Here is a 72,089-nt window from a genome sequence, read left to right as displayed (position 1 = left end):
GGCAGTAGGTCCAAACCCCTTTGCCTATGATGAGTGGCTGATACTGCAGTCTGCCCCAGGGTGTGGGGGCTAGATGGAGACAGGGCAGTAGCCAAACTGAGGCAAAGTGGGAATAGTGGGTTGGGGGTTCCCCAGGGAGGGGAGACCCAGATTGGTGGGGTACTGCCAGGGGGCAGCACCCCAGTTAAAAGGGCACCGGGGTTCAGGAAGGGACACGGGGGCCAAGAGGACAGGCGGATCACTGGCCTGCAGAAGGTGCTCCTGGCTGGAAATGAGCTAATTCCCAAGGAAAACCAGCAGGAGGTGCCGCAGGGGTCTACATCTCTACACTCCCCATCAATTATATTCAGTTCACATTCCCAGCAGAGAAGGGAAGGAAACAAAAATGACTAATATACTCATAAGAATGGTCATACTGGGTTAGATCAATGGTCTATATAGCCCAGTATCCTGTCTTCTCACAGTGGCCAGTGCCAGATGCTTCCAAAGGAATGAACAGAACAGGACAATTTATCCATCCCCTGTCATCTCGTCCTGGCTTCTGGCAGTCAGAGGTTTAGGGACACTCAGAGCATGGTGTTGCATCCCTGACCATCTTGGCTAATAGCTATTGATGGACCTATCCTCCATGAACTTATCTAATTCTCTTTGAACCCTTTTTGAACTTTTGGCCTTCAACATCCATTAGCAATGAGTTACACAGGTTGAGTGTGAAGAAATGTTTCCGAACATTGGGTGGCCCAGGGTTCTTGTGTTATGTGAAGGGGTAAATCACATTTCCTATGCACTTACTCCACACCATTCATGATTTTATAGACCTCAAAACACCTTTTGTTATGTCCCACATTAAAACTAGCATGTGTGGAAAAGAAAGAAGATGTGGTAGAATTTTATCAATGAGGGCAGTGAGCAGAGGAACTGAAGAAACTGTATGAGAATTTGACATTATGAAGAGAAGCAAAGTTCCATCATGAGACGTCTCATAATGTCTTTACACAACTGATGCAGGAAAGGCCTGTGGCTCATGCTGAAATCAAGGGCTGCACTCGTCTTAAAGCAGACTTAGAATTCAGATTTGAGTAGCATCTTTCATACAAATGGTGTATTTCATACTTATCCTTCTCTAAACCTATGTAGCTACAAAAGAACTCTGATACTTCTCAGAGGGGTGATTCTTTGCAGTCTAGTATCTTGTTTAGTCATTTACATCTGTGCAGAGTGAGTTCAAAGAAGATGACAATGCTACCAAATCAGATTAGTAGAGCTAAGCACACTCTGCAATGAATTTGTGCAAGCTGCAGAGCAGTGGAGAATCAAGCCAACACAGTTTCCCTCACACTACATCACTAGAGAGGATTTCCCAATAGAACCCCAAGAGATTTGATTCCCTAAACCAGCAGATATTTGAAGATACTTATGGTTTTTGAATCACCTCAAGGGGCAGGAGTGTCCGTGCTATGTCCAGGGGTCACCCACATTTTTCTAGGTTCACCCTCCCTTTTGATGGCCTATTTCCCTTCGCTGCCCCCATGGCTGCACAGAACTCAACTCCACTTGAGATAAGGCTTGCAGACTTGGAAGGGGGATGTAATGATGGTTTAACTAGCTGCAATTTTCAGGTGGACTTCTGAAAATTCTCTGCCCAGTTGTATGCGGTGCATACTTCCGAGAGTAGAACTCCCCAGCTGGACTTTCAGAGATGTAAAGTCAATACCAATACTTTTGTCATTCTTGGTGCCATGGAAAGCATACACAAATAAAGGCTCCTTTTCCCCCTTCCCATTCTCTTGGTTTGATCCTTAGTGAGTCACAACTTCTCTACATACCCCAAGGTACTTTACAATGTTATGTAGCACAATTAGAGTGGTAATCAATAAATAGCAAAATAATGGAGTGAGAGAGAATTGATAAAGCAGCACTTTCAAGCCTGTATTATTATAGCAAAATAAAATTTATTATAAATAAAGAAATCTGATATTTTCACACATTCATATCTCCAGTGCTCTGGTGGCTAGTTATGTTGTCAAGGGAAGAAAAGAAATGTTACTCAGAATCCTTTATTGCAATTGAAGTTAATTTAAGAAGTCCTGGCATCTCACAGGATAGGGCCCTCACTGTATCATTTCCAGGATCTTAGTCATCTGGGACACAACATTAAGCATAGCTGAGGCTGTGGCAGAGATTGTATCACCATAAACAATTAACTAAGTTACTCTGCTTTTATGAACCAGGAGATACATGCATCTTTTATTCTGTACAACATTCCAAGTCTTATGTTCAATTTTGCTACTAACCTTTCAAGATGAACGTTAAATTTGAATAATGGAGCTAAATCACATTCAAAAGTAGTTAAATTCAGACACTTGTTGGAGTGCCTACCTTTTTTAGGATTCCTACCTTTTGATAGGTTTGCAGTTTTGGTCAGTAACCAAAAAACATCTTCACTGTTGTATTTCCATTATGTATAGTACTCATTTAACATACTGAGAATATGAAAGATGCTCTCTCCATGCAAATTTCCTTTTACCTCTTTCAAAGCACAAAGATTGTGCAGTTGTGAATACAGCATGCACAGTCAAGTCCTACTCACATTACTTACGTGGTTAGGATCAATGAGATCAGTGCAGCAAGTCCCATGCATAAGGCCAGTAGGATTTGGCCACTAGATTTTTAAAAATAACCATCTACCTCATGATAAGGGTTTTAATACAGTTCTCCTGGCAGTAAAACTGGCAAAAGGAGATGTACAGAAATACAACAGCTAGCACATTACAAGAAAGGCAGTGATTCTAAAATCCCATAGTCAGCCAATTCTGAAAGGCCTTTATATTAATTTTCCAGACATCTTATAGGATAAATAATATATGACACAGTAGAAAGAGAATAAATAGTTGCACATATTTCTTGATGTTATTTGTCAGCATTTGTTGATCCACATTTGTGCAGGAAAGGGAGAAAGTAGTGCACTTAAAAATTATTTTTACCACATCTAATAGACAGTATTATTTACACACACACACACACACACACACACACACACACACACACACACACACAACAAGGTTCTGCAGCCTTTAAGCACAGTGACTAGTACCTTGACTCTGCTGTAGTTCAACTGGTTTCATTGGGTTTACCTGTAGTGTGGTACTACTATTCATGCATAAGGGTAGCACATAATATGGAACATAGTAGAGAATGAACAATGTAAGCCAATATAAGTCTCTCCAGCCAAATGTACACTTGCTGGTTTATGGAGTTTTAATTGCATTTTATGTTGTTATTTATTTGTATTACATTAGTGCCTGAGCTGGAAATAGAACTAAGGTCTCTGCAGGTCCAACCCAGTGCCCTATTCACTAGACAACACTGTTTTTCAGCCTGACTTCATGTGTTGTAAATGGGATTCATTCAAAGGAAGGACAATGACGATCTCACCACTGCCCTCTTTTAGAGTTTCCACCAAAGGAAAATAGCTCTAATTATTACTGGGGATCTCTGCTTAGGAGCCCTTCTGGTGGAGGCTGAGAATGAGATACACTAAGGCCCTGATTTAGCGAGATATTTGAGCAACTGCCTCTCGAGAAATACTTTGCTTAGAAGCCTAATCAGTGCATCCATTTCCTGTTTTCCCAACCAGCCAGTCTCCCACTTTGTGGGTTGTGTTAGCTCCCTTCAGACCCCCCAGGAGAGAGGAGGTTGTGGATGCTTTATGTATCTGCAACGTCCTCTGAGTGGACATCCACGGTTAGGGTTTTCTACCAAGGTCTATGTTAGTTTCTGTGGCATAAACCCTAATCAATGGGATTCAACCAAAATTTATCAAATGAGAAAAAGCAGTTGACCCAAACACAGTGAAGAAAGTGAATGTAAAACTGCTTTATAATTGACTATTTTATCACAGGAGGCTTATCAGTGCTTTAATTCATTATAAGATATATACAGAGTAGCAAATAAACACCTTTTATAGTTCTTGTTTCATTTTATCTTCCACAAAAGTTATTGGGCTTTATATTGTTAATTTTTCAGTTCCTTGCTTTTCTCCTTTTCTCTTCTCTAGTGTTTTCTTTCATGTATGTGCATCTATAAAAAGAATATTATTCACTACTTCAGGATATCACAATATGCCTTGGATATAGATCCTGAACTTTCTAGGGTTGAAGTTGCTGTTTGTCTATTTCTTCTACCTTGCTTGCCAGTGCAGTAGCTTTTAAATAGCAGCCTGCTCATGATGGCTTTCATGGGCTGTGTGTTAATCAACAGAAATCAGGAGAAGTGAGCTGACGTTCTCTTGTTAAAAAAGTAAATTACATTAATATTTTTCTCACACCAGATCAAGCATTTGGACCCAATTCTTACCTAGTGTAAATCAGTGTAGCACTATATTAGTCAATGAAGCTTCACAGATTTATATCAGCTGGGGATCTAGCCTTTTTTATTTCTTGCAATATTACTTAACATAATAAAAGTAACATTAATAGTCTTGTTCCTAGATCCACTAGTTTTGAACCAATTACTTTCCATTAAAAATTTATTAATTATAGAAAAATAAACATACTCACATGTTCTAAAGCAAACTCAGTGTGAATGAGAGGCTCATTTTCTACTCTGCTCTGAAGATCTCCGACAAATGTTCTGTTATTGTTAGCTTAATTTGCCACATATTTAGCTCAGGATCTTAACTAAAAATAGTATAAATGTGCCATGTATTGAGAATTTGTTATCCAGATTCATTGTTTCTATTATTTTAGCTAAAGCAAAATGGTTAACTGTCAAGTCACATTTTGCCTTCATAGTTTCCATTTATGACATGCAGTAACTGCATCCATTACAGATCTATATTCCTATCACATTTGAGGTAAGGCATGAGATGAAAAGAACAATCTACACCCAGGAACCTCCATATACTGATGAGGCATTAGGCTCATTAATTGCTCTTCTATTACAAAATATACCTGTTTATATTCATTTAATATTATTTTGCTCTTGAAAATTTGTCAAATTTGGATTGCGTAGGTTGGGTGTGCTGCTGTTATTAGTTCAGTCTGTCTATGAAAAGAACAAGGTTGCCTGTTTAGTCTTGCACTCCAGCACTACTAACCTTATTGAGACATGTGGAATAAAGATTTCATTTCACTACACCAATATTTGCTAATCTGCCACTGTCATTCTTCCAAATATTATTTTAAGGTTCAGATAAGTTTACTTTCCCTGAGCAATCAACAATCCCCTTCTCTCTCCCTTTTCTCTATTTGCAACCAGTCAACAGGCCTAACTCTATTACACTGAGAGTTCCCCCAGTTATAGGCCTGAAAAAAACATCTTTTTTATAATCCTTCTGCAACTGATTATGTTCAGTCTCCAGTGGGGTCAGTTAGCCCCTGGTGGATTCTACCAGAATGCCAAGTGCATATGTGTAATAGGCAAGTTACGTGAATTGGGTTCCCTGGATTGCCAATTTTTGGGGCTTGGCCTAGTTTTTTGACCTTTTGGGTTCATGCACTTAGAGGCTTTCCAGGAGTGATGTAAGTAAGGTGTTACGGTACACCATACCAGTAAGCTTTTTATAGCCTATATGGCATACCGGAAAGACACAGGAGGAGCAGAACGTGGGGCTGCCTGGAGGCCCCATGCCAGCAGCTCCTCCAGCATGGCTGTACTGTGCCCAGCCCTTACACACAGCTGTATACATGTGTCTCCTGTCTGGGGTCTGTAGAGCAGCCCCATTGGAGGACAGGGCTGGGGGAGGAATGGCCACGCCAGAGGAGCTGCCAGCGTGGGGCTCGGTTGCTAGAGTGTCTGAAAAAAATATTCTCTGCTGTCACAGGAAGCTAGTTTGAAGCTCTTATGCTGGCAATTCCCAAAGCAGGTCTGACTGTGAACTGGCTATTGTTCCAGAGAGCAAGCCCTCCTCTTCTCTTAGCAGCCCACACAGAAGCTGTGCTGTGTCCACCCACTGGGAGCGCTCCCCTCCCCAGGTAACATGGGATGGATCATGGGGAAGGGAGGGGAGAGCACGGGGCCATGGGCTGGGGGTGGGGCGGGGTCACATGAGGAGTCATGTGGGGGGTCACATGGGGAGGTTGCGTGCCCTCCCTTTAGCTGGTGCAGCATACCGGTAAGAAATGAATTCTACTTGTACCACCGCTTTCCAGTCATAGACAGATGTGTTCTTGGGTAGTTCTGATGTGAAGGACATAGGGCACAAACCATTTGACTCACAACCCAACTATGGATCCAACACAGAACTTAAGGAGTGGTCCAGCCCCATAAGGAAATAATTGAATGTGATGGGGAGAGAGGTGGTCATGGACCTGTGGGAAGGGAGGAGAAGACCTCAAATAAACTGAATGATTCAGACAAACCAGGGAATAAACATCTAAAGCTTTAGAGGATAAGTCGTCACTGGACTACGATCACTTAAAAACAGCATGTACTGAATGTTGGCCTGATCAAACCAGCCATATCCTACAACACAGTGCCTTTCTTTTCAAAGCAATTTGAAAAGATTTAAATGTCTTGAGGAAAAAGCAACTGAGTAACTTGCCTCTGGTATTATCATGAAAGCACTGATTACTTTGGAACTGTTTCTGTTGCTAAATTAACTAAGGGGGAAGACCCGTCATGTTGATTGTGAAGAATGTGTGGGGACATCTAATTGGAGATTTGGATATGGGTGAGTGGGGATGAGGCTCATGGCTCATACTCGAGCATGGAAATAAGATTCTTTCCAACTATCAGTGGTACATAGCAGGAGGTGTCAAATAGCACACAGAAATACTGTTGAAGATTTTAGGACAGGAATTCAAGAATATTGCAGTAACTGAAAGTCTAAGGGGAATTTTTGTAGGCAGAATGTACTTATCCAAATTGCAATTTGGCCTCAGTCTAGTGCATTTGGTTTTCTTTGACATGTGGAACACTTCCTTACTGTATTAGTCTCATCTTCATCTCACCCAGCACCTCAGAACCTGTTTTAAAATCCATCCAAGTCAAAGGCCTGTGTTAGTGAAGAGCAACCTGATTCTTCAGATCTGCTGATTTTTTTAATTATTTCTGACCTGAAGTGTATGAAATATTTTCAATTCAGCCACCCAGCACCTCAGAACCTGTTTTAAAATCCATCCAAGTCAAAGGCCTGTGTTAGTGAAGAGCAACCTGATTCTTCAGATCTGCTGATTTTTTGAATTATTTCTGACCTGAAGTGTATGAAATATTTTCAATTCAGCCACTATTACAGACCTTTGAGATTAAGTTAAATGGTGCCCTCTGACATGATGTGGAAGACAATAACTCAGGGTAATTCCAGTATTTATTATTATAGTTATTATCTCTTTAAATCTAAAAACACATTGTCTGGAATGGTAGTGTTTTCAGGAATCCAAATAACTGGTGATTCTGCAGTCTTTCCAAAGGAAAAAAAAGCTTCATATTAAGTGACAGACCTGACAGGAAACATCATTGATTTTCTAGATCAATACCCAAGTTACAATAAATACCTTTACAGTTTAGGAGTGCAGTACAACAAATTTTCCATTTTCGCATGAGGAGACTTCTTGTGTCAGTTGAATTTATTGCTTTAGAAACACTGGAGACCTGCAGTGCATTTTATATTGTATTATCCAAACAAATGTGAAGTACAGTTGTGGCACTTTTTGCAACCAGCAACAGTCCAGAGAGATTACAAAATATTCTTGGATAACATTCTTTAATTTTTGTAGTACTTTCTGCTGAACGAATTAGGTGCTGATGAATACTTATCAGTCACGAGGATCTACTTAGAGCCATTTACAAAGCTTACTACTTGTTTCAGTTGCTGTTGATCAACAACGGAAAGTGAATTATTCAGTTACTTTAAATCAAATATATGCCAAATAACCATTATCAGCAAGAAATAGGACACTTTGTAGATAAAAGTTAGGAACTTTTATTCTCTTTTTGACTATTTATATTAACATTACTGCAATATTTAGCATAGTCCTTTATAAGTCTCTGAAGGTTTTTTCTTTTCAGTGTGTAGAAAAACGATTATATCTGATATACTTAAAAAGTTAATTGCTGTTTTAGAGGCATTGAGCCAGATCCTCTGGAAGCTGGCATAGCTCCATTGACTTCAGTGCAGCTATGTCAATTTACAGCAGCTGAGGATCTGGTCTGCTCTAGATCCAAGCCAAATATTTTGTACTTAAAATGAGGAATAGCAGTAATATCTCTAGAACCAGAATGAAATGTTTAAATGCTCCCACCGTAGTTATCTTTGTTGTTGAACTTGTTTTTTGAGGAGCCTGAAGATTTATCAACTCATAAAGAGCACTTGATCCTTCTCAAAATAAGTGTAATACAATATTCACTCGTTCATAGAGCTTTCATTGTGTCTTGGCTTCTTTCTTTCCAGGGCAAAATTCTGCTCTGAGCTCTAAATGGTTGAGTTTGATCCATGTTGACTGTTATGTATCACCTTATTATCTTCTAGGTGCTTACAAACTGATTGTTTTATTTGCTCCATTAAATTTCCAGGTACCAAAGTTAAGCTGACTGGTCTATAAATCTCTTTGTTTTCCTTATTCTCCTTTTTACAGATATGGTTTTTATTTGCCTCTTTCCAGTCCTCTGGGATCTCTCCCATCCTCCATGAGTTCTCAAAGATAAGGGCACAGAAATCTCTTCAGCCAGTTCCTTAAGTATACTAGGATGTATTTTGTCACACCCTGCCTTCTCGAAGACATCTAATTTGTCTAAGTAATTCTTAAATTGTCCTTTCCCTATTTAGCCTCAGATGCTACCCCATTTACACTACTGTTTGCTATGTTACTAGTCTGATCGCTGCTAACCTTTTTGATAAAAACAGAAATAAAAAAAAAGAAATAAAAAACTGAAACAAAAAAAGGCATTTAACGCTTTAGCCACTTGCTGCATTTTCTTTTATTGTCTCTCCCTCCTCATTGAGTAATGGGCCTAGCCAGTCCTTGGTCTTCCTCTTGCTTCTAAGGCAGTGTTTCCCAAACTTGGGATGCTGCTTGTGTAGGGAAAGCCCCCGGCAAGCCAAGCCGGTTTGTTTACCTGCCGTGTCCACAGGTCCGAGCCGATCGGGCTCCCACTGGCTGCGGTTCGCTGCTCCAGGCCAATGAGAGCTGCTGGAAGCGGTGTGGGCTGAGGGATGTGCTGGCCGCTGCTTCCAGCAGCTCCCATTGGCCTGGAGCAGCAAACCGCGGCCACTGGGAGCTGCGATCGGCCGAACTGCGGACGCAGCAGGTACACAAACCGGCCCAGCTCGCCAGGGGCTTTCCCTAACAAGCGGCGTCCCAAGTTTGGGAAACACTCTAATGTATTTGTAAAATGTTTTATTACCTTTTATGTCCCTAGCTAGTTTAATTATATATTGTGCCTTGTCCTTTCTAATTTTGTCCCTACATACTTGTTTGTGGGTGGGCAGTATTCATCCATCATAATTTGACTATTTCCACATTTTTGTATGATTCTTTTTTTAGTTTCGGGTCACTAAAGAGCTCCTGATTAAGCCAGGGTGGTCTCTTGCCATACTTCCTATCTTTCCTATGCACTGAGATACTTTCCTCTGATTCCCTTAATAATATCCCTTTAAAAAACTGCCAATGCTCCTGAACTCTTTTTTTCCCTTAGACTTGCTTCCCATGGGATCTTACCTACCAATTCTCTGAGTTTGATAAAGTTTGTCTTCTTGTAGTCCATTGTCTTTATTCTCCTTTTTTCTTCCTACCATTGCTTAGATCACGACTGCTATCATTTCATGATCACTTTCACCCAAGCTTCCTTCAACTTCAAATTCTCAGTTCCTCCTTATTTGTCATAATCAAATCTAGAACAGCCTCTCCCCTGGTTGCTTTCTCCACTTTCTGCAATAAAAAAGTTGTCTCCAATGCATTCCAAGAAGTTGCGGGATAATTTGTATCATTTTCCCAGCAGATGCTTGAGTACTTGAAATCCCGCATCACTACCAAGTCCTGTGCTTTGGCTGATTTTGTTTGTTGTTTAAGAAACCCACATTGACTGCACCACAACTAAGGTGGGGCAGAGTTTGTCTGGGGCTTACCCAGGAAGGACAGCTCTGCTTTATGTCCAGTGCAGGTACTCTATAGGGAAGGCAGTCAGTGACCAGATAAATGACCTGGTAAAGACTTAAAAGGAGGTACTGGATAAAGGAACAGAATGGGGGAGGGGTTGGGGACTCCTCTGATTAGTATGGCAGGGAGTCAACTCTCCCTTCCCCCCCATTCTCATAGCCCACCCTAACCTTCATCCGAGGGTGGTGGATGGTAAGGTCCAAGCCATGGGTCGGCTGGGGGACCTGGATGGAAACAGGGGGGCTGGTGGAAGCCCTGGAGAATTGATCTGAATAAGCATGGATTTGCCTGCACCATACACGTTATCTACCAGGTAGTCCCAGACATCTATATAATAAAGTTGCAGCCTGATTAAAATCCATAACAAGTGTCTCCTGTCCTCCTTGCAGTGCATTGGATGGTTCTCTATATTGAAAGTCACGAGATGAGTGTTCTATTCCTTCCTCTGCTATGTGACCTTGGGCAAATCACCTCACTTCTCTGTACTCTGCTTCCTTCTCTTCATCTGTCAGGTTTATTTAGATTGTAAGATCTTTGGGGAAGTGCCTGTCTCTTACTGTGTGTTTGCACAATAGGGCCTCAAACTTTGCTGGAGCGTCTAGACATTACTGTAATGCAAATAATAAATATTAATTATCCTGAGTGTTACATTGCACTTATATAGTGTTTGAGGATCTAAAAGCAAATAATCACATCCTTTTGTCTGCCTTTCTCAAATCTTAAATACATTTTGTTTTCTTTTCAAATGAAAGTTCTAAATTATTAATTTAAAATCCATTAGTATAACAAACACTATTAATTTTGGGGTAAAAAATGACTAGGACCTCCATGTATTCCAGCTGTCTGGCTCTTAGGGCCAGTTCACAGATCTTTCTTCTTTAAATTTGTAAAAAACTCAGGGGAATGACGGACATGATCCTAAGAGACACTGAGTGATGACAGCTGTTCCTGCAGCCAGTGGGAACTGTTGATGGAACAGTGCTCTTCAGGATCAAACCCATGACAATTGGTTAAGAGGACAGAATCTTCAGTTTAGACAAGAAGGGTCTGATTCTCTGAGTGGCTAAGCACCCTCAACTCTTTTGTTAATAACTTGACATTTGTAGGTTTTGAGGGATTTCTGCACTTTATATTTGTGAATTAGAATGTTTAAAATTAATGTTTCTATATTTTGTATGTTCTGTTAATTTCATTTATAAATTGTATACACAGAGATTTTAAGAACATAATCATGATTCCTGTGATGTCAAGGACAAAACTCTCATTGATTAAACAGGAGCAGATCAGACCTCATAATGTATGGATTACTTTCTGTTATAAAGGTGGTTTAAAACACCCCCCAAAGATTCCAGAGTTTACATTCAGTTAGGTCTATCTAAAGCAGGTATAAATGACTAGAATATTTAACTTCTACCACTAGTTCCTGCATCCACCTCTAACTCAAAACCCTTCCAACAACTACTCCCCAATTTAAAGCACCTATCATCTCCTCTGGTGTCATTTTCTGGAAAAAAAGTCTGAGACAAGCTCATTCCCATGTCTGGTGATGTGGGACCTGCTAGGTCCTGCTGATCTGACTATTTTAAGAGGCTCAGGATCCTTTTGTCCCTGGATTTTTAAAGGTCCAGACGCTTTAAGAGTTATACATCTTTGAGCTAGAGCTGGTCAAAAACCATCATTTCTGTTCCACAGGAAATGTGAGAAATTTCTTTAAAAAAAAAAAAAAAGTTTGGAATCAGAATGAAAAGCTGAAATTTCCCACAGAATGAAAATTGTAATTCCCACTTCCCTAGAATCATTAAAACATTTTGTTTCAATAATATCATTTGGACCCATCATATTAAAATATTAAATATAATATATAAAATAATATATTGATATGATATAATATTTTAACATGTCAAAAAAAGAATCAAAACAATAGTCGAATAGAAATGTTTTGATGTTATTGAAGTGAAACATTGACTTTTTTCCATCAAAAATGCTTTCTAAATTGATACGAGAAACATTTTGATTCTGACAAAACTTAATTTTTCAATGGAAATTTGTTCCATCTAATTTTTTCATTAGCTCTACTTTGAGCCATTTTATGACAACCATTTATATAGCAACTTGTGTCATTCACAATGCCCAAGTCAGGTTTGCTTTTTTTCTTCTTCTTTTTAGGGGGAGGGATAGCTCAGTGGTTTGAGCATTGGCCTGCTAAACCCAGGTTTGTGCATTCAATCCTTGAGGAGGCCACTTAGGGATCTGGGGCAAAAATTGGTCCTGCTAGTGAAGGCAGGGGGCTGTACTCAATGACCTTTCAAGGTCCCTTCCAGTTCTAGGAGATTGGTATATCTCCTATTATTATAACCAGAGCCCAGGCACTGATCCAAAGCCCACTGAAGTACATGGAAAGACGCCTTTTGATATCAGTTGGCTTTGGTATCAGCTGACTTCTATTGACTGATTTAAGCTTAGTCATTGCTATTAATTTCTGTCAGCCCTCAAGTGATTCTTGAAGTTTTTTTTCAAAAATGTGAAGTGCGTCATGTTGTTTCATGCTATGCTTGTTTCATGTGAGTCTCTTCAGAAATAACAAAAATAGTCTTAAAAAAGACCATCAGAAGACAATGATATCTAACTCTTTTCCTAATAGTCAAAGGGGAAATAAAAACATAGGTGAGCTCCTCTCATACAGGAGAGTAGAGCAGAAAGAAATAATAAAAAATGGAACCAAATATTGCAGATCAATGTATGTAGGTACCTAAGTATTCATATAAATCTTGGCACTGCAGTATCTGACCACCGCCTAAGAATTGAAACATAGAATTAAAAATAACCATCTGTTTGGCCATGTCTGCAAGAGCAAAAATGTGTGTTTCAATTGAAACATTGATCTTAAATGTGTAAAACTGTCTGTATGGACATTAATGGGGGTTTTCAACCCAGTTGAGCAAATGTAACTGGAATACTTCACACCTTTTTGTCCTTGTAGACACAGTCTTTCTCTCTTTCTACTTTCCAGTCTGTAGCAGAAATAGATTGATTAGTTTAAATGTTTTTTTTAAAAACACTTGCTCAAGTTATTGTGCATGTGTGTGCGTGTCTAGGCATGTGTGAAGAACTACCTGAGGAAAAGCTAAGTTGAAGAAATGTCATTAATTTTTAAAAATGGAGAGGTCTGCCTTCAATCTCATTTCTTGCAGGACTGAATTCCATAGTCTAGTCCAGCTCCTGTGAAAGTTCTGTCTCCAAGTTCTTTGAGTCTCCCCCTAGGAGCTGACAATGTAATTGTTCCAATGGAACATAGCTGGCATGTGAGGTCATAGTAAAAGAGGGAGAGGTGATCAATCAGATAGCTAGAGCCAATCCTATGGAGGACTTTGAATATCAAGACACAGACCTTGAACTAGACTCTGTTCTCAATAGAGAGGCATTACACAGAGCGGTGGAACCAAACTGATGTTCTCACAGTGGCCTTTGTTGCTAAGCAGATGGGCTGCAATGTTTTGTACCAGTTGGAAGTTTTCAGGGCATATGGCTTCATTCCTATGTATAATAAATTGTAATAATCAAGACTTGAGGTCACAAATAGCCTAGGTTACCAGGGCTATGGTTAGGTTTAATCAGTTGTGGTGCCAACCACAGATGAGTGTTGTTTGCTTTATGATTATTTAAGGGCATCCAATACTATTCAGGAAGCCAAAAGCATCCCAAGGCGTTTGACTGACAACTATCTGAGAATAAGTGCCTTCGATACTGAGGAATGTAATCCAAGAGGTACATTTTTCAAAGTGTTTGTCTTCTTAGTAGTATCCATCTCAGTCTCACTTGTGTCTCACTTAGCTGGCTGTTCTCCATTCAGGTGCTGATTTCAATTACGCACTGAGAAAGGCAGAGGGTTGGGTGGTTTGTGTATGAGGTGAATGAGAGATAGCCTGGGGTATCACCTGGGGACTGCAGACACTTCAGCATGTGTCATTTTACCCTCTCTCTCTCTCTCAATGGCTGAATAGATTCTGGAATTAACTCTTCTTCCTCTTTCATTATTGTCTTTTTTTAAAAAATGTGAATCTCTTCTCTCTCCCCTCTAGTCTATTCCTATAGTCTCAGGATCATGCTTGTCACGACTGATTTACACTATGAAACTTTTGATTATTTCTCAATTGCTGGTTCATGGTCCCACTGTGGGGAAGTGCTGGAGCTAAATTTCTCTTGAGTTCCCTTCCACTTTGTGCTCTTTTGACCTTTGCAGTGCAGTAGCCAACTGATAAATCTTTCTCCTGGCAGTCTGCTCAGCAATGTTTCTTCTGATAAATATCCTACTCAGATCATAGCTTTGGTCTCAAACTAGCTGCTGCAGAAGCTCATCACTAGAGATTAAGCTCCATCTCTTTGCCAAAAAAAAAAGAAAGATTGTTTTTAATGTATGTTTGCTAGCTTTACATTTTACAGGAGATACTGATAGAAACTCATGATTGGGAAACTTGGAAACTCCATCAATTTCTGTGGCTCTTAGATTATATCATGGTGGCATATATATAACTTAGGCACAGCAGAGACCAAGAGTCTTCAGTAGAGTTGGAGCTATTTATGATGGTGGTGAATTTGGCCTCAAATCTTCAAAATCTTGTGCTTCTAAAAATATGGACGTTTAATTGTTCACTCAAATGATCACTTTGGGTCAGATTGTGAAGTCCTTATTCCCACTGGTGATTACTTACTTATCTGAGTAGTCCTGCAATGAGTAACTGTGCACCAGCGAAAGTTAAGGGCTTCATACTCTGGCTGTAATAGCTAGAAGGTGTAATTTCTAGCCTAAGGAGGCATAGCCACACTAGTTCTGATGGAGTTACTGTATTAAACATAAAAGTGTAACCACAATGGCACGAGCAACAGGAGATGCTAGCCCCCTGAGTATGATCGTATCCAAGACCCTAGATGTATACTTGGGTGGCTAGCCCCTCCTGCTACTGTGGCTATACTTCTATTTTCAATCAGAGATAGAGTTGGAAATTAGACCTTCCAGATCCAGTGTAGACATTCCCCTAGAAATCTCAGCTGATTATTTGTACATGCAATTACTGTGCCTGGCAATGCAATTTTGAAGATTTAGGCCCAGAAATAGGAAGGTTAGTAGGCACCATTGACAGAAAAGCTTTGCATTGTAGTTTGGATGAATATTCAGGTTATCTGAACCTTTAAGTCCTCCCGATTTTCAATTGCTTATGGAAGAGAATTCTAGCCTGTTTTTCAGAGGTACTCAGCTCTTGAAACTCTCAGTTAAGTCAAAGGAACTTCTGGATACTCAGTACCTCTGAAAATAAGACTGAGGGTCCAGAACTGTATCTGTGAGTGCATCTGTTCACATGTTTAAAAATCTGTATTTGTAGTTGCAAAATGGGTAATTGTACATGCAAATACAAAGTGATATTTGCACATATCTCAACATGTGTGTGCTCAGTTACTCAGTTTGCAAGTGCAGGGTCTTGCATTCAAAGTCAGATGTACCTACATATTGTCTGGATCTAGTCAAAGTATCTATAATAAGATCCAAGCTACCCTCAAGTTCTTAAGGCTTTCCCACATACTGACCATGACCATAGTCATCATCTCCACAGTTCCTTTTAGGAAAGGCCCATATGTGTACTTTTTGACCCAGTATCTAGACTGGTCCACCTTTTTTGACTTAGTTTCCTACATAGTTTAAAAGCCTAGTTTGCTGCCTTTTAAATATTTGGCAGTTAATGTCCTCAATATAAGTATCTCCGATTCAATTTCATAGAAAAAAATTAAATTGAATAAATATATGGCTAGAATAAATGGAGTGCATATGAATAGTCAACTGGATCTTTTGATCATACTCTTTTGCATTAATAGAAATACAAATATTCTGATTTAATGAGCATTCAGGTTGGTAGTTCTCAAACAGTTTTATTTCATGTTGCTTCAGGGTAGCATCTCCTGGACAGTGGGCAGTTGCCTTAGCTAGTGGAAATTGGTGTAGCTCCACTGGCTTCAACAGAGCCAAGTTGATTTCCATCAGTTGAGGATCTGGGTCCCAGGAAGTTACTAATGCAGTGTTGATGATTTGGCCAATCCAGCCCCTCTGTCAGCTTTTAAAAATAATAGTTCTTGAGCTTTGTGATCTTCAGTTTTCATTCATTCAATATTTAGAGGTTCCCACTCTATGGCTCACAGATAACTTGCTGGTGATCCCCAGTGAGCTGACTGGTCTTATGGTGCTGGCTCCTCCACCTTGCTTCCAGTTGCTAAACCACATAAAAATACAGCTAAGGGTATGTTAAGTACTTTCCTAATATTCCTCTACATGGAAGCAATATGTTCTTCCTATAGAAGTGTTACACAATCAGCAATGGGAAGAGAGGTGGTCTCCATGAGTGCAAATGACAGGTCTGTGAAAGCAAGTCTCTAATAAGATATGACCCACATTATGATTAAAAATTTGAGAGAGTAATAATGTTAGAAATTACATCATCTTTTATCTCTGATGTCAAAGCTCATAGAACATATACTTACAACTATATCTCTTTCCTACAGCATGTTTGATTAAGTTCAGCATCCCTTGATATACAAACTTTTCCTTCCCTCAAAATCTCTCCTTCCCTGCACACCATTTATATAGTTTCATAATGAACATTTCAAAGAGTCTTTTTGATCCTGCATCTAGTTAGCACCTTTGGTACCATTTCAGAGGACACACATACACTTTGTGTTGTCAGAGCAAATATCCCACTTGGAGAAAATTTTTAACATCCTAATTATTTTCTTTCTGCAGGTGGTCTTTCTGGCTCCTGAATGAATTATTGGGCATCTTATGATTTATCTACACACTTTTCAGTTCACTTACATTTACACATCAACTAGGATTCCAATGAGGCAGTATTCTTCTCATGTCCTTGTCACAAACTAGATGCTTTCACCAGAACTGTGCACAAGCAATATCTCTTTCTTTCCATTGCTGCAGCAAGGTACTCCTTCAAACAGATCTCCCCAAGGAGTCAGCAAATGATCAGGTTGTTCATGGTCTGCACCTCACCACACTCACATATATTCATGTCATTAGAGTAGCCCTATTTGATCATGTTAGACTTTGATCTGCCAGTTTGCGTGCACACACAGTTCAGGCATCACCACATTGACTAGTCTGTATCAGCACCTCTGAGAAGATTCTCTTGACGTTCCAGATCTATTTTAATGCATCTTTCTTTCCATAACCTCAGTTGTGCCTTTGGATATGACAGCTGGCAAGGCACAACACTGGTTATAAAAGTCTTTCATGATTTAAGGCATTTGATTACTCCAGTGTGACCATATAATAAATGCCTTGGATCTTCCATTTGCCATGATCTTTCCCTTTGGCTTGCTACCCTCCGCCTGATATCAGGTGGTAGAATGCCAGCCAGTAAGTACAGGCTGTATCCCACAAAAGCTTATACTGAAACAAATTTGTTAGTCTCTAAAGTGCCACAAGTACTCCTGTTCTTTTTTTAGTAAGTACAGGCTATCATTTGGTGTTGGCTTTAGAGATCATGTTATTCCATTACAACTGTTAGCATAGATGGATTACACCCACACTGGACATGCATACTGTGCCCTGGAGTAGCACATGATGACAGCAGTGGTCCACAAAGCAGCTGGATTGGCTCCCCACTTTGAGGTGACCAGCTTTTGGAGGATGTTGTTAGGGGCACTAACTTTCCTTTTTTTTTCCAACTTCCTTTTAATTGTCTGCTCTTTCTGACCTGACTCTCCTCTGCCTCACCCTTCATTTATTTTCACTGAACACTGAGAAGGGACTACAAGCAGTGGGAAAAAGCTGCTACAGTCTCACTGCATGCATCAGAGCTTGCAATCACACAGTTCAGCAAAATCCCAGAAGAATGAGCATTCGAAGAGCTAGACTTTTCTTCACACCACAACTAAAAATGCCATGGGGCGGGTTGGGTCTGACATTTAGGCTAATCAGTAAAAATTGTTACTGCATTTTACTGTAATGGACCAAAACATTGTAGCTTGAAACAGTGTTACTGAAGGATGCTGTAGTACTTTTGATTAATAGTTTAACCAGCATTAATTTAAAATTAACCCAAACAACAGGTGGCCTAGTCATGTGATTTAATGGCACTATGACAGCAGAACCAATTTTAAGGATGCTAGTAGAGCTGATAAAAGCAGAGGGGAGATTAATGTAGACAGGAAACAATTCAACATGCAATTACACCAATACACAATAAATGTGAGCAATTAAACCCAAGATTGTCTGATCCTGGAAAGAAAAGCTCCAGCTTAGAATTTAATGCTGAATGGTACAAGGCCATGTTAATCAAAGTAGTAGGACAGTAAATCTCTTGGAGCAAACTTCTAGAACATTTCAGGTTCAGTAATGTATGAATACAGAATGCCAGAGAAGTTAGGATTAGATGCCCCAGAGATTTTTTTTTTAAATGGATCATCAATTTTATACATACACTGTTTTTGATGGACTGTTTGCAAGTAATATAAATCTATTAGGTAACATTTTAGAGCTGCATAATCTCCCTGTACCATTGAACTGGCATGCAACCTTTTTCGTGCAGCAGAATGTTCCTGCTGACCTCAGTATCAAGACTCATAATAGGCAGCCCTAATTAAATGTTTGTTACATAGGTTTACAAAGTGAGGGTCCTGTTGTGTCCCCATTGGCTTCTGGATGTTTTGAAGGCCGTAGTTATCAAGAGTGCTTTTTAGCACTGGTACTTAACAAAATGGTTTCAATCTTTCCTTTCAAATGAAGACCTCACCATGGTTACCCATGCCTCTGGCATCTTGAGCTGGATTATTGTAATGTGCTCTGCATGGGGCTACACCTTAAAACCATTTTGAATTTGCAGAAGTACAGAATGAAGCTACTTGTTTATTAAGTGGTACTACTACAGATAGCACATTATATCTGTAAGGAAGACAGCCCCAAATAGGAAGGTTAATCATGATGAGTGAAGATATATATGTGTATATATACAAACAAAAATTGAAAATAAAGAGACGCTACAGTGCAGAATTCTTCATTCATCTCAATGCAGGGTGCATTGGAAATGTCACAAGATAGCAGTTTCCAGCTTAATTTCTGGAACAAAAATATGTGGATATTTTTCAGATAGATGGATGCTTATTGATTGAGTATCTTAACTGGAAACAGCAGATAAAGGGGTGGAGAGAATGAAAAAAGATTCTCACAAATGAGGAAATAATTAAGTTCTTGTGGTTTCACAAAAAAGTGTCTTACTTTGTGGGTTTGCCTAGAATTTTTTTCTGGATTCTGAGGAGACAAAATGTAGTTTCTATAGGGGAAATGGGTGCTATTTTATTATCTCTTTCTCGCTCTCAAAATCTTACCCTGTGGTATATTAGAGGCAATTCACATTTTTCCATGCTTGTGCTCCATTCTATCCATGGACTGCCAAATAAATCCTAGGTTCAATTCAAAGTCCTTATGCTTATCTATAAAGACCTAATGGACTAGGTCTTCTTCAGAGATGGCTTCAGTTTCCTCACCCAAAATGCAGGTTGTGATCAACAAGAATTGTTTTATTGTTGGTCCCAAAGTAGTACTGGTGGGGGCTGAAGGATGGATTTTCTTGATTGATGTTCCTCTGTGGAATTTGCTCCCACCAGAGATATGGCTCGGCCAAAGTCATGCTTCCTACGTGGCACCTTGCTGCAGACTCATCCCTATATACTGGCTTTCCTGTCATTTGATGCTGGCATGGTCCTAACATTGCATTCTGAACATCACCTGGGTTTTCCACTTTTGTTAAAGAAGCAGTTCCTGCCAAAAGACTTGGAGAGGAGAGTCTCATCCCCTCTCCCTTCCTCTGACAGAGAGAAGTTGCATTTCTATGTGATGTAAGGGGCACACCAGATGGGCCATTATGGATGCCTTAGGAATGCATGCAATAATGATAACAATTAATAATTAATACCTGAGCTACACAGGGCCTTTCAACATTGCCTTGTGTTAAATTACCCAAACATCTCTGGCACAGGACCACTGTAATACCCAGTGTAATATAAACTGGAAAACTATTAAATACTAGCTCCATTTGAAATTGGGCTAGTAGTAAATGTGATGTTAATTGCCCTACAGCTACAAAAATGTGCAAGTGAATTCCTATCCTTTTTCCTATCCTTTCAGTGCTTCGTACAGTCACTGCAATTAGAAACAGTAATGTCGCATGTACTATCTAGTGCATTCCCTGAAGAGACTTTTCACTCATTACTGAATTAAGGAAGGCCATACTGAGAGCCCGAGAAACTTAATTGGCCAGCTGGGAATCTATGCAGTTTCTGGCCAACTGAAAGGCAACTACACGGAATGTAAGAAGAATTCAAAAGGTCCTGAAATGTGAAGAGTGTTTTCGAGTCCACTGTGTCATGAGAGAATAAATAAAATCTTGATGAGCCTTTCAAATTACCTGCAAATGATTTCCTATCTAACCATCAGTCTGAAGCATATTACCCCGTAGTTCTGATTAGCAGGGTAAAAGGACATTGTTTTATTATTTAATTTTGTTTTACTTGAATTCTTTTCCTCTGGTTAATGATTTTTCCCCCAAAGTGGCTTTAACTTTAGCATTGATCGATTCACAGATCCACATATGTGTCAGCCAGATTCATTGAAGCTGTTGCAGAGTGCTGGGAGCTGTCCCCAGCACCTCATAGGAAATTCAGCCTAAGGAAGGGTAGGAGGTGGAGCTGCTGCTGTCCTATTTTTATTGTTGTCAGGAGATTGGAACAGTTTTATGTTATGGTTGGGAGCTTCACAGTGTAATGATAGTTCTATGTAACAGTTACTTATATTAGAGTATATGTACATAGTTCAGATAAAGCAATGACTCTCAACCTTTCCAGACTACTGTACCCCTTTCAGGAGTCTGATTTGTCTTGCATACCCCAAGTTTCACCTCACTTAAAAACTACTTGCTTACAAAATCAGATGTAAGAATAGAAAAGTGTCACAGCACACTATTACTGAAAATTTCTTGCTTTTGCATTTTTACCGTATAATTATAAAATAAATCAATTGGAATATAAATATTGTACTTACATTTCATTGTATAGTATTGTTAGGCAAGAGTTAAAAATTCAATTAGCAGCTGAGGCAGAAATCCACATAACTAACAAGCAGGAATACCAGAGGCCCAAGGACAATGGCAGCTGTAAACATTTGGTAACTTAAATGGCCAGATCTCCGCCCAGTAACTCGGCCTCTCAGTGAGGAAGAACCGTACAAATCCTCCACAGCTCTCCGGATATCTGTGAACACTCACCTCTACCACCCCATTTGCCTTAAGGGTAGTCATAGATAATTGATGTAATCAGAATGGTTTCTATTTGTACGTTCTGCACCTGTCATTATCATGTTAAGTGTTCTCTCTCTCTCTCTCTCTCTCTCTCTCTCTGAAACAATGTTTGTCTCTGTAAGTACAAGATAAATGCAAATGGATTGATAAGAAAATGTATATAACTGGTCACTGTAACACCATACTTTTGAAGTCTTCCCGCTGCCATGAATAAACCTCTTCAGTATTGTCTGTGCTGCCTGATTCTTGGGGAAAAGAATCTCCTTGCTTTGCAGTTGAGCACAGCAAGCAGAGTGTGATCAGGAATCCTCGTAAAGTTTCTCACAATGAGGGATAGAGGTGAGTACCTTTTACTTACCATCTCTAGTGCACACCTTGGTTTGGGACTCTCCGAGACACCCCTTAGCACCCCCTTTTTAAAATATGAACCACATGTTGGGGGCACAGACGAGGACTGAATGGGATTGTGTTTGTGGTCAGGGTTTTCGGGTTGCAGTGATCACTGTAGGCGAAGACTGCAACACCAGGGTTTTCGGGTTGCAGGGATCGCTGTAGGCAAAGGCTACAACACCAAGTACTGAGCATCAGAGCGTGCTTCAGTAATGCTGACTACAAAGGTGTTTTCAGTCAGTTCCCCTGAAACACCACTTGAGTGGGTTTCAGGAATCTGGGTAACAATATGGTATGACTTGCCCCAGGGTTCATCAATGATACCCTCTACGGGAGGGAGAATCGTTGATTTTATAAAAGGAAAACATGGGAAGGTTCAAAAGACTATGGCAATGAGTATGGAATGAGGGTATGAGTGTGAAGGATAGCATATTGTGGTGGTCTGGTCAGATGAAAGAAAGTTAAAGAAAGGAATCGTAATACTGTACTGTGAATATGAAAGAAAGTTATGGGAATTGGAAACGCTCCAAAAGACTCTTACATCAGAGCTAAACCAAAAGACAGACTTAAACCACAAATTAAGTGAGCTTCAAGCAGAAAACAATACTCTAAAAGCAAAAATAAAAGAAAGCAGCTTTTCTGCATGCAGTATTGCTGTTAGCATACAACAAAAGGGTAATTTTACTGACTCTGGTTCAGGCAGCGATACTGATAAAGACCAAAACAAAATCAATTGGAAACACCTTGAAAAACAAATCCAGGATTGGAACCTGGCACACATGGGGGAAAATCAGGGTAATTGTCCTCCTCCTTTTAACCCAGAATTAAGTACCAGCACTCTCCTGGCCCCTCTCCAAGTAACCATGCGGTGGTCAGGACCAGCAGATAACAGAGTGGCTCATAATACTTATAAGTACACTCCTCTCAGCACAGAGGAAATTAGGGGCTTACTGAAAAGATCTCCCTGATCTGAAGCCCAAAGACCCAAATTTGGCATTCTGGGAAAAAAATAAGTCCGATGGTTACCACCTATACATTACATCCCAGGGATCTTCATATCCTAACTAAAGCTAAATGCCCCGACCTTTGATGAGTCAAGATCCCCTAGGAAGAGCACTGAAATGACACTTGGGCCTCCATCAAATTTGAATCAGAAAATGATATGACTCATGCCTGCACTGATTTTAAGGAAGCTGTCCAAAACGCCTTGGGGAATGGAGCTGGTAATTGGGACTAATAGTGGGATACGTACAAGGCAAGGATGAGCCCGCTGCTCAATATTGTGAGTGGAAATGGGAGACATATTCAAGTAATGCAGGCATTGCCAATCCAAAGAAAACTGATCAGGCATTTCTAAAACTGTTAAAGGAAGGTTTTAACTCCCACCTGCAAACAGCCCTGGTTTGCATTCATCTTTGGCCCCACCCACTACAGTTGGGTCTGCCTGCCCCAAGGTTTCCACAACTCCCCTACTCTTTTCCACTGGGTTATGGCTAAGGCTATCTCCTCGGTAAATTGGGCTGCTGCCAACTCTGCATGTTTACAATATGTTGATGATCTATTGCTTGCCTCCTGTATGGTCTCTGACCACATACTTCCCTTTCAGCTGCTACTTCAGGCCTTGGCAGATACAGGCCTAAAAGCCAATCCTTGGAAAGCCCAGGTAGCTTTACCTATGGTCCAATATCTGGACTACATAGTCTCCCAGGACTCATAAGTCCTTACCTTAGACCGTTGAATTGCAATTGCTGCAGCCCCATGACCCACAACAGTGCACGAGCTATGCAAACTAATGGGTCTTTTGTAGGCAGTTTGTTCCATCCTTTTCCGCCTTAGCACACGCTCTCAACAATCTCCTTAAAGGGGCCCAAGCCTCCTCAGACCTCATTTCTTGGTCACCAGAACACGACCACTGCTTAACCAAACTTAAAATAGCCCTTCTCTCTGCCCCTGCACTTGGGTTCCCCCGCCCCACAGTACCATTTAAACTTTAGACACATGTATAGGACGGTCATGCTGTTGCTGTGCTCACTCAAAACCACTGTGACAGGTGCCGCCCCATGGCCTATTTCTCCACTCGCCTTGATCCGGTAGCTCTAGCCTTTAACCACTGCCTCCAAGCTGTGGAGGCAGCTTCTCAGGCCATAACTGTCACAGACCCTCTAGTCTCTGGGGCCCCTCTCACAAACTTTGTGTCACATGTGGTTCATAAAATCCTGGATGGGGGCTGATTTTCAAAAATCACCTCGGCCCAATGGTCCAAGTGAGAGTGCAGCCTCTTAAGCCCACACATTACAATTGCACACGCTAATCTTCTTAATCCTGCTACTTTGATGCTGACCACAGGGGAACCTCATCAGTGCCCTCTCTCTGAGGATACTATTGTTAAGGACCAATTTATATCTGAATAGCCATTACCTTTTTACTATTTTGTTTTATTTGTTAATGGATCCCAGTACTATGTTAACGGTCAAACTTACACCAACTGGGCAGTTTGTGACCTGTCAGGGCTGGTCTACACTATGGGGGAAAATCGATCTAAGATACGCAACTTCAGTTACGTGAATAGCGTAGCTGAAGTCGAAGTATCTTATATCGAATTACCTACCGTCCTCACAGCATGGGATCGATGTCCGCGGCTCCCCATGTCGACTCTGCTACCGCCGTTTGGGTTGGTGGAGTTCCGGAGTCGACAGGAGCGCGTTCGGGGATCGATATATTGCGTCTAGATGAGACGCGATATATCGATCCCCGAGAAATTGATTGCTACCCGCCGATACGGCGGGTAGTAAAGACGTACCCTCAGGTATATGTCTCTGCTCGAGTCCCTTGCCACAGTCCTGTTAGGCCCAAGTGGCAGAATTGGTGGCCTTAAGGCAAGCCTGCCTTCTAGCTGAAGGTCACAGTGTAACTATTTACACGGATAGCTGCTATGCATTCAGGATGGTTCATAATTATTTGGATTCCTGGACTAACAGGGGGTACCTCACTTCATTCAGTACCCCTCTTAAAAATGGGGGATATATTACAAATTTATTGGAAGCAATCCAAAAACCATCCGAAGTGGCTGTAGTCAAAATCCAGGCACATACCAGAAACAATGACCCTCTTTCCCTTGCAAATGCAGCCGTAGACAAGGCAGCTAAAAAGGCTGCCACAATGCCGCAGGACAATTTCCAAGTAGCAGCCACCCAAATTCCTGATTTAAAGCAAATTTCTCTACCTGAGATACAAGAGCAATGTCCTAAAGAGGAAAACTGGACATGGATTGAAAATGCCTGCAAAATTTATAAAACCAACACCTGGGTCACAAAAGATCAACAGTTTGTGGCTCCTATAGCAATTATAGCTTACCTTGGTGATCTCTAGCACTGCCAACACATCCAAACCCAAGAGATATGTTGTACCACATAAAGAAAAAGTGGTGGTGGCCTAAAATGACAGTGGACATACATGACTACTGTCAACGATGCCTCATATGAGCTAAATATAATGGAGCTATAAGGTATCAGCCTCGACGCACAGGCCCTATGCAAAATATTCAAATTGACTTCATAGTTCCCTTGCCATCTGTAAAAGGAAAAAAAATATTGCTTGGTTCTAACTGATAATTTTATTCGATGGATTGAATCTTTCCCCACCACTAAGAATGATGCAGGAATGGTGGCCCAGATCCTGGCCAGTGAATTCTGACCCCAGTGGGGCTTACCCTGTTCAGCAGATTCAGATCAGGGAACGCATTTTACAGGACGAATCATGAAGGAGGTCTGTAATGCCTTGGGCATTAAACAAAAATTCCACTGTCCATACCACCCTGAAAGTTCTGGATTGGTAGAACGAGCAAACCAAACTTTAAAGAAAAAGATCACAAAGGCTTCACTATCTCAAGGAACCAACTGGGTAGTACAACTACCTGCTGCCCTTCTTTCCATGAAGGCGACCCCTAATGCTAGTGCAGAAGTTTTGCCCTTTGAACTCATTACTGGAATGACCATGTCATTGGGGGAAGGATATGTATTCCCAGCTCCCCTCTCCCTGATCTCTGACACTGCATGGGAATATATCAAACATCTAAATCAAGTTTTACAATCCCTAAGACTAACTATCCAAGACCGACAAGAAGCCCAGGACCCTCCAGAAACCCCCTCCTGGGCAGACATACAGGAGGGAGATCAGGCTATGGTGAGGACATACAACCCGGGTGTACTTCAGCCAAAATACTTTGGCCCGCACATGGTATTGGCCCATACGGATATCTCCATGCAGGTGCAAGGAATCCCAACGTGGGTTCATAAAACCAGAATTAAAATGTATAAATTCATTTTGTTTATATTGTATCCTTCTAGGTAACAGATGGGGCTCCCCATGTTAATTGTCTTAATTGTTAATTGTGTTAATATACCTAATGCAGCCTTCTGGGGCCCGCCTTTGGTACGTCACACAAGATACCTGCTTCAAAGCTGGTCAATATGTGCAACTTCCTACAGGAGGCAGCAGCGAATGGGTAAAAAAGCCAGACACTTGGCTTACTCCCCAGACCGGATCACCTGGGACCTATCATGGTTACAGCTCACCTCCAAAAACATCCAGGCTCCAAGGTCCCAATCCGACTACCACAGCCCGGGAGCAATCTTTGGCTCCCTCCCTGCATCTCACCGGATCTGGACTGTAATTGAGTATTTAGCTTCATGGGATGTGGGCCCACTCATACAGGACCCCCAATTTCAGGGTGCAAGAGCACAGAATGTTGAGAACAGAACCAAAGGACAGAGTATCGATTTATGGATACTCCTCTAGAACAAACAAACCATTCTATTTCCAGGGCCTCGGATGGATTGGTAGAGATTCACAACTTTTATAAGGCTGCTAATGGGTTGGGAATGTTTGTGGGAGGGGTGGGTGCTTTTTATTAACCTAACAGTGTTTGTAAATGCCGGATGGACAGACATTCCTCCTCTGCTGTGGGAACCTGGGATGGAGAGACACTATTGTCAGGAACACTGTGTACACTCGGTTAAATGTTTACATTGTACTGATATACAATATTACAACCTGACCTACTATCTGTCTGGCATTGTACCCTACTGCACCGGACGGCATTATTCAAGTAGGCCCAAACAAAACACTTTTTCATGATGTTCTTGTGGTCTCTGTTCAGGTTAAATACGATTTGTCCAATTTTTCTGCACCCTTGCAAAATGTATGCTCAGACCACCCCAGCTCCCTGCAATGCCTGCAGGATCAGCTGCAGTTTCTAATGCACCAATATGTTATTCCAGCCCTCACAGCCAAAAGACAAAAATGTGGCATCTTAGGTCATATTGGAGGATATTTTGGAAGCACCAATTCTATACAAAATATGCTTAACCTAAATTCTGAGAGGTCATAAAATTCTTGGGTCAAAAGCCAAACCACCCAAGCCCTTAGACATACTAACACAGGTTTATCCTATGCTCTTACTGCAATTAATGTAGCAATAGAGGATTTTTACAAAATCATTTAAAAAACTTCAGGCACTATAGTCAACCTGGCCAAGTCACAAGCTAAAGGCCATGCTTGTGATATGCTGGCTTGTGACCTATTTAACACTGCAAAAGAAGACATGCTAGATGTATGCCTAGGTTTCCCCCGCTTCCCATACCTTTTCTTCTCCCACTCTTGCCTACATTGCAACCATTTTCACTCCACTTTTTATGTAGCCTGTTGTAATATTAGGCAAATATCTAGATGAGTTGATCTACCCCCTGGAAGACCTCTGCATACCCTCAGCGGTATATGTATCCCTCGTTGAGAACCACTGATGTAGGCCAGTAGAACGTTGTTATGAGCTGTGAATGGTTCCGTAAGTGCAGCTTTCAACACATAAAGCACCTGTTGGCAGAGGCTGCTGAAGGCGTCTGCTGAATCACTAAATCATCAGGCCAGCAACTTCTAGACCAGTATCTCCCAGGTTTAGGGCTGTGCAGCCTTGTGAATCCTCTTAGAAAAGTGAGGTATGAGAACCACTTCCTCTTCTCACTGGCTGACTTTCTGCCAGGATATACACCTTCAGAAGCAAGTATACACTTTGGGCTAAAACTTCCCTTTTGGGTTTAATTTGTTTAAGTTACTTCAGAAATCAAACAAGGAAAAGTCACTACATTCATTTATTTACTTGGGTATTTTGATATGTGAGGAACCACCTTAAAGAGAGTTAGTTTTTTTATGCTTTTTATTACTGAACAGATCAGGGAACTGACATTACCCAATGCATTAGAAGTTGCCCTGGGTAATGATTTAGATCAAGTCCCATTGAAACAGATAAAGTGGGACTTCAGAACAACTAGTTGCACATTGTTTTAGTGGAGAGAAAATAAATTCTTCTCTCATATTGCCATCTTTGATCAATTAGAAACTCTAATCCATTTTAGCTGATTGTATCGTTACCCTTTTGGGCTTCAGTCAAAGTTTGAGACCCTTCACTTTGTTTCTATTAGGTGGAGAAATTGATGACGGAGTCAGGTATCTTTGATGTAATATTCTTTATATACAAAGAATGTGCAATGTCTTGTTTCCTTGACCACAGCAAGAATCAAATGACAGAAAATAGTTAACTTACTCACAACATCATGCCCCTGACAAACCAGCACTCAGCCCAAAAGCACACTCTCTAGGCTTTTCTCAGGACCACACACTCAGTGCTTATTCAGCCTGTCTGGACCTTCGTTGCAGCCTTCTCCTTGTAACTATGTTTTGTTGTTGTTTGATTGTTTTTGTGTATTTGTGTATTTGTTTTTATTTCTTTTTGCCACTTCTCTCCCTGATATGCAGACACATACTTCCAGCAAACAATATTCCACGAATAGCCCCCTACGCACATAGTTCAAATTCCTGATCAGATTCACATGTGCCTTTGTTTTGGATGGTGAAATGTGCCTGCATTTTGGTTTCAGGCCTCTATTGTTGTTTACATTTCAGGCCTCTATTGTTGTTTACATTTATCCTTTACATTTATCCTTGAAGTAGGGCAGCTGTTACACTCACCGGTTGCAATAAGGTTTAATCCTTACCAGTAACAGGATAGTTTATGTAACTGGTTATGGTTGGATGGATGTGAACAGGACACAGTAGATCTGTACAGATAATTTTCTTGTCCTTTCCCTCTATTCCTCCCCCTATTTAGGTTAGGGTTTTCAAAAGCACCTACGAGATTCAGCACTCAACATCCATTGAAATGCAGTGGGAATTAGGAACCTAACTTCTTTAGATGCTTTTGAAAATCTGCCTCTTAACATCTTAGCTGAGTAAGAGAGAGCTTTAAATTTTAGATTCATTTTAAAAAGGAGACCAGGTGAACCAGAAGATTGAAGTCTTTCTGAATATAAGGATACCTGATGAACTGTGCATAAGCAACATATTAAATTACCTACGCACATGGATATTGTTGTTATTACTTCAGTTTTACCCAGTGCCTAGTGAAAAGTATGTTCCCTTCCCCAACAAGTTTAAATTTTAAGAAGAGTGGGGGACGAAGGCAAGTATTGGTAGAGAGTTTGAAGGGGAGGACAATAGAGAATAGGATGAAAAAGATACAGCAATAAAATATATATAGTTGCTTTGGTAGTTTATGTAGCTCTAGGTGAGCAGGGCATAGTAGCAGAAAATGGTAATAGCTAGAATTTGGGCACCTGCAGGAGAGCAGCAAGCGAGAATGAGTAGAAGATGGACAGTGGCATATAAGAGCAAGCACGGAGGAGAGGAAAAGAGAGATGCATTTCCTTTTATTATTTTAATGTAGGTATGTCTTTCCACTTTATATTTTTCCTTCTCTTTCACAATGAGATTCTCAGGATGAAAGCCACTGCTTCCAGCCAACCTCCAAAAACAAGTGAAGAAAGATGACCAAATAGCTGGATCACTTAAGTCCTGTGACTGAGGGCCAAATTCGGAGGTGATGTGTAAGATAGTTGAAGCTTTAGTCTCCTTTACATTATCTTAGCGCCTCTATGGCATATAGTTAGACTCCATTAGACCGGTCTTCATCTATTCTTCCTATGTATGAGGTAGTTTATATCGGTATAAATTTTATAAGAAGCCAAAATAAGGTGTAAGAAGATTTAAAGTAAAGTGGAGGCTACATTAGCTTACATTTCCCTCTGGTTCCCCAGTACTACACTGAATTAGACTTCTTCACACAATGTTAGAGTGGGTATAAGTATATCTAATAGATTGCCTACAATAGAAAATTACGTCATCTTAAAATATGATATTGAGGGGTTGTGGTTCCTAACACAATGTTAAACGCTTGAAATCCTGTCTTTGTTGAAATGAATGAAAGTTTTGTCATTGACTTCAGTGGGGCCAGGATTTCACCATTAGCATAGACAGGGATTATCATGTATAAATTGCTTCAGCCATTCATAATTAACTCTAGAGTTAACAATGGCCAGTTGACATAATGGAAAATATGACTTTTCATTGTCTATACCAAGTGCTAAGTCCAGTGCTATCACAATGTTATTTTCTAGCCAAGCCCTAAGGGAGACTGAGAGTAGGGGGATATGATTTGCATCACCTTTCACACCATGTCTAGCCCCTGGAGAGTCTAAATACACCCACTGATTGGCTGGAATGACTATATAACTGGTTGACCATATACGTTCCTTCTAATCCCAATGTTCACCAGCTTGTTGAACAGCAGTTTCAATATTTGTTTGAATACCAAGTAATAGCCATTCCTGCTCAAGGAATATCAATAATTAATTATCTCATATATTCATGTGATCTCTTCAAAATAGAAAACTCCTGTGATAGTAAGATTTTATAATTTTGCTTTATAAGAAATTGTTGGCAAGCATGGCACGATGCAAGAAGAGGTCTGGAACTTTATCCAAACAATTTCACAAACTAACCACATTTCATAACATTTATCTTTTTCTTTCTGATATAAAATTCACTGTTATGTGAACTCATCTGGTTGTGGTTTTGTTACAAGTAATGGATTTAGGCTTTTGTAAAATATTTCAAAAATTGTCTGAGGTTCATGAATCTTTTGCCATATCTGGGCCACATGAATTTAGGCTGTTTATCGTTTATGGTGGAAATCACAATAAGCTGAAGGGTTGAGACCTGAAGCCATGTCAAACTTGATTATTTTGGTTGTTTCCTTGTCCATTTTTAGACTGCACAAACTTTTTTTTCCATTTGGTTTGCAGTTTCCAGTAACAAACAAACAAACAAACACCAGGAAATCAACATTGCTATGGTTCACACATCTCTAACAACAGCCGTAGCACATCCTCTATGGATCTTTTAGCTCTTTCAGCTCTTAAGCAAACATTTTGCCTCTAGTGGCCAAATGGCTGCAAATCTCCATCTTTTTCCAATGTCCCTGTGCTCTCCCTCTCAAGTGATTTCACTGTCATCATTGAATTTGGGATTTAATATAATGTAAGGGTTATTGCAGGACATTAACATCTAGCAAATTATGTTATATGGGACAGTTGTCTGAGCAATAGTAGCATGGACTTGTGACTTACCATCCATTATCTCTATGAACACTTTGGCACATAAACAAAGATAAATTGGCTGTGAACTTAATTTATGATAAGACTGTAGTGCACTGGAATAAGTTAGCTAATTTGTCAGATTGTCTGCTTGTGAGTTAATAATACTCTGCTATATTCCCAACAAGCGATGGAAGCAAAAAAAAAAACCTCATTTATTTTTTGCATTTGATAATTTTGTCTCTTATCTGTCTGAGGCATCTCTCCTGTACTTTCCCTTAATCCTAGTGAGATTCTGTGATGGACAATTTATGTTCAGGGTTTTTTTTAAAAGGAAATCTCAGAGATGATGTTTGTTGTACATCTATTCCTTCATATGGTTCCTCTGAATGCACCGTGCACCTGTGTGTTTTCAAAAAGTGAATAACTGTTGCTGGTTTGGGCTGTAAAAGTTACCACAAGTCAAACAGGTTTAAGGCATGTAGGAGTGCTGGAGGACAGCCAAGCAGACAAGGGATAATCAGAAAAGACCAGGGAGGTCCAGAGCCGCTCAGAGGATTCAGGGGGCCTGGGGCAAAGCGGGGGAGCTGCAGTGCTTGTACTCACCCGGCGGCGGTCCGGGTCTTTGGTGGCATTTCAGCGGTGGGGGGCCCTTCAGTCGCTCCGTGTCTTTGGCAGCACTGAAGGATCCCCCCCACCACCGAAATGCCGCCGAAGACCTGGAGCGACTGAAGGGCCCCCCGCCACTGAAATGCTGCCAAAGACCCAGACCACCACTGGGCCAGGGCTCGCGGGGCCCCTGTGGGGCCCGGGGAAAATTGCTCCACTGGCCCGCCCCTCCACACCGGGCAGCCCTGGGGAGGTCAAAGATGATCAGAGAAGGCACTGAATTTACAAATTAAGTATCAGTACTGGTCACAAGAACATCAAAGCTAGTGGAGGAAGAGCCAAGAAATCTGAGTCAATTCTCTAGGTCATAGGTATATCAGAAGAAGCTCTGGTTTCAAATGGGTCTTAAGTTTTCTGAAGTGAAACTGAACTCTAAATGGAAGCAGATTTTGCCATTTTTCTCTTCCTTAAAACAAACAGTAATGGTAAAGAGATGGAGCTGAAACAGATCTTGCTTTACCATTTTTGCTGTTGTTTAATCTTTGCATGAATGGTTACCCATCTAATCAATAGAACTCATAGTCATGAGGAGTAAACTTTGACATGGGACAAGAATATTGAGAAAAATAATAAGAAAAATCTCTTCATTGATTTTGGTTTAACTTCTGGACTGTGTTTAGGGCCAATTTTTCAAAAATGGATCTGCTGAACTTTCTATATTACATTATATCGAAAGTAAAATTTTAAGATGCAAAAAAAAGATCTGGCTTTGCATTAACTTTTAAAAATAATTGTTGAGTCGACAGGGTTGCATGAACATTGCGTATTATTCTGTCTACTTAAAATGCTGTAGGTGTACAAATTGTATTCGGTGACTTAATATGGCAGAGAACTCCAGTCACTAGGAATAAGTCTTTGTTGTAGGGAATATTGCTATAAATCATAGGCATGGCACGAGTGTGAAATGAATGCTGGTGGTATAACATTCCCCAAATGGTAATCCTGATGTCAGGTCAAAGGGTGGGTGGTTAGGTTCCTGATGCAACACCCTACATTTCTAATACCTGGGAAGTCAGCATTCTGTTAGATGTCAAAGAATTTGGAAAGTATCCACACATCTTGGTAGATCCTCAGCTGGTCTGAATCAGTGTAGCTCCACTGAAGCCAATGGAACTAATTCTATTTACACCAGCAGAGGATAGGGCTCATCATCTTTAAGGTGCCTGAGTGATGCACATTCAAAAGCATTTTTGCTTTGGAGATTAACTAATCCAGAATGAGTCCTTGGTTGGAAACTGCATTGGATGATTATATTTATTCTAGCTCTAGTCTGAGGGTGGTAATCACACCAAATTGCTTTGTTGTTGTCCTAATTTGGGATTCTGGGGATAGATGTTAAATTAGTAGTTGCTCTGAGTTGCAGCTGATGAAGGGGGAAAACTACCTGCTCTCCTCCCCAGAGCAACCTATGAATAACCTATTTCATGGCTGGAGCCTGTAATCATTTCTTTTATTCCTGGAATCAGGTCTAAGGTCTTGATGTTTATCAGATCAGTAGGTTATACGTCTGAGGAACATATTGTTGGGTAAATCATGCCTGTGCCCAAGTGTATTCCCTTATTTTGTGTGTCCTATCACATTTAGAATTGTCAGTTAGTTCAGCGGGTAATAAATTAAAACATTTTGTTAGTGTTCTGCATGTGAATAGGGGCCAATGAAATAGCTCATTATAAATGCCTGATACTGGAGGCTTAAATCATTATCATATAAACTACCTCATTTTTAACATATTAAAATGAAACATATTTGCTTAGATAAAGTGCTTCATATAAACTAAACCAGGAGGAATTTCAGAATAGGACATAGGGGAATAATATTGTATCTCTAAATGCCCTTCCTATTTATGAGTGTACTTCAAACTGAGTCTATCAAAATGATCAATATCAACACCTTTACCCAATAAGAACAAAATAATTAAGTAAACTCAAATTATAACTTTCTAAAATGTTAATGGCACTTTTTAGTCAATACTAACTTTCTTGCAAACCATAAAAGTTAATATTTAAAAACAAATAGGCAGGGGTAAGCACAGCAGCGTAAGAGTTGCTGTTATTGAATGTACTTGATTTCATAAGTGGAAAATAAAACTCCCTTTGATTTCAGTAGATGCCAGATCAAGCCCTAAAGGAATATTAGTAATTGGGTATTCATCATACAAGCTCCTGAGCATCCTCAAATCAATGGGGGTTGAGGGTATGGGAGGTGCTCAGCTACCATCAGAGTGAATGTTATTGGCCAGGGGAAAATAAGGTCACACAGCAACTCACAGGATGAGGACTACAATCCTGAATATTTCAGCAGTTTAACAAAGAAAGGATATGCAAAGCAAGTGGAAAGGCCCTGTAACTGTAGTGGTAGTGTGATGGGGCTTAATTTCCATCACCTGCAAGGCTAGCAAATGCAATCAATTAGTCATGCTTTGCACCTGGGGAGGTGAGTAGCTAATTGGCTCCTGGCAAGAGCTAAACCATAATAAGTAGATGGAAGGAGCTCTCTTAATGGAGAGACTGCAGAAGTGAGAGGTGTCTCTCTGGCAGAGCTAGGGCCTAATGGGAGGATCAAGGGAGAAGCATGCTACTGGGGTAGGGTAGGGTCCTACAAGAAAAGCTCTGAGATAGGGTTTGTGAGTAAAGAGGAAAGCATTCAGTAGCCCCCTGGGGTTTGTTTGTGATACCCCAGAAAGGGTTTAAACTTTGTGTGTTGGCTGGGGAGGTGGAGCCATAGAAGGCCTGGTGCCAGAGGCAGCTAGTCAGTAGCAGGCACTGGATACTAGTGATATTATACCCAGATGTAAAGGCATGCCCCAAGGGGGAGTATGCCCTGCCACTGGCACCAGTATTGGACCCTGATCCTGCAAAGTAGTCTGACCATGATCTCAAGTCTAATCTAAGGCTTTGGATCAGGCCCTAAATGAATGAGAGGGGACTATTTGGGTGCTCAAAGTTAAGCATCTGCGTAAGTGCTTTGCTGGGTCAGGGTCTTTCTCTTTTAGGGAAAACTGCAGTAAAACAACTATTAATCTATCAGTCCTCTGTTATTTTCTTTCCTTCTATGCTGTGTATGTTTTTCTTGGTAATTCTAGTGATTCCTGTTCCCATTTCTCCTCACAGACCCCAAATCCTTTAGAATGCTTTCCATAGTGTCTGGAGGCAGGGAAAATGCTACCTTGGAAGGGGCAGTAATGGGGAGGTCTGCACAAAGTTGATTAGTACACGGAGAGAACCTAGCCGGTCAGGTTGGGAATGATTGAAACCACCATAACTAATCAGTGTTCTGTTATAGGTATAAAGACGGCTCTTCAAAACCTATTAATACAGTGGTTTTCTTGCACAACCTTTTCCTGGGGTTATTTTGTTTAAGTTAGTTTTAAGCTTAAGTTTTGACTGTGAGTAAAACTTTCAAAAGTGGCTTGGGTACCTAAACCCCACTTTCAAAAGCTATTTAAGCCCTTAAAAATTCAGATAGATGCCTAGTGGGGTTTCCAGAGTGCCTAAACAGGTTAGAGGCCTAATTCACAATGACAGGCAGAGGATCTCAATTGCAAAGAGATTTTGAAAACCCATTGCATGCCTAGCTGCGTCTTTAGTTACCTAAATACCAGTGAAATATGTTCTTTGGAACTTAGGATACTAAGTTCTATTTACTTTTAATGAGATTTAGGTTCTTTATGGCCTGCACCACCTTTGAAAATGGGACTTAGGCACATGATAAAATTGTACTGTGTTTCTGCAAATTATGCTGCCTTTTCTAGAGTGCCTTCTTGTGTGCTGTCCCTCTGTTCTGTCCTTAAGCAGAAGTTCAGTAACAGAGATGAACTTTGATCAGTCTGTATTTTCTTACATCTGGCTACTGATGGGCTCTCCATATGCATGTTTCTGGTGAAAATGGGGTCCAGTCTTGCATACCTGACTCAGGCAGAATTCCATTTAGTTATCAGTGGTAGTTCTGCCTGGATACGGAAAAGATTAAGGGCAGAAGGATTGGGCCTGTGGTCAATTTTTAACCCATTTACACATCAATTAAATCAGAGATTTCTCTTTTGGGGAAGAAGTCTATTTGACTTCAGTGGGCACTGGAATGTGCCCTGTGCGCATTGCTGGGGGCTTGTGCATCTTCTCAGAAGACCCCAGACACCTTTGTATTACACCGTTAATGGATGATGCAGCTGGCATGTTCCTTGTACCCACCTCTTGGTGCAGCATGATTTTCTAGGCCAATGTCAAAAGGGTTCTCAAACTGTGGGTTGGGACCCCAAAGTGGGTAATGATCCCATTTTAAGGTGGTTCCCAGGGCTGGCATTACATTTGCTGGGGTCTGGGGCCCAAGCCCCACTGCCCAGGGGCCCAAGCTCTGCAGCTTCAGCCCTAGGTGGCGTGTCTCCGGTTACAGGCCCGTTTGGGGCTAGGGCCCTTGGTCTTCGGCTTTGGCTCCCCAACCTGGGACAGTGGGGATCAGGCTTTGGCTTTGGCCTGCCCACCCAGGATGGTGGGGTTGGGACTTAGGCCCCGCCCCCTCCGGGGTCACCTAGTCATTTTTGTTGTCAGAAGGGGGTCACGGGGCAATGAAGTTTGAGAACCCCTGTGTTTTTTAGCCTTTTCTGATCAATTTGAATTTTTCTGATTAAAGACAAAGAGGAAATAAAACTTGCATTAAAGAGTAATCATTCAGAAGCAGCATTCTTGCTTTGCAATAAAAGTAAATGCTTTTCCAAATATTTTTGTCTCCTATTGCTAAATAGTATCATTCAAGTTTAATCATATCCACATTAGCAACAATACTACACATGAGAGATTGGAAGTAGATAAATAACAGATTACGGTGCTTTAATTTAACCATTAACAAAAACTGTGTGTTTCAAACTCTCATTTTTTTCTACTCAATTTGGACTCTCTTGATTTCAAACAATTCAGCTGTTTTTAAATATATTACGTATTCATTTTTAATGACATTCTCACATAAATCATTCTCACACAAAGAGACAACTATTATTCTTAGTTATTTGCCTGTCAGGAGCACTTATCAAATATTAATAACAGATTTTTGCATCTAGAATAAGGAGTCATTAGACAGAAGTAAATGTATCCAAGAGAGACACATATGCAATGCTAATTGACAACTGTGTACACAAAGAGCTGTCATTTATTTTATTACAGTCAAACATAACCTTTGTAAATGTCAGCTCTGTGTTCTGTTGACCAGCATTTTAATTTAGACATATTGTTCTTCCTTTTTAAAAAATGGTAATTATCATTTTATTCCCCTCTAACGCTTTGTTCATTCGCATTAGATGCCATTGCATATTTCATGATTCTTTTGAACGCAACAATGAAATGATGATTATTTTATGGGGGAGATGATAACAAAACAAAATGGAAAAATTACCCCTTTAAATTGCTTCAGTAGAGCTTGTATGGTGGATAAGGTCATAGAGAACACAGTATTTGTACAATTTATATGCAAAGTCCAAAATTAAGCTAGCCAATAAGGAAACAATTATGAAGATACTGAATTACTCTATAAACAAAGATGTAGTAAACATGGATGAAAAGAGTGACAATCCGAATTGTTTGAGAACTGTTTATTAGTGTTGTGAAAGGCTGAGATGGGGAAAGTGATGGATGTGGCTCAGGTTCACTCAGAACCAAGGCCTGGTCTACACTATGAGGTTAGGTCGAATTTAACCACGTTAGGTCAATTTTATAATGAATGCGTCTACACAACCAACCCCTTTCTGCCAACCTAAAGGGCTCTTAAAATCAACCACTGTACTCCTCCCCAACACACTCTGTGGACACCTGCAAGGTGGCAGCCTCACACAACATGAATGAGGATTTTGTGGATGAGGAAGAGGAGGAGGAGAATGCACAGCAGGCAAGCAGAGAATCCGTTCTCCCTGGCAGCCAGGACTTTTTCCTCACCTTGGAGTCAATACACTCCCAGAGCCTATTGTTCCTGGACCCTGAAGGTAGAGAAGGCACCTCTGGTGAGTGCACATTTTTAACAATGCTACAGGGATTAAAAGTAGTGCCGTAACAAGGGTGAGGTGAGTGAGGCACTTGCCTGGGGTGCGCAAAGCGGAGGGGCACAGCTCTACCGCGATAGGCGGCGCTTTGGCAGCAGCTCTACCACCGCCGCTTCTTTGGCGGCAATTCGGCAGCGGGTCCTTCTCTCCGAGAGGGACTCAGGGACCTGCCACCGAAGAATGAATGAAGCGGCATCAGCAATTTGGTGGCAGGTCCTTCCCTCCGACAGGGACTCAGGGACCCGCCGCGGAGGAGCCTGGAGCCGGTCCTTGCCTCAGGCGCAAAAATTCCTTCTTACGGCTCTGGTTAAAAGAAATTGTGTTAATGTTTGATTTGTTCTGAACAATTGGGATGCATTTGCGGCCAGTACAGGTACTGGAAAAGTTTGTTAACATGTCTGGGGATGGGGCGGGAATCCTTCAGGGACATCTCCATGAAGCTCTCCTGGAGGTACTCTGAAAGCCTTTGCAGAAGGTTTCTGGGGAGGGCTGCCTTATTTCGTCCTCCATGGTAGGACACTTTACCATGCCAAGGCAGTAGCAAGTGGTCTGGAATCATTGCAGCACAAAGCATGGCAGCGAATGGTCCTGGCTTTTGGTCGCATTCACGCAAAATTTGGTCTTTATCTTTCTGTGTCAGCCTCAGGAGAGTGATATTGTTCATGGTCACCTGGTTGAAATAGGGGAAGCTTTGTAAGGGAACAGTAAACCCCTCTGTTTGATGATCCCTGACACATTAGACCCCAGGCATGCTGGGCTGTTTGTGCCTGGATAAAAGGGATCATCCCAGAGAATAGTCACCCGGGGGGTGGGGAGTGGCTGCATATCCACCCCAAAACTGCAGCCCCTCCTTTTAAATGGCAAACACAACTGGCATTGAGTGCTATGGGAAAGGAGGGTGCTGCAGTTTGAGACCATTCCCACATGTTTTGAATGTGGAAGAAGCCAACCTTGCGTACCCTTTGGCTTACCATGGCTGCCTGGAAACTGAATTCTGTTGCCCAGCCATGTGTGATGTTTCACCATACTGGCAGACGCTCAATATAAAAGGCAAAATGCGACCTTGTACCTAAAGCACATGTGCTGTCTGCTGTGAATTGCTTGATTCACTGTGAAAGAGTCTCCTTTTTGTTATCAGAAATGTATCTTCTTAAGTCTACTCTGGTCATCCCCCATCCTCCCTCGTAGCTGCAAATGCTTCTACGCTCCCCGCATCAACTCCGTCCCTGAGGTTATCGCAGATTAGAAGGTGAAAAAACCGCACTCCAAATTACATGTTTTCAGAGCTCATGCAGTCCTCCCACACTGACAGGGCACAGCTGAATGCATGGAGGCATTCTATGGAAGAGGCCAGGAAAGCATACAGTGAGCATGATCAGAACATGCAGGAGGAGATGCTGAGGCTAATGGGGGAGCAAACGGACATGATGAGGCATCTGGTGGAGCTGCAGGAAAGGCAACTAGACTACAGACCCCCACTGCATCCATTGTGTAACTGCCTGCCCTCCTCACCAAGTTCCATAGCCTCCTCAGCCAGATGCCGAGGAACGCAGTGGGGAGGCTCCGGGCACCCTGCCACTCAACTCCAGAGGATGACCCAAGCGACAGAAGGCTGTTATTCAAACAGCTTTGATTTGTAGTATGGCTACAATAAGCAATGTGGCCTTGTCCTTCCCTCCTCCCCCAACTGCACCCCATTATCAAACCCATTGTACCTCCGGGCTACCTTTTACTAGTCAGTGTTGTCAATGATCTCAATTTTTTTTTATAAAGAATGAATGGATTCAGAACAATAGGGACTTTATTTCTTGTGCCAGCTGTGGTTGAAGGGGGTGGGGATTGGTATAGATAAATGTAAGTAACTTATAAGTTATAGGGAACTGAAAGTGGTATGCCAGAGGGGGAATTTTGTCCAGAATACTGACATCAGCCACCCACAGGACATAGCTGACACCAGCATCTGGAAAGTTCTGGACAGAACCTCTGACCACAAAGCTGTCACGACAGCAAATTGACATGTATGCTAGTAGGGTAACATCATACATATACTAACCTATAGAAAACGGACACCTTAAGGGGAGGAAATACAAACAAGGACTTCTATTGAATATGCATTGGTCATGGCAGCGTCAGCGTAACCTACTATAAAAACAACATGCCAGGGGCAGCAGAGAGGTTGGAGAAATCTAGACCTTGGGAGGGGCCAGAATGATGGCCACTGGGGAAGATGAGAATGATGATGGTGATGAGAAAGATAATGATTAAGTATGAAAGATAAGGGTGTAAGTATGGATGTACAAATGTACATTCTGTATTATCTCTATCTGCTTTAAGTTTATGTGTGTATAATCTTTGCTAAATTATTAATAAATCATATATTTATATATATAGAGAGAGTTCCTATAGTGTAAGTGTTGCACCTGTGCACATTGGGGTTCCCAAGTTATATGATAATTTTACAATAATCTTACTGGGCCTGATATTGGGACAAGAACCTGTTAATCCTCAAGTTGCAATTATATTTACCCAACGTTGGGTCAGGCTGCACAGGGAAATACATTCACCAAAGGGGGAGGCTTTGCATCAGGACAAACACACACAACTGTCACACCGTAGCCTGGTCAGTCATGAAACTGTTTTTCAAAGCCTCTCTGATGTGCAGCACACCTCAGTGTGCTCTTCTAATTGCCCCAGTGTCTGGCTGTTCAAAATTGGCCACCAGGCAATCTGCCTCAACCTTCCACCCCACCATAACATCTCCCCCTTACTCTCTCAGATATTATGGAGCACACAGCAAGTAGCAATAACAATGGGAATATTGCTTTAGCTGAGGTCTAACCTTCTCAGTAAACTGCACCAGCGCCCCTTTAAATGTCTAAGGACACATTTTGCCATTATTCTGCACTTGCTCAGCCTATAGTTGAACTGCTGTCCAGGCTGCCTGTGTACAGCTTCGTGAGCCAAGAGAGCAAGAAGTAGGCTGGGTCTCCAAGGATAACTATTGGCATTTCAACATCCCCAATGGTAATTTTCTGGTCTGGGAAGAAAGTCCCTTCTTGCAGCTTTCCAAACAGCCTGGAATTCCTAAAGATGCAAGCATCATGCACCTTTCCCAACCATCCCATGTTGATGTCGGTGAAACTGCCCTTGTGAGCCACCAGTGCTTGCAACACCATTGACAAGTACTCCTTGTGGTTTATGTACTCTTTGACAAGGTGGTCTGGTGCCAAGATACGGATATGCATTCTGTCTATCGCCCCACCACAGTTAGAGAACCCCATTGCAGCAAAGCCATCCACTGATCTGCACATTTCCCAGAAGGTCAATGATTGCCCTGGCTACTTGGATCACAGCAGCCCCCACAGTAGATTTGCCCATTCCGAATTCATTCCCGACTGACCGGTATCAGACAGGCGTTGCAAGCTTCCACAGGGCTATTGTCACTCGCTTCCCAACTATCAGGGCAGGTCTGATCTTGGTATTCCTGTGCTTCAGGGTGAGGGAAAGCAACTCACAAAATTCCATGAAAGTGGCCTTACACATCCGAAAGTTTCGCAGCCACTGGGAATCACCCCATACCTGCAGCACTATGCGGTCCCCCAATCTGTGCTTGTTTGCTGGGCCCAGAATCAGCGTTCCACTGTATCAGCATGCCCCAATGCTGCCATGATATCCCAATTGCCACATCTCGTACTTTCAGGAACTTCTGTGTCCATGCCTTCCTCATAATCTTGCTTGTGCTGGCGGCTCCTAGCTAGGCTCTGCACATACTGCAGGATAATGTGCAAGGTGCTTACAATGCTCAGAAAAACAGTGTGCAGCTGAGCGGGCTGCATGCTTGCTATGCTATGGCATCTGCATGGATAACCCAGGAAAAAAGGTGCAAAATGATTGTTTGCTGTTGTTTTCATGGAGGGAAGGAGGGAGGGGAGACTGATGGCATGTACCCAAAACCACCCACAACAATGTTTTTGTCCCATCAGGCATTGGGAGCTTAACACAGAATTCCATTGGGCAGCGGGGACTGTGGTATAGCTCAGTGAGTCGATGCTAGCCATGGTATTGAGGACGCACCACACTGACCTAATGCGCTTAATGGGGACATGCACGATCGACTGTATAAAATCGCTTACTAAAGATTGACTTCTATAAAATCAACTTAATTTCATAGTGTAGACATGCCCAAAATTTTGTGGACCTTTCCTTAGCTCAAATAAGAAATTCAGAACCAGATTCTTGACTGCTCCAATCAGAGGGAATGGCTCTGATCTTGAGCCACCTGATCCTGGCACAAGCTAGAAAGGCGAGGGACCAGATCTAATTCATGTCACTGGAGGATCCGATAGCTTCACTCTTCCATGCCTCCTCCCTGCTCTGACCCCAGCATGCCAAGTATGCCAGAGAGAAGGATGCTGCAGGCACAGAATGTGGTTATACTGGCAGAGAGTTCCCTTACTCATAGAGTAATCCTCCACTAGCCATCTCTGGCTACTTTTATGTGGTGTAGTATGGACACAGCGTATGACACAAGATGTGTTGCATCTCATGCGGGCCGGATAAAGCACAACAACCAATATGATTGCAAGCTGAATTGTTTATTGTATACAATGCACCATATTATATAGGCTTCTCCATATTAGCAAACGTCAGACACACCAACATTACATTGCTGCTGATTGGTTCTTTGTCCGATACACACGCTTTTCACATGCATGGCCCTTTGCTCACTGGTTCCCCATTTCCCATGCAATCCATCTGATTATGGTCTTGTTTATCACCTTGAAACCGATCCCAGCTAGGCCACCTGGCGTCTGCCTCCTCCGGGCTAGCTCCCAACTTTCTCACAACAACTTTATCTAATCCCTCTGTTCTTGATGTGCTGCTGCTGTAACTTTCCACCAAGGTAGCATAGGGATAATGCATCCCCACAAAGATGGTCCTCAGTTTTGAGGAGATATTGAGAAACACTTCATACCTTGTACTACTCATTCAGGCAAAAAGAAAAAAAAATTGGCCCTGTCTAACTGCCATTGACTTCAATTGGTATTTAATTGATCTCTACGGTATTAGCAAGGAGGTTGTTTTTACATATGTTGCACGTGCAGAAGAGTTTTGGGTGTTCAACTGATGTGGAAAAGGGCCCAAATGTCATCAGAACTGCCTTCTGGAACTTCAGTGGCAGAGTCATGTTGAGGTAACTTCTCTATGGCTTTTATTAAAGTTGGTAGCTTCACATTGAGAGCCTAATTCAAAGCTCATTGAGGTAATTTGAATGGACTTTGCATCAGGCTCTTAATCAAAACTTGGGCCCAATTTTAAGCAAACAATTGGTTTCACTTTGAAAAAAAAGGTGTAAATTTGTATATTTTATAGGTTTAATTGCATCATATTTTTGAATAAAATGACAGTGTAAAATTACACAGTGTGTAGTAGAAAAAAGTTTCAGAGAAAAAAATTATATATCAATCATTTGACTTCTGTATAGTAGCATTTACTAACTTTTCAAATTTAAGCAATTAAACCAAACAGTTGTATAATAACTGCTAGTTATTTTTCTCATTATGGCTATTTTTGGCTGTTGTTTGAAATAGCAAGAATCGGTTGCAGTCCAGCTTTATGACCTTCCAGTTGGTTGCACTATCAATTTTTATGTTCTTACACTGTGGTGTTGCAGTAAAATAAATTAATTTTTTTCAACATAATAAAGTTTCTAATGACTGGTAGGTAATAAAATGATTGCTGTCTGTGCCTACTGCACACTGATACACATTCAGCCAGTCAGTGAGCTAAAAGGTAGGATTTTCAAAATTTTGCATTGAAAATTTCTATTTTCTGAGCATCTCTACTATTGTTTATTAGTAGGGGCTTGAGAATGCAGGCAGTAGAACCCTTACAATAACTGGAACTAGACTGTGGAACTCACTCTTGCAAGAAGAATGACCACAGACTGCTCCCTGTTCAGAACTAAATGCAAAGCTCATTTTTTTGTCTTAGTTTTCTCTCTAATTTTTTTCAGACACACACACACAGCACATCCACTCATACACCCACACAAACAAATATTTTAAAAAAACATCCTATGGGCTACACAAGCAATTTCTCCTAGAGGCTAGGTAAGATGAAAGAGGGAATATTAGTGTATTTTCTATTTTAAAATACTCCGTAAGTTGCTCAGTTACTGTGGAGATGAAGTCCATGTAAGTATCTAGCTAAACAGATGGACAGAAAGCCAGTGTTAAAATAGATGGCAGGTGTGAAAAATAACACTAGTAACTCTACTGTTGCTTTTAATTTTTTAAAATATATATATTGCACATACCCACTACCACTTTTAGCATTGGCCAGGAATAAACCACCTTGTCTGTATTACAGATGATCTTTCAATTTTACATTGAAATGTTTATGAATTATTTTAGATTATAAATAGTTCAGAAAATGAATATATTCAAATAGCATATTCAAATTGTATTTTAAAGTAAATACCTTCCCTGGCAATTTAATTTCGCTAAACCATTTCAACCAACAATTTTTTGCTAAATATTGTGAACTACTCTTATACATATATAATTCCAGAGTCTACCCTGTGTACTGACGTCACCTGATTACACAGAATGTAAATGGGGCAGAATTTTGTTCATAGAATTTTTTTCAGGGCGTTGTCAGTAAATTACTGTTGGTGCTTGCAAAATTGAGGGAGCAATAGCACTGATTAGAACAGTACATGGTACTGTGTAAGCCACCGATCCTGCAAAGACTTACACACATTCTTAACTTTGAACCACTTATGTGCAAAAAGCTAAGTTTGTGCATATATGTCCACAGAAATGAGGCTTGAGCTTACAGGCACAGCCCTGACAATGCTCCTCAGACCTTGATCTGCCAAGTCTCTTGCTATTCCAGTCATAGACCTATTATAATAGACTGAGACTATGAAGAGATCATGAAACTAATTTTCTTTTTGACCTTTAAAGCGTGACTTAAGTGCAGGTTTCCAAAGGTGAAAGGCTACTGCATTAATCCACTGCAACTCTCAGGCTGCTACATTCCTTGTTTTATAGGTCAAAAGTTCTGTGTTACATGAAGTGCTACTGGCATATGGGGCAGATTCCATACTCTCAATGCAAGAAGAATTCCCACTGAAAGCAAGGGGAGATTTTCTTGCTAAGGAATAGAGACTTTGGGCTTATATTTTACATGGATCTGGACAAATAATTCACAGAAAATGAATCCTGTGAATTTTGCATCTTTTTCTATCAACAAATAGTAAAACTCAGGTGTGTGTATTTGAAATTATTCATGGATTTCACTAGTGAGTAATTCTTGATCTGCAGGTTGCTGGTGAATACTGACAATTATTTTTGCTGTGTTGGTTAGTCACAAACTCCTATGACATTGTTGCTTTTCCTTGATTAGTAAGCTCTGAAAATAATTCAACAGAACATGAATTGTAAATATTAAAATCAAGTATTAATTTGGAAATTCATGTTGTGATGGCCAATTACATTGCTCCCTGCTCATTCGAGTGTGGGTGAGGGCATTAGCTGGGCAGGAAGGAGGACACCTGTGTGGGATTTTCAGGTGAAGAGGGTGGAGATAATTACTAGGGAGAGTGGCTACCTGTTGTTTGCCCTCCCCTATGGGGGTTAGGCTTTTAGGAGGATTTGTACCAGCTTAGTTTTAGCTGGGTTACTCTGAGGGAATGTTCAAAATCCTTTTGGGTTAAGTTAATTGATTAAAAAACAATATGGCTTGTTTTTAAAACTAATTTATAGTGTCGGGCCTTCCTTCCCGGTGTGTTCAAGTCAAAAATCATACATTTCCCCATTTCTTAGCTATATGACAAGTTGCAGTAATTGTGGTGTAGATGCTGTGTACCTAAAATGAGATGTCTCTCATCTACTCTTAAGGTAGACATTTCCATGTTGTGTTTCAGTTTCAAATACACCAATGTTACGGAAAAGTGTACTATGTTAACTCTGTGTTCTTTGTTTTTCTTACTCTGAAATCAGTCAGCTAGACTGAAAAGACATATCTTACTATTTGTGTGAGGAAAAACTAATTCTAATTAACCAAAACAGCATGAATTGTCCAATGATATATACAATCTTGTCTAAATTATCTCCTCTATGGACATAATAATCTAGTATACTGTTAATTTAGTCCTTTAATTCTTTGTGTTTGATGTATGCAACTATGATATTCAATATATTCTGGAAAAAAAAAATCCACTCCCGAACTAGCCTTCTGTAACTTTCTAATATCCATGAATATTTTCCTTGCAGGATTATGACAAGAATAGAAGACAGGGTGCTACGTAAGACTGATTAGGCAGACCACAGCGCAATTTCAGTATGATTTCATTTTATTTATACTTTTTTTAAACAGTTTTAGTCTCTTTCCTAAGACCTGCTTTTATAACTATTCTTAGAAAACCTGAACTTTATTTAGGCATACAGTGGCACAGTATAACCAATATCTACAAGAGAAAATAACCAAACTACAAAGTTTGAAGGTGGAACTGAAAATTGCCAAAATTCAGGTTTAGAGGTGTTCATAAAATGGAATTTTCTTTCACAGGAAATGTCAACCTTTTGGAGTTATTTTTAGTTCTGAATTGCTACAAAAAGCTGAAATATCAAAAAATTCCACAAAATGGAAAATTCTGTAAAGTTTCTGATCAAAAATGTCCAAGTGGAACATTTAGGCATTTTTCATCAAATAATATGATCTGATGCCAAAATGGATATTTCTTTTTGAAGTGCCACTCTCCAGGTGATAAATGTAATTTCATTTAGAAAGATCAATTCAAAATGATATTTTTCATTTTGATTCTCCAGATTGGAAAACTGGAAAAAAAAATTGAAATCAACCTTTTACTGCAGAAAATTTTGATTTTCAATGAAATTACATTTTTCTGATGGGATTTTTTTTGTGGAAAACCTTTTGACCAGCTCTATTCAGGATGTTGATATCTGAGGTTTTTATTTGGCTCATCACTAATCTACAACTGCAGCATGTCTGGTTCTATCACTGAAAATTATACTTTACTTTCTATATTTAGAATACAGCAGAAACAAAATGCTCAGCAAACCAAACATCCTTCTGCTTCAGTTCTTCACACTCTGCTGCTGCATAATTTCATACTTGTATTTTTTTGCTTCTTCCTCTGTTACCTTTCAGGCAGTTGTTCTTGTTGAGGAGTATATTTTTTGGCATTTTCTTTTATTGTAATATCAAATGCTCTATAATGAGCTTTTTTATTCTCCCTGGAGATTGGGAAGAGGTGAAAATATTAAAAGCACTCTTTTAAAGTAACTTAGTATATTTTCTGACTGATCTGATGGCATTGTATGGTTCATTTTATCTTTGTTCAGCAGAAATGGGAATTTAGGGCCCATCCATTGATTATAATGGGCTTTGGCTCCAGTTCTTAGTTACCACAATAGGTTAGATGTGATCTACTTCCATTAAAAATGGCATTAAACAAATGCATAGTACTTTTACTACTGAAATATAGGAAGCGAGATTAGTGACTAGTAGAAGACACTACAATCTAGGACTCCTGGGTTCATAGGCGGCAGGTTTGTATAATTTTTGGTGGGGCCCAAAATGGTGGTGCCCCCCTACTCCCGCCCTGTAAGCCGATATAAAATGAAGCTACAACGCGTCAGTGCCACAAGATTACAAGGGTCAGTTAAAAGTGGAAAGTCAGAAGCAGCACTTGCCTACTTCAATATACAGTATTATATTTTGTTGCACCTGTTGTGATGAAGTGGGAATGCCTTAATATTTTCTCTGAATACTGTGTGGGTGCCTCAGTTTCCCCTGCAAAATGCCAACTGAAGGTGTTGGGGACAAAGAGATCAGGTGGCCTCCTTGTCCGGAAGAGAGACAGAGGCCAGAGGAGGGAGTGTCAGTTTGGAGCTGGCTGTGGAAACGGGGAGAGACCCAGAACTTGGTTCTGGGCTCCCCACCCCCCAAGATGGACCTGACAGAGGGGTTCTGTTTTCTGTACCAACAAGCTCTGTTTAAACTGTGTTCCCGTCATCTAATAAACCTTCTGTTTTACTGTCTGGCTGAGAGTCATATCTGACTGCCGAGTTGGGGTGCAGGGCCCTCTGGTTGCCCCAGGACCAGCCTGGGCAGACTCGCTGTGGAAAGTGCATGATGTGGAAGGGCATGCTGAATGCTCCGAGGTCAGACCCAGTCTCTTTATTAAAAGCGTGATATTTTAGCACAGTGTTTAACACAGTTGTGACTTTAAGCTCCCCGCCTCATCTTTTGACGCTGTTATGACGGTTTCCTTTGAGTAATCAGAAATGGAATGATCATTTTGTGAAAAGTGTTAGCCCACAGGTGATGGGATGTTTTTGGGGTTTTTTTTTACCATTTTCCTTTGTAAGTTGATCAGAGAGCATAGTGATTGTCTGGTTTCACCCACATAGTTGTTACTGGGGGCATTTATTGTACTTGATGACATACACCATAGTTGAGATAGGTGTATGTTGGGCCCATAGATCTTGAAAGATGTGTTTGGAAGGCTATGGAGATTGATCATCATGGCTGTGGAGATAGGTCTGCAGGTTTTGCATCTCTTATGGCAGGGTCTGGTGTCATTTAGTTGGTGGGTCCTGCAAGGCAGCTTGCTTCTGATGATGAGCTTGGAGAGGTTGGAGGGTTGTTTGAAGGACAGAAGAGGAGTCTGGATACATATTTCTTTGAGGATGTGGTTCCCATCAAGTATGAGTTGTAATTGTTTAATGATAACCTGTATGGGTTCCAATGTGGGGTGGTAGGTGACAAATAGGGGTGTGCAGTTAGTGGGTTTTACTTTCCTGTATCGAAGCAGGTTCTCTTAGGGTATTTGGGTGGCCTTTGCCAAGATACAGTCTTCTTCTCTGGTGGAGTGTCTTTGTTCATCGAAGGGAGTTTTAGTGTGTCGATCCTATGCATCCTAGACTTTCTCTTTGGGGTATATTCTGTGATAGCTGAGTGCTGTAAATAACATATTTTGTGGAGTTTTGGGGTGGTTATGAGATCTATAGAGGTAGGTGTGGTAATCTGTGGGTTTCTTGTATATAGTTGTCTGTCAAGATCCATGGCTTAAAGTCTATGATTCTATGATTGTAGTGTCCAGGAAGAGGATGCTGGTGTGGGAGTGTCCTGCAGAGAGTTTTATGCTGGTTCAAGTTGTGGTGCAAATCTATGAGGGAGTATAGGTCATCTATCCAGATGATGAAAATTAATTAATCTTGTTAATTGCCATTTATGAAACATGTTGGATCCTGTGATGAAATGTGCAATAGAAGTTAAAAGGATTATTATTTTCATTGTTAGTATTATTCTTTATTATAATTTTATTTTCATATTAATATACGCTTATCTCTCATCTACCCTCAGTTAGATATAAATTTCCAAGTCACTTATAGAATCATGCTCTGATTTTCGGTGGGAGTAGGACATGGGTCCTTTGAAAAAACAGCACCAATTATCTGATATGTGCAATTGCACTGAAGAAGATACCTCATTAACTATTGTGGTGACCAAATTAATAGCTCTTTGCCTTTGACCTATTTTCTGTCCTTTTCCCAATAAGCATAGAATAGAACACCAGGGACCTAGTAAAAGTGACCTTAATTAGCTGGTTTTGAGCCTGTCTTTCAAAGAAAGATTGCTGTTGAGTTCACGGAACAGATCACCAAGGTTCACTCTGGACCCATCTCCATATGTTTTGAAGATTTAAATTTGCAAACAGTTCTTCATGTACAGAAATAAACTTCTCACCAACAATAAGAAGTTTGCATTTGTGCTAAAAAATGAATAAAGTAGTATGTAAAAATATATTTTCCACCATGCAGTAGAGTTCAAGAAAATATGTACAAATCACAAAACATAAATTCACCTTAGGACATTATAGTAATTTGAATAGCCAGGTAATAGCTATTATTTCTGACTACATAGAAGATGGAAATAAAATGAACTTTTTGTACACTGGTAGGAAACTGCCCAGAAACAAAGTACTCTGAATGCCATTAAAGGCTTCCTTCCTCCCGCCATTATAGCAAACCACATTAGAAATTCATCACAATGAGAAATAAAAGCTACAGTTTTAATATAAACCTTCTCCCACTAAAAATATTACTAATACTAAAACAAAAAATCTTAGGATACAAATTAAATTTTGGTTATAGAGTGGCTGTCACACTGTCGGGAGTGGGTCATGACCAAGAGTGCCAGCCTCAGGGCAGACACCTCAAGCTGGTTGTATGCTCTATAATTAGATTTCACCAACTAGTTACAAATGTGAATTCCTGGTTCACTGTAACAGTCTTACCATGGAGTCACAGGCAGTCCCCTTGGGCAGTCCAGTCTACCGTTTCACCCAGGCAATTTAGACTTAGTGATAAATGGTCACTTACATAAAAAATCACAAAATATTCAGATTGCTCCCAGTCCCAAGAGACCAGTCACTTACCCCAGATCAATTTGTACTTTATCTCACACCAAAGACCATAGGCGGCAGGTTTGTATAATTTGTGGTGGTGACCGCCCCCCCGCTCCCACCCTGTAAGCCGATATAAAATGAAGCTACAATGCATCGGCACCACAAAATTACAAGGGTCAATTAAAAGTGGAAAGTCAGAAGCAGCACTTGCCTGCTTCAATATATGGTATTATATTTTGTTGCACCTGTTGTGACAAAGTGGGAATGTTCTTAATGTTTTCTCTGAATCCTGTGTGGGTGCCTCAGTTTCCCTTGCAAGGTGCCAACTGAAGGTGTTGGGGACAAAGAGATCAGGTGGCCTCTTTGTCCAGAAGCGACACAAAGGCTAGAGGAGGGAGTGTCAGTTTGGAGCTGGCTGGGGAAATGGGGAGAGGCCCAGAACTTGGGTCTAGGCTCCCCACCCTCCAAGATGGACCTGACTGAGGGGTCCTGTTTTCTGTACCTACAAGCTCTGTTTTAGACTGTGATCTTGTGGTCTAATGAACCTTCTGTTTTACCGGCTGGCTGAGAGTCATGTTTGACTGCAGAGTTGGGGTGCAGGGACCTCTGGTTGCCCCTGGACCTGCCTGGGCATACTCGCTGCGGAAAGCGCATGGTGTGGAAGGGCATGCTGAATGCTCTGAGGTCAGACCCAGGAAGGTGTTAGCTTCTTGCCCTGCAGAGAGTATGCTCAGAGAGAGGAGGCTCCCCCAGAGTCCTGACTGGCTTTGTATGGAGTAGTTCCAAAGCATCCCAGCATCCCCTTCCACACCATGCGCTTCCCGGAAGTCCGCACAGGCACTGACGCTCCTTCCTCTGGCCTTTGTCTCTTTTCCAGGCATTAGGAGGCCACCTAATCTCTTTGTTCTCCAACACCTTGGAGTTGGCACCTTGCAGGAGAGCGGCCCAGGCCATCAGTTGCCCAGAGACAGGGTTTCGGCCATTCTCTGTGCAGACAGCATCACACTGGCCCTCTAGAGCTCTACAACAATCACACCCCCTTATCCCACCATCTAGATCCTTGAGAAATGCATAGGGGAAACTGAGGCACCCACACAGTATTCAGAGAAAACATTAAGCACATTCCCACTTCGTAACACCTGTATACGACCAGTTACATACTTTGAAGGGTGTAAAATAATCAAGTATTGTGCTAAACACAATGATACTCCAAACTGACCACCAAATTTAAGTTGCATGTTTTCCCCCTCAGGTGAGGGTTCTGGGGTGGGGCTGGGGATGAGGGGTTCACAGTGCAGGAGCGTGCTCGGTGCTGGGGGTGCAGGCTTTGGGGTGGGGCAGGGCTGAGGATGAGGAATTTGGGGTGCAGACAGGCTGCCCCAGGGCTAGGGCCAGAGAGGACTCCCCACCACCACCACTGGCAGCAGCAAGCTCCAGGGGAGGGACCCCTCCCCTACCCCCCATAACACACTCACTCTGCACCACAGTCACTGCACATGTTCCTAGGGCCCCTCTCAGGTCCAGAAAGCTCACTCACCTCCCCTATGATGGGTACTGGGGGGGGGGGTTGCCATCACAGATGGCCTTCCGTGTTGCTGTCCCTCACCATAACTTCACTGTGGATGGGGGATGGGGCTGCCCCTTGCCCAGCATGGAGCAGAAGTGGGGTCTGCAGGGTGGTGGCTATGGGGGCAGGGAGCAGGGTGTCACAAAATTCACCCAAGCCCCAGCTGCTCAGGTCTAGGAAGCCTCCCTCTCCCATCCCTCCTGTGGCGGGTGGGTTAGTGGGTGCTGGGGGAGAGGGCATTGCCTTCACATATGGCTTCCTTCCTCCCCTGTGCAGCCTGCTGCGCCTCACTGGGGGTAGGGGATGGGGCTTCCCCATCCCCAGTGAGGAGGCAGGAGTGGGGAGGCTGCAGGGTGGTGGCTGTGGGGGGACAGGGAGGGCAAGTTGTCACAAAATACACCCAAGCCCCAGCTGCTCAGGTAGGTCTATGAACCCCCTCCCCCATCTGCCCTGTGGTGGGTGCTGGAGGGGAGGGGCACTGCCTTCACATACGGCTTCCTTCCTCCCTGACCCCTGCTGCAGCCTGCTGCCCCTCACCATAGCCTCACTGGGGGACGGTGGTAGGGGATGGGGCTGCCCCTTCCCCAGCGTTGGGCAGGAGTGGGGGCGGGGGCGGGGGGGAATCATAGGGTCAAACACTCACGGAAGCCCCAGCAGCTGCTAAGGTGAGTGATGTCCGTCTCCTGGCCAGAATTCCCCTTCGTGTCTCCTCCAGGTAGGGGAAGGGGAGGGGAGGGGAGGGCTGCCAAGCACGGCCCCCTCCCCTCCTCCTCCCCCTCCTGAGGTGCTGCAGCTGCAGCTAGCACTGCTCTTATGCTGTAGCCCTTAGGCGGCGGCAGCAGCAGCAGCTGGAGCAAGGGAGAGACACGCTCTTTTCGTTCAGGCAGGGAAGCTCCGGGGCGGGCGGGGGGGACGCTCCGGCCGGGGTGGGGGGTGGCAAATGGGGGCTTGGGGGGGGGCTGCTCCAAGCAGGCGAGAAACCTAGTCCAAATATTGGTGGAGCAGAGCCCCTGACTCTGAATATTCCTGGTGCTTTAGCACCGTGAGCCCATATAAGTTGGCGCCTGTGCCAAAGACACCATTAGCCAGTCCTGCAGTAAACTAATTAAGGATTTCTTAACTAGGAAAGAATGCTGAAGGACTGTCTCCCACCAAGCAGGACTTTATTGGTTATTCAACATATTCAACTTCCTGAAGGTCTTCATCCCTTAAACATTGTTGATAAGAATGCTGTGGCTTGACTTGACTGGATTGCGTATGCCAAATAAAATAAATAACTAGGAAAAAGAAATGAGTGTTATGTATAGGTTAAAGCAGGAAATATATATATACAAATAAGTTCAGCCTTTGGTTCCAAAAGGTGACAGCAATATAGTAATATGTCAGCATTAAATGTCTTTTTAGGGTTGACCCTGGAGATCTTTGCTTTTTGTTTCTTATGGTATGTCTATGCTACCCGCCAGATCGGCGGCAGTGATCAAGCCAGCGGGAGTTGATTTCTCGCGTCTAGTCTAGACGTGATTAATCAACCCCCAAGCTCTCTCCTGTTGATCCTGCGAGAGTCACAGGTGGAATCGATGGGAAAGCAGCAGCAGTCAACTCAATGCAGTGAAGACACCTCAGTGAGTAGGTCTAAGTACGTCGACTTCAGCTACGTTATTCATGTAGCTGAAGTTGTATAACTTAGATCGACCCCCATCCCTGCACCTCACCCCCAGTGTAGAGCAGGCCTTAGCTTCAGAACCTTGTAAGTGTCAAACAGCAAAGAGATGAAAAATCTTCATGTCAACGATCTTTATTTCCTGCCTACAGAATTCAAGCTGATGGGGGGTGCTTTCTCTCACATAGCACCTTTGTGGTTGTAAGAGGGCCATTAAACCAGCCTTTGTGTTGTGATGTTCCACAATGGCCCACTTAGTCTTGATATTCTTCTGGATGAGTGTGGGGGGTATCACTTTTCCTGCCTAGATCCACCAGTTCTGAGCAGGCAGTTTTACAATTATAAAGCAAAAATTACATATTACCTTATAGCTCAGGATACAGACATTACAAGTAAGATAAATGCATTCAGCAACTTACAAGCATTTCAGAGTCTAAACACTAAATGTATTCTTACAAATTCAACACCTATCTTGAACAATCTGAACATATAGGTGAGCTGCTCTGGTTTCCAGCTATGAATTTGTCAGTGCTCAAGTGGTACCTGTTTGACCAGCATCACAATAGCTGTATTAGAAAATGAAGCAAACAACCCCTCCCACTGATATTTATACTCTGTTATCCACAATGTGGGTAAATGTTTTTTTATATAGAGATTTTATATATATTTATATATATAATGGGGTCCACAGTACTTGAATATCAGTGTTTAAACAATTTCACAAAGTAAGGACCCAATTCTACAAACCGTTATTCACTTGAGCAGTTCCGTTGAAATCAGTAGGGTTACTGGCTTCTGGTCTAATGATGATGTTTTTCAGTCTGATATATAGCTTAGATTTCTCAAGAATTCCTTTTTGAAGGAACCAGTTTTGTCACAATGAGGCAGCTATAAAATTTGTCTAGAAATCATCAGATGCTTGAGGATTTACCCAGGACACAATCCTAAATTACAAAATATCAAAGTAAACCTGACATATCAGAGTATCCTTTTAATAAGTCAAATTCCTCTTTGTAATTTCTAAAATTAACCCATCACTGACGTAATTTTTCAGATCTATTTATTGTACAATGTAGTGCACAGCAGATTAGATGGTCCCTAGTTTACAGTCAAAACTCTTAGTAGGAGTTTTGTCTGACAGAGCGCATCAGGCTCAATCCTCCAAAAAGTTTCTATCAGATATAGTGGTTAGTACTATGAGTTGTCCCAACAGTGTTTCCAGGATCAAACTCTGAGGGTTTGTCTGTGCTGGGAAGTGTAATTTTGTAAATAGCAGCTACACTGCTATTTTTAGCATGCTGGCTTGATCAGTTCTAGTGAGGGTATGTAATGAGTGGGAAATTAAATCTCCAACATAGGCATACCCGTAAGTAAGGATGGCAAGATTTGGTGCAGTAAGAAGAGAATGCAAGGGAAAAACATATTGGCTTATTTGGAATCTTTTTAGTGACTTCTGTAAAGATCAGCACTTCAGTTTCCATAAGTGCAATTCTAGGTAACCTTGAGTTGAGTTTTTGCTGATTTTTCTTTGATCATTATTTCATTCACATTTGCACAGTGTTCCACTATTGATTTTCATTGTTCTCTGAGGATTTCAGTCACAGACTGGTTTATTGGGCTCACTCTCTAGATATATCTTCTAAATTCCTAGGCATCTTCACAACTTGCCCCTCCCTTCTGTTTGTTGATTTTGGTAACTGGCATTGATTTTTGTGGTGGGGAAAACGTTAAAATGTTTCTATAGAATCTTAGAGGTTGTGAATCTTATACATTAGCAGAGGCTGCCAGTTTTGAAAAAAAAACATTTTAATTTTAAGGGCAGAAAAATTAGACCTGTGGCTTCCTCTCTCTCTACTCTCCCATGGGACACTTATGAATTTAATATTTTGATGGCACCTTTAATACCTGCTTCCCTGTGAGATACTGTGTGTCAGTTTAGTAGTTCCCTGTGACATACTGTCTTCCCCTACAAGTCTTAATATTGCCAGAAGTTAATATAGAAACCATCAGAGTCTTAATTTTTGTTAGATTTATTTATTCATGGTGCTAGAAAATCCCATATAAGTCAGCCTGCTAGTACCACGATCCTTCTTTGCAGGACTGCTTGCCACATCTTTCTCAATCTTTCTAACATATTATCAAACCTGTTCTTAAATATCTTACTTTTAGGACACAGATAATTCCACCTTGTCTTTTGGAAATTGGAAATGAGCCTCTATTTCTGTATTTAACATTGCTAATCGTTTTATGATACAAAACATTTGTATGAAGACTTCTTAATAAATATTCTATTGTATTCACACAGGGCTAGATTTGTGTCATTTAGACACAGCCCTAGGAGACCCTCCCTCCCCACAGCCCAGGGGAGATGCGTCTCTTGGAGCTCACTGAATCTATTTAAAAACACGTTACACAAGTTAAGATCTACTTCCAATTTAAAAAAAAAATGGGCCAAACTCATCAACTGACTTCATTAGAATTACACTAGGGATGATTTAGTGCAGATCTGCATAACATTGTTGCTGTCAGATTAAACCAAAATTTGAGCTACTTCATATGCTGAATTAAGTAAAGGCACCATGTTGACTCTGCGGAGTTACCTAGATGTAACTGAAATCAGAATCAGTCTGTAGATTTCTAGGATGCTGGTAAATTCCTTATTATTTTGCTGTCTTACTAGCTGTGTATTAGAAGAGGTTTTGAAACTCTGATATTCACTTTATCTGCTCCATAGAGATCTTTACTATATGTCAGAGAAGTGCTGAATCTAGATGAATGAAAGGGAAACACAGCAGAAGTAATCATTTTGCTTGTTGTGTAATGAGGAATACTCAGTTAATATTAAGGAGGCTATTCCAAGAGAGTTTTAATAACTATAATTTGAAATACAAAAGTAAAACTCCTTAGGCATTCAAATTATTCAATATGCGAATTCTACAGTATTTAACATATGAAATGTTTCTACATCTGTCTGAAAATGAAGTCAGTCCACTTTCATGGTGTTAATCACTTTTATTGCATATATTACTTCACAGTATCCAATTTGTCACATAGAAGCCTGCATTTTACAGTATACAGTAGATACAAACCAGAAAAGAACCCTCATTGGAAAGAGAAATGTATTAATTTCTATCAGTTTTAACTACCATGCAATTATGCTCTATAATACTGTCTGAAAGGTAAAAAATGATAAATGGCTTCAGTAAAGAGACATCATACATGCAAAATGAAGGTTCAGCAGAGCTCATTCAACCTCCATTTTACCAGCAGTTTGTTTCCGCCACTCAGTTTTATAGATGGATTCTTAGCATAATCTGGATGAATGGTTCATATAACGTATGGTTCAAAGGGATTGAAATGTTTGGGGTTTTTTTGTTTTTACATTTGGACACTGGTCATAAAATTGTGCAGAGGTTTGTATCTGTGAAACGCTTCACAGAACACAGACACTCATTGTTAAAAAGTTTCTTCTCCATATGCTAAAACATTTAACCATTCATTTTTTGCATGAAAAATAAAATACCACCTTAGTCTCATGTAGATTATGTTTAGACAGATGTTTTGTAAATGTTATGGGCCATTTAAACCACAAATGCAGGCCTTTTATTCATAAGGAGCTATGCTAGGGGAATTGTTTTTCTTTTTTCTCTCCTATGTAACTAGCAATGGAACACATTATCATCTTCACTTTTCCTAGAATTTACAAGAAATTATAATTCAACCACATGGGTTATTTGAGTCATGTATTTGGGAAAAGCAACAGGTATTGTTAAAAGGGACAAAAACTTTTACAATAGAACAACTGAGGGGAAAAAGATCTTAGAAAAGTAAATATCCAGTTCTTAAGGAAATTACCTAAAACTAATCCAAGCTGGAATAATGTGTTCATTAGGCTGCATAATTTATGCAAAGCTCAGTTATGGCTTTCCTGCAAGCCCTTAGTCTTTCTATTTTAGGTACTTATATCAAAATACATCTATAGTATCTGAGTGCCTCACTGTCTTCAATATATTTATCCTCATACTGCCTCTGTGGGGTAGGGAAATGCAACTATCCCCATTTTTTAACAGATGGGGAACATAGACACAGAGGAAATAAGTGACTTGCCCACAGTCACCTAGGAAGTTTGTGGTGGAGCAGGGAATTGCACTCAGGTCTCACAAGTTCTGGGTGATTCTCCTATCCACTAGCCCATAAACCCTCATCCATGGACAGTTGTTCTGCTGTAGATGCTGCCCAGGAGCCAGATCATGATGGTGTCACAAGCTACTCCTTAGCTTCCAGTTCCAAGAGGGAAACAATTGACACCAGCTCTACTCCTGATGCAGATTACTTCCTCCTCCTTGCTGCCTCATGTTTACTGGTACGTGTGAAGGTAGAGACAAGGTTTCATCCACACTACACTCCTGCCCAACCAAGCCACCACTTACCTGTGCAGGAAGCAGAACAAGTTACCCCACCCTAGCTACTCTCTCCTTTTTGCTAATACCTGTGGAAAGAGTAGCCAATGCAGAGGATTAGATGGTGCCTTAGATTCCCTAACTCTCATGTGTGAATACATAGGATAACTTAAGGTCTCACTCTCAAGACATGCAGATTGTCTTCCTCTAATAGGCAACTTTATTACTTTACAAATTGTAGTCCCAATCATGCCTTGAATTTGTGAGTGGTAGCTTCAGGGGCATTGTGCCTCCTTGAAGCACAATACCTATTCATTGCTACATCTCTTGCTTACTGCTGGATGGATGCCATGGCTCTTTCCCTCCCAACCCTCTCCTAGTCAGTAAGTCATGTGATCCTGTTTCAGACAACAGATTGATAGTCAAAACTCAAACAAACAATTGTATTTCTCAGATGCCTGGTTAAAATCCTTCAGTGTTATGCTCATGAATAGTTGGGCCCACTGATGCTAATGGAATTACTCATGTGAGTAAGGGTCTGCAGGATTTGATTTACATTTATTTGAGTGGCAAACAAGAAAAAGCATAACATTTTCTACACAGAAATATCTCTGAGCCCTGATTTTCCAAGGTGCTAAACTCCTGTGAAATGTGGACTGCCTTCAAATCCTATTGATTTATGCAGGAATTAAGGAAACTCGGTATCTTCCAGGATCTAGCCCTCCGTTGGTAGTTCTTGTATTTTTTTCTTCACGATAATCATTCAGTGTGATCTTAATAGTGTGATTTTTCTTCCTGTCCTATTCCAGACATTACAAAACACTGTCCCATTTGTAGGAGAAATCCCCTATTGCCTTCTGGAAGCTAAACATAATTGATTCCAAGGATAACAATTCTCCAGTCAAGTTCAGATACCTCTACCACCCAGTAAATAAAGAAGATAGTTTACATGTGTCCTCTGATGCTTTGGATCAACCAAGCAGTCCCACCTTCATAATTCTCATAGCTAAAGGAAATGACCCATTGAAATGTTTGGGACCGATTAGACTGTATCTCAAGCCAGAGCTACTGAATCTTTGTGCATTCCCATAAAATGTTTCAGTGTAAGTTTTTCAGTCTGACATTTTCTAAATAAATTCAGTACAATTTACGACATATACCGTACAGACCTGGAGAAGTAAAACCTCTTTGGACTTTGAAATATTATATCTGTATGAGATTAACAAAGGTGGTTGTGTATGTATATTTAATTATACTTCTCCATTCTGCCAAGTATATTTCTACCCTCATTTCTGAGTGCCAAGCAAGCGAGCTATTTTGGAGTAGTTTACATATGCCTCATAAAAGCTTGTTTTTTCTTGCCTCTGGAGGGAAGATATTTAAGGCTTTGATTCAGTAAAGCACTTAAACACATATTTAAAGTATGTGTTTGTCTTTTGCTGAATCAGAGCTTAAAATAATAATACCTAGTGCTTATATCACACTTTTCATTAATAGATTTCAAAGCACTTTACAATAGAGGTAAATCTCAGTATTCTCATTAATTTTTAGAGGACATGCTTTAGGCCTTGTCTATACACAGAAGTTGTACTAGTTTAACAGAAATCTGTTTTTAAACCAGTTTAGTTAAACCTGTTCTTAACTGACTTAATATAAACTCGGCTTATAACAATTTAACTTAAGTATCTGCACAGCCTGTGAACTAGCTTAACTAAACTGGTGAACTTTAGGTAAACCCGTTGAACTTTGCATGTAGAGAAACCTGCAGAGTGTCAGACTCAAGGACTTCATGGTGCTGTGGGACTTCTCTACTGAGTCATGTTATTAGCTGCTTAAACATTCAATGTGGTTACAATGTAATTATTTCTGAGTCATACCATCATGTGGCCTCAATTAGCTCAAATAAGGTTACATAAAAGGGTCTGGAGCCCCTTTCAAAGGATACACTGAGCTCTAGAATGTGGGATAGAGAGGTATTGCATGGAAAACCCTAGGAGCAGCAAAACTTGTGGAGGAAGTTTAGACTGAATTTCATGTTTATTACCAATAAAGCTGAACTGCAAGGAGGGAGTAAACTTGACCTATATACATTATGTCTATATTCTTTTCAGAGCAGATTATGAACTCAACCTGCTTACTGGTCAAAATGAAATGCATTTTCTCTTATGATTCCAAAGGTTATTTTAATGAAGTGTCTGGCTTAATTATGAAGAAAGTTATTTTGAATTTGGAAACCTTAATATATTTTCTATCTTGTCAAAATGATTTAGGAGATTGTGGTGTCTCACTTTATGCACCTGGCCAGCTTAAAGCAAAATAATAACAATAATAAAAACTTTACTAAACCTGGAACCATTCTATATGTGGCCTATGGGACTTGTAGTACTTTCAGTTTGGCATTAGATGAGGCCCTCTGGCTAAGAGGAAAATGTAGGACCAATTATCTACTAAGAGGAAATCCATGCCCACAACTAAATTTCTTGGTAAAACTACTCCAAACTCTTTCAGGGAAAAGTCCTACAGAACTTAATATAGTTAAAAACCAATAGTTTTCTATAGAAAATCCTTTTACAAATTGTGATAGACCCAGGCCAGTTGGGTACAACAAAGTAGTAGAAGGGAGATAATGCTGGCCACTTGATTAGCAGTTTTCTGTTCCCTGAGTGACCAGAGCAGGGGCTGCTCCAGACTAACCTGCAAAGAGTCAGGTAAGTCCATTAAGGTAATGTGAACACCTGACTCTAATTAAGGCCCTTTTGATACTATAAAAGGGCTCACTCCAGTCAGGCAGATGAAAGCCAGGGAAGAGGAAGTGTGGCTGGTTAATGAAGACACCCTCAAGCTATCAGTAAGGGTGAAGAAGGGAGAAGCAGGAGAGCTGTGGGGAAGTGGCCAGGGAAAATGTAGCAACTCTGGCAGTGAAAGATTGGCTGCCAACAGCTGCTACCATGAGGGTCCCTGGGCTGGAACCTGGAGTAGAGGGTGGGCCTGGGTTTCCCCCCAACCTGCCATTACAGAAAACCCTCCTGGGAGGGAAAGTCAGGGCCCTGTCAGGACAAGAGGATAAACTGTTCTGAAATAAGCCCCCATGGACAACAGTGACTGTGGGAGTTCTCTCACCAACCTCCTTGCTGGCTTATGATGAAAAGGGATCAGTAGACTGTAACCCTGGCCCTAGGGAGAGAAGGGCTATGAGGAGGGTCGCAGTGAGCCACTGAGACTAGCATAAACCGCCTAGAAGTATGGGACCCATGGGGACAAGGTTGGAACTCTGCCACAAATCTATAGAACTTACTACAGAATTATGTCTTTTTTTATTATTTAGTGTTGTTTATTTTATCCATATACTAGAATTCTATGGAAGTAATATAATTCTCTATTAAATGTTATAGGATGGGCCAAAAATCTATAGAAATGTATTAAGTTTCTATTACAATTTAATGGGGTTTTTTTTCCTATAAAGGATGTTTAATGTTAAAAAAAGGAAAGAAATAAACTTCAGTTTCATTATGTTGGTAGATATTAGAGATGGGGCTGGTAGAACAACCTATTGTTAAGGTTGCCTAGTAGTTCCTATTATAAGACCCTGTTTTTTGCTGCTCATAACTTTCCAAGCTATAGTCATCTGAGTTGAATTTTTTTGTATTGGATGTCTGCCTCAGACTGAATTTATTTTCAAAAATTTTACTCAAAATGGTTCAGCTGTGTCTGAGAATGATGCTACATGTTTCTGAGAATGATGGGCATTATTTTGCCCATTTAAAAAATGTGGTGACCTTTGAAAAGTTCTAGCATCCTCACACTTTGGAGAAGGCACTTAAAATTAGGTGGTGGGGTGGCCTTTGTGTCAGGAATGTGAGGTTTTTGCAATCCATGTAAAAATCTGTTGAAGAATGATTATTATAAGCCTCTGAAAAACCTCAGTTTGCACGTGCTCAGTAAAGACTTGTTAAATTTTTAGCAGCTAAATTCCCCAAAGATTCCATCTGTGTTGAACAGGAATGAACATGACTGCCCTTGAACTTGCACCTCTGGATTTCTGTGGGCTAGGCTGGGTCCAGGAACCTGACCAGAGAACAGGAAGCCTACCTCTCCTGGGCTTTCACTTACCTCCCTGCTAGTGCTCAGGTAGCATGTGGAAGGAAGAGAGGACCTGCAGCAGAGAAACAAGGAGGAGTAGATTGGAAGAAGGAATTAGAAGGGGGGAGAGACTGGGACTAGAGGCTGGAAGTGGTGGGGAGAGGAAAACTGAGACTGGGAGGAGGAGCAACTGGGATTTGCTTGGCAAGGAGACAAACTGAGAACCAGTGGGATGGAGTGGGGGAAGAAGTTGAGGGAGGGAAAGATCTGACAAGGAGCCAGGCTCCTAGGGAAGAACTGAGACTGTTCCAGTTTCTGTGTCCAGCCAAGGAGCTAGTGGGGAAGGGACAGGAAGAGTGGATTTGAAATTGGAAGAGGAGCTCAGGGAGATTGGGCAGGGACTCAGTTTGGATGGAAAATGTGGATGAGGTAGGGGTGAGAGGAGGGTGTGGTTAAGGTAGGGCAGAGAGAAAGACTTAGTGAGGAGCCAAGACTGAGGCTAGCTAGGAGTTGCTGGACAAGGAGATTTGGAACAAGGACCTGGGGGTTGAGGGATACGGTAAATGGGAATTACAGGCAATGGAGAATGACGCTGAGACAGGGAGGTCAGATGGGTGAGATTAGCACTGGGATGAGAAGCATGAGGAGTGAAGACTGGGACTGGCTAGGTGAGGAAAATGGAACTTAGACCAGGAGCCAGGGGTGAGGAAGACATGACTGGAACAGGACAGAACAGGTCATGCTTGGGAGGAATGGGCAGAAGAGTCTGTGCCCAGTTTGCCCTTCAGAGCCTGGAATGGAACCCAAGAATCCTAAATCTCACCTTTCCTCTGCTGTCAGCAAATATCTATGAAGCCCACTGGCAAAGAGGCAAATGTCCCATCCCTCTCTAGTGTAGGTTCACATAAGGGATAGCAATCTACTGTTGCTCCAAGTTCCTCCTTTAGCTCAAGGGGCAGATATCTGTGCACTGGATCTAAAGGTTCCAACCCTGCTGATCACCATGAGATTGTCAATAAGAAACCACATGATGAAATTTCTGTTTTTTCAATTTGCTTTTTTAAAAACCTAAGATTACATTCTTTTGATGTAGGTTTTTGTGTGTAATTAAGGCTGCAAAGTCAAGCACTGAAAAACTAGGAAATGCCAGAATTCAGTCCCTTTGCGTGTATACATTATGACTGTATCTTTAATTACATCTTCACATACTATTTTTTCCACAGGATCTCTGCCTTGTTCAGTGGTCTGAGGATGAGTCAGGGCTGTGTAATGAAGGAGGCTCTTGTCTATAGTACCTTGGCCTCATTTGTTGCAGAAGTTGAAAGGTGGGAAGCAAACAAGGCAGGGCATTTCAGGAAGAGAAAGGGTGGTTTCTTGGTTAAGGCAGCTGAATGATCCTCTGGAGAACTGGACTTTATCCATGCCTCTGCTGCAGAGTTCATATGTCATGCTAGGCAAGTCACTTAAGCCAAAGTTGATTGCTAATTGTGTGTTCCTCTTTTTCTTCTGGGTGCCTGCACAGGCAGCCTTAAATCTGGTATTTCCTAACTTTTTGGTGCTTGAATTATGAAACCTTAATATTATTTTAACATAGTTTTTTGTGTGTAATGTAGATAATGTTTTGAGATAGAAACCAAAGTTGCAATCAGGATCAGTGTCTCATTGTGGTAGGCATTGTACAATGCACAGGAAGACTACTCACTCTGTCTCAGTACAAGAGGTTTTACTAGTTTTTGCATGGTGTGCAAACATTTCTGTACAGTTCTAGTTATAAGGATTTCAGTTATCTGAAGAACTGATGCATCCTAGATTGGAAACTATAGAATACTCTGTCAGGAGCCAGGCATGGATGGTCAGGTTCAGTGGTTAGAGCCGTAAGCGGTTGAGCCTGTGGAGGTCAAGCCAAAGATGATAACTGAGGTCAAGAGTCATTGCCAGGTTAATAGCTGGGAACTGAAGCCTAGGGTCAGTCCAAAGTCAATAGTCAGGTATCAGAGGGCAGAGTGGGGAGGCAGGAAACAGGAGCAAAGCAGAGTTTGTCTCAGCAACAGGTCAAGGTTCTGCCAGTTGCACAGACAACTTCCTGGTATTCCCTTCAGGGTTAAATAGTGAGTCTGGGCCAATCAGAGGTCATGGGAGGGGCTGCAGGACATCTCTACCATGGTCAGCACTTCCTGTTTGACTGTTCTCCCAGGATGTATGGTTTTTGACCATAGCTCAACCAAAGCTGCCTGGTGGTGGCACAGAAGTATCATCTATCTAGCACCCTGCAGAGCCAGGTTCAAGTCTGATGAACCCTCACATGCTTCACTCTGTCAGCTTCCATTTAAGAATCTCTCAACTTTTGTGTGGTACAAGTATCCCTATTGTACAGAAGAGGTAATGGAGGCAAGAGAAATTAGTGACTTGGTCCTGCCAAGTGCTTATAAAGATCCTTCAGGATCAATTAAATTAATTGGAATACAGAACCTTTGAGAGAGCTCTCTGTACATCAAAGGTTTGGGTCCTAAGTGACTTGTCCCAGGTCACTGAAGGATTCTGTGGCAGGGCCAGGAATAAAACTCAAGTCTCCTGACCTCCAGTCCTGTGCCACAGCCACAAAATAATCCTTCAGTTATGGTTACAACTGAATTATAATAATTTCAATTATAATCCCCTCCTCCCACATAAAAAAAGAAAAATGAAATAGCATCTCTGTACAGTCTCTCATTAAACACTGGGTTAAAATTCCATTGTCATCATCTGTAGGAAGGGTCTTCCCTGTCTAAATGTGCTCCGATATTTGCAACGAAAACTTGATAAAATCCTTTCATGAAAGAGAAGTTTAACCGAGTCTGGATGGGTTACAATACCAGTACATTTTAAAAAAACAAACCAAAAAAAAATAGATGGAGGTGCTGCCACATCTTTTGCTTTGCTTTGAAGTCAGGATGAAATGGATGCTGCTGCTGAACGTACTATGACATTGTCACTGTTGCTGTATTCAGTACTTTGAATGCTTTTGAGATTTCCTAAGACTTGTTTTCAAAAAGCTAAGAAATCACTGAGTGCCAAATTCAAAGGTGATATGTGAGGTGCTGTAAGTCACATTACATTACATTGCATACATGTGCACTAGCTTTCCTAGAGCTAGCATGAGTATAAAATAGCAGCGTAGCCGCTGATAGCCCAGGCAGTGGCAGCAATGGCTCAATTTAGCCATGCCAAGTACATACCTATGTGATTCAAGCAGGTTTATATTCAATATGGCTAAGTCCTACCACTGCCTGTGTTACAGGGTCTACACTGCTATTTATACTTGTGCTAGCTCAATGAGAGCTAGCGTGAGTATGCATACACAAGCTGTGAATCACATCCCTTGCTCATAGTGTAGACGTAACCTAAGTTGGTGCACATTGCATACCGATGAGCTGGAAGAAGATGTAAGTTGGAGTGAGGGTTACTTTAACTAACAACTTATATTGAATCATAGAAATGTAGGGCTGGTAGAGACCGCAACATCATCCAGTCCATCCTCCCATGTTGAGCAGGACCAAGTATACCTAGACCATCCTGACAAATACTTTTCTAACTTGTTCTTAAGACTATGATTCCACATGCTGCTTTTGACTGATTTTCATGCTGTGCTCCTCTCTCAGTATGTGAGTTGCACCAGCTTAGACTGCCAGTACTAAGCGTGAGTCTACACTGCAGCTGAGAAGTGTAATTTCCAGCTTGTGTAGAGGAACATGTGCTAGCTGTCCTCGAGCTAGTACCTAAAAATAGCGGTGTGGCATGGGCAGTGGCTCAGGCTAGCCAACTGAGTATGTACCCAGGTGGTCAGGTTACCAGTTTGGTAAGCGGGTGTGCATCTAAGGTAGCCTGAATTGGGGGAAGTAGGATGTAAACAGTTGTAAATACATGCTGAAGAGACCATATGCTGTAAATTGTACTTAGACTCAGCTCTAAATTTGACCCAGAGTCTGAGGATCCAATAGATGGATTCTCCCAAATGCGCCTACTACACTTTATTATTATTATTAGAGTCAAAGAACACTCATTATTTTAACATCTAATCCCATTGTTTTCTTTCTTTAAGGAAGCTGTTATTTTTGTAACTAAATCTGAGTACCACTGTATCTGGTGATTTAATCAGATTGCTCCAGCTGAGCATGGTGTGCTCGGATCAGCTTCATTGCTGCATAAAGGAAAGTTGCAATCCAGCCCAGCAATAAAGTGTCCATCTAACTCGGATACAAAGAATTGACTCTCAAGGGGTTGGAGGACATAGAGTAGAGCAGATAGCTGGACTAGATAGAAGAGGTCTGATGAGTGGATCAGACAAAGGGTATCACATTCATGGCGACACTAGATCACTAACAGCCACAGCCAGACCTGTCTTCTAGAATTGTGCTGGCCAGCACAGACAATCTGACTGGACAGATGCCAGCACTTCACCAGGACTGGTTAGTGAGATTTTTCACTGCATCTGCTAGTTAAACACAAAATGAAAGAGTAGATTGTCCCTGCAGTTTCAGTTGCATATAGTGGTATTCTTTATATTTTGTTCTACCCCACCTCCCATGTCTTAAATATGACACATCTGTTAATATAGAATATTATCCTTTTGCACAGCTGAATCACATTGTTGACTCCATGGGCGGCGGGTATAATATGCAAGGGGAGGCTGTGCTGGCCCTAGCGCAGCCATTCCTGCTGCCTGACACCTGAGCCATGGTGTCCTTCTTCTCCTCTCTGCTCTGACCCTTCTTGGAGGCTCCCAAGGCCGGCTGCTGCTGCCTGGTGAGTCTTCCTCCTCTCCTCCACTCCACCCCCTTCTGAGGTCTCCACAGCTGCCAGCCACTGGTCATGGTGTGTGTGCATGCGCATGAGGATGCGAGCAGAAGGTGGGGAATGAGGAGGCATGGGGAGAGGATCTTTGAGTAACTTCACACAAGTGAAAAAACCTTCCAGAGACCTAGCAGGACATCACTGAAACTGTTAAAGGGCCATTATAGTGGTAATGAAGTCCATTTAACAGGCATTGACCAGGAAGCCTTTGGCCACATTCAGCTGGCTTTTATATTGTAGGAAAATATGTTTTGGGGGTTAAAAACAGTTTCCAAAGGACCTGTCAGTTATTCTCTGTACCCAGCAGAAGTAACTGCTAACCTGGCTCAAGGAGGAGCTGACATAGCCAGTGAGTTTACCTCTTGATCTAGTCGTTTTATTCAAACCCAGTTTAAGTAAACAAGTCTGGCAGGGAATTCTGTGTAAGATAGGTTGTTAAACTTCTGCCTTAATGTCGGCTGTCAATGACAAACACTTTTTTCAAAAGGAGAGATTAGGCTTCAGTTTGGTGCAGGTAGCCTGGCTTTTCCCCTCTATATACAGTGTACAACGAACTCCCTGCCATGCAGAGGAGAATCTGTCTGGCAATTGATCTGTAGCTGTTGCATCTTCAGTTCCCTTGTGGAATGTTGTTAGTGCTTTAAGGTGAAAAAGAAGGAGGGCTGCAGGGGGGTGGGGAGAGCACAGCAGGTTGAGGAAGTGAGCTGTGAGCCAGCTGCACAGCAGCTGTGGGGGGTCTTGTGGTGGGGGGTAGGATAAGGCGAGGAGCAGGTGGGTGAGATGCAGGCAGGGGAGGAGGTGAGTGGAGGGGGGAACCTCCGTGGAGTGTGAAGAGGTGAGTAGCGAGTCAGCGGCAGTTGGAGGCAGGCCCTGGGGTGGAGCATGGGTGGAGTATAGGCAGGAGAGGTGAGACAAGGAGCTAGTCTTCCCCAGGGGTTGTTTCATCCACTGCCCAGGGTTGACTCCATATTCAATTTGTGATCCACTATACCCCAAAACCTCTTCAGTACTACTACCTCCTAACCACTTATTCCTCATGTTGTTGTTATGCATTTGATTTTTCCTCACTAAATGCAGTACTTTGGTGAATTTCATCCTGTTCAGTTCAGACCAATTCTCCAATTTGTCCAGGTCATTTTGAACTCTAATGCTGTCTTCCAAAGTGCTTGCAACCACTCCCAGCTTGGTGTGATCCACAGATTTTGTAAATATCCTCTCCCCTCCATTATCTAAGTCACTAATGAAAATATTGAGTAGTACAGCACCCAGGACTGACCGCTGCAGGACCCCACTAGATACCTCCTCTGAGTTTGAGAGCAAGCCATTGATTACTACTCTGAGTATGGTCTTTCAAACAGTTGTGGTTTATTAGGCAGCAGGTTTAAAAAAAACAAAAGGAAGTATTTCTTCATACAATGCACACTCAACTTGTGGAACTCCTTGCCAGAAGACGTTGTGAAGGCCTAGACACTAACAGGGTTCAAAAAAGAACTAGATATGTTCATGGAGGATAGGTCCATCAATGGCTATTAGCCAGGATGGCAGGGATGGTATCCCTAGCCTCTGTTTGCCAGAAGCTGAGAATGAGTGACAGGGAATGGATCACTTGATGATTTTCTGTTCATTCTCTCTGAAGCACCTGTCATTGGCCACTGTCAGAAGACAGGATACTGGGTTAAATAGACCATTGGTCTGACACAATATGGATGTTCTTCTGTTGTGCGCCCATTTTATAATTTAATCTAGATCTCATTTCCCTAGTTTGTTTATGAGAATGCCATATTGGACAGTGGCAAAAGCCTTGCCATCCCTGCCCCAAAGTGCTTATAATCTAAGACAAGTGACATGCAACAGGGGAGAAAAGGGGATGGATATATAATTTTCTCTACATACATATATATTTTCAATAATTATTAGATTCAACTAGAGTATGTGTAAACTATCCCTATCTGCCCCTCACCCTAGCCATCATTAATCGACTGGTTTTTGTTTGTTTGTTTTCATATGCAATGTTGTTGTAACTGGGTTGGTCTCAGGATATTAGAGAGACAAGGTGGATGAAGCAATATTTTTTTTAATTGGACCAACATATGTTGATGAGAGACAAGCTTTTGAGCCTACACAGCTCAGGACCTGAAGAGCCATTAGTTGGTTGGGCCAGGTACTTTTGGTGAAGCAGAGGTGGTGATGCAGTGACTCGGTAGAAGACTAAACCAGATGACTAAAGAGGGACAGAGTTATGGAGGACTTGAAGTTTGAACCTGATGTGGTGAAACAGAGGGATCAGTGGATGGATTTAGCATTCTTTAGTTTTATAACATTCTTTCAAAGGGATGCCTTGCCTTAGTCCTGGCCTGTCATTCCCCCCACTGGCACCTCTGGAAGTAATCACTGACATGAAGTCCTTCTCCTTGCACTGCTGAGATACTCTCTGGCACACGTTTCTGTATCAGCCCACTTGCAGCAATTTCTGTTTTTATGTCTAGGCCATTTAAAAGAGTGGAATAATAGGTCAACTGGATGGCCCCTCTCCTGGTCTCTGAGATGGAATGAATTAATCCCTTTTGGGGGCCCTCTCCTCTGATGCCTGCAGAATGAAAGGAGAGAGAACCATTAACTCCCCTTTCCTGGACCCTCAAGCCTAAATAAATATATCTATATCTATATCTTGTACAATACACAGTGCTGGGAATTGGGGAATGCAGGAGGACAAACTTGGGGGCTTTTTAACTCCTTCACCTCCTGACATCAGAGGGCAGATTTTTTTTCCTCCTTGCTTCATCTTTATTGTTGTGGCTGATAGACCTGCTTCTCCCTTTAAAAAAGGGGGTATTTCTAATAGGCAGGTGGCCTGCTTGCCACACTCCCCTACCCATTCACTCATTCTGCAGCAGTGGATCAAGAAAACAGTCCCGGCCTAATCCACTGTGGGGATGAGAGATGCATAACAGAGTACTGGGTTTTGGTGAAAACTCACCCAGTAGCAGAAAATGGTAAGTACAAATATCTGGCATGGCTGGGTTAATTACACTCATATTTATGCTAGTCAACAAATAATTATGCATACTTATATAATGATGATGGAGTCTCACGTTGATGTTGACATACAAAGATTCAGCAAACAATACAGGTGTGCACGTATATGCGAGGTCAGACCAATGTGAGAACAGCAAACACGGTTACACTGGGAACAGAGAAGCTTGTCCATGATCTGCTGTATCCTTGCTTGTGCAATTCATGTTTTTCACATAAGATGTTAATGTGTCTTGCTTCAAAGCAGTTAATGCATATCTGCCTACATCTTTCTCTGCCTTGGGCTGTTGCTTCCCAGTTGCTGGGGTCAACCTGACATGCTTTCAAGTTTAACTTCAGTGTGTCTTGATATCATTTGTGCAGCCCATCATGAGAACATGCCTTACTTTAGATGACCTTAAAATATGGCCTTGGGTATTCTCGAGTTGGCCCCACTAAAGAGATGCTCAGACCAATGCAGCTGAACTTTTATGAGCATGCTTTGCATGCCAGACATCTAACAATGATTAAGGGTTTCAATACTGTGAATCTTGTTACACGATTTAGCCCTGCAACTCAGCAGAAAATAGCATGAATGGAACTGATTCCATTTCCAAATGTGGTGGTAAGACGTTGTCTGCCTCACAATGACCTAGAAGAATTGTGAGTCTGTCAATAGTTATTTTGTTTAGGGGCATCAAAATAAGCACCATCATTCCATAAGCAGTGTGACAGCATTCCAAATACAAAGCTGGTCTGGGCTGTATGATGGGTAATCTCATCAATTATGGCATTCTGTGACAGCATACTTCCTATGTCGCATAACTTCTCCATGGACTTGTGGGGAGTGTTGTTGGTCTTAATAAGTGGGTAGGCTTGCACAGCCCCATCACAGGTTGGGGTAGCAGTTCAGTTTTCTTTAGGGTTGTTGTAAAACCAAAGTGATTGACTACATGAATGAAATGATCAGTTATAAATTAAATAGCATCAATCATATGAGCAATCAGTGCACAGTCATCAGCAACTAAAAGCTCTTTAATGAGTAAATATGCCACTGTGTTGTGCAAGCATGGAAGTGTTGCAGGTTGAACACCTTCCTATTGGTGTGGAATTAGATAAATACTCAGCTGTACACGTAATGAAATCCATCCATAAACATAGCCAAGAAAGGATGGAAAATAGAGTGGGGGCAAGCACGCAACTTTGTTTGCTGCCTTTGATGACAAAAAAGGAGGGGAGTCCAGAATCTTCCCATTTTCCACCACTGAGGCTATCAACCCGTTATGAAAGTACTGAATGACAGAAGTAAACTTTGCAGGGCATCCAAGGAAGAACAAAAGTTTCCAGAGTCACTTGCGATTTACAGAGTCAAAGATCTTTAGCTATGTCAATGAACATCATATAACGATCACTATTTTGCTCCTGGCTCTTTTCCTGAAGCTGACAGGCTGTGAAGATGATATCTATAGTGCCCATCCAAACCGAAATCCACACTAAAGTGAGGGAAGATGGTTTCTGCTTAGTGTATATAATGACTGCTGAAAATAAATATGCATATTCTATAGCAACATAGTAGGCATTCTTTGCTCCTGTGGAAAATCCTGCAGTGATCTCAGCTGCTATGAAGAACTAGTGAGCAACAGGTGACCATAGAATGAGAATGTAATGTCTACATACTAAATGGATTTTAGAGTCACTTAAGGCTAGAAGGGCCTCCTCCAGTCTACCTCTTGTATAACACAGGCCATACGGTTTCATCCAGTTACTCCTGAACTGAGCCCAATAACTTGTGTAATGATTTTGCTGTAAAAGAGAAACACAGCTAGACCTAAAACCCAAATGCATGCATGCAGTCAGGTAAATGGGCCATGTGCGTAGGACATGTTTGGGGGTTTAGTGGAGAGAATATTATTCAACCTCATCTACACTCCAGCCCAGAGTAGCTACCCAGCCATTCCACAGTCTCAGGGCTATAGTAGTTGTCAGTCTTCTAAAAGTGTCCTTTGACCAATGGGTCTGTGGATGCACCAGTCATGCCTCAACCCTCCTAATACCCAAATCATTCCTTGCACTGCTGTGTAAAA

At 41.5% G+C, this 72,089-nt stretch overlaps 1 long non-coding RNA gene across 2 annotated transcripts; it reads left to right on the top strand.

Moving 5' to 3' along the window:
* Positions 1 to 13,504: 13,504 nt before the first annotated feature.
* LOC120396725 lies at positions 13,505 to 53,299 on the top strand. 2 transcript variants are annotated; one of them, XR_005593327.1, is made up of 3 exons: positions 13,505 to 13,862; positions 46,294 to 46,360; positions 53,148 to 53,299. It is a non-coding gene; the product is annotated as an uncharacterized LOC120396725 (long non-coding RNA). The 2 variants fall into 2 exon arrangements; XR_005593326.1 differs by lacking the exons at positions 46,294 to 46,360; positions 53,148 to 53,299 and adding an exon at positions 20,278 to 20,553 and having other exon boundaries at positions 13,656 to 13,862.
* The last annotated feature ends 18,790 nt before the right edge of the window (positions 53,300 to 72,089 follow it).

The sequence above is a fragment of the Mauremys reevesii genome, linkage group 2, assembly GCF_016161935.1.
Source record: "Mauremys reevesii isolate NIE-2019 linkage group 2, ASM1616193v1, whole genome shotgun sequence".
In the NCBI taxonomy this organism is placed as follows: Eukaryota; Metazoa; Chordata; order Testudines; family Geoemydidae; genus Mauremys; species Mauremys reevesii.
Note: the sequence above shows the minus strand (reverse complement) of the source record. Positions and strands in the feature narration are given on the sequence as shown.